The following is a 72089-nucleotide window of genomic DNA, read 5'->3' as shown; positions in this document are numbered from 1 at the left end:
GAAAATCTTTACAATGAAAAATGAATCACTCAAATATTATTTTTTATACATGGTATGTTCATGTAATTGACAAGTATTTTTTTTATTACATACCTATAATGAATCCCATTTGCATGACAGTTGATGGGTCCTATATGCTAAGGTCATATATAACAAATTATTACTGCTAAAAAGGGGTACAAACATTCATAAAATGTGCGTTGTATGTATGACGTGATTTTATTTATCCAAACATAGGGGCCTATTCTATAAACTTCGACAACTAACTCATCGAGGATTCTGATTAGTTCCTGAACGATTTGGCAAGGTTTCTATACAGAAAGCTTCGATGACCTGCCAAACCCATGACCTGCATCTCCCCGAGAGGTAGCGCTGCAGCTCAAACACGGAGCGGGAGCTGAAAAAAGAGCTTCAACTCGCATTTTTATAAAATCACCCTATTCTAGTACCTCCGATGAGATCATCGAGGCTCTCAGCTTGAGAGCTCCTTGCAAATTAAATCTCGCCACAACAAGGGTGGAGAGATGGGATTTGCGAGTAGGACTTAAATTTTTATTTTCCTGCATCAGATTGAAACTGGGAGTCTCTGGAGCTTACCCACATTAATATCAGCCCTGGAGACCCCTGCTTCTATCGAATGCAATAAAAAAACATTTAAAGGCAGCTTCATTACCTTAGCAGCTAACTGCTAAGGCAATGAAGGGGTTAAATACAAATGCCCGGTTTATTGTGGGTAGCAGGAGTGACTGATGGTGGTATTTGGCTCATGGTGGGTGTTTAGGCCTTGCGGGAGGGTTGCGGGAGGAGTTAACCCCTTCATTACCTTAGTGGTTGCTACCGCTAAGGTAATGAAGGGGTTAACCCCTCCATTACCTTAGTGGTTGCTACCGCTAAGGTAATGAAGGGGTTAACCCCTCCTGCTACCCACCCAGTTGGCATAAACACACACCCCCACACCAAAATACCACCTTCACCCACCCCCACTAACCACAATAAACATTAAAACAAAATTCAAACACAATACTAACCAATAAACCCATTGATTGCCAGTGTGCTTACATACAGTATGCCCTCAATGGGAGCAAAGAAAACCCAAATGGCAATGAATGGGCACCCCCTCTACCCCCAACAGCCCCCCCCAACACATATAGTACAGTAATGGGAAAAATTACTATTATCCAGATCTGAATAATAGCTCATTTGCCCATTAAAAATAAAACATTATCCAGATAGCATAAACTAAATTAAAGTTGCACTTACCCCTGCCAGGATGAAGGTCGTCCACATCTTTCTCCCCATCCTTTGTGGCAGCAACATAACAATAAAAAACAAATGAATGGCCACTAATCGCTTAATAACCTTAGCGGTTAGTAACTGCTATAGGAATTAATGGGTTAACCCCCCTACCCCACTACCCACCCGGGACCCCTAACCACCCTCCCCAGGGTAACTATCTGCACCCTCTACCCATTTATTGTAACAGTGGTACACCATGCCCATATAATATAGGCATGGTTTGCCACAATGGCAGTCAATGGGCAGCCTAAAAAATTAAATAAAACCAAGCCTCAGAAATACACAAACATTACATAAAACCAAGCCTCAGAAATACACAACAATTAAATAAAACCAAGCACCAGAAATACACAACAATTAAATAAAATCAAGCACTAAAAATACACAACAATTGAATAAAAACAAACATTTGCATTGCTTGTCATTGCACTTATCTATAGCCTGAAAGGTGCATAGTTAAACACATTGGCAGTCAATGGGCAACCTAAAAAATACCCAATGAAATAAAATTCAACCAATGTTTTTCTTACCATTGATGTCTTCACCCCCTTTCTACACGAGCACCAACTCTTTACCCTCTATGCAATGATCCTCAAACAGCTGATGCAAAGAAGTCCGTGATCAAATCTTGATTGAAGAGATTTCTCCTGGTGAGTTTTTGTTTTAGTCAGCTGAAGTTTTTAAGAGACTAAGGGCTCTATGAAGTAAGCGCCAAAAAAGTCCTCTCGCCAAGTGTTCCTTATCGGCATGATTCTGCCGATTTTCCCTCGCCGTGTGCAATAAGTGCCGAATCACTTCCGAATCAAGCTGAAAACATTTGTTCCTACTCTGCCGATGATTTGCCGATCACACATAGGTGTATCGGCGTGCATGGCGGGGTGGTGCTATGTTCGCCAATGAAACTTCTTGCTGAATCTGCCGAAGCAAGCATGTTTTTGATTAAGCAGCCCATTTAAAGGCAGCGTGTATTTTTATTCATTCTCTGTGTTGTTGGGAGAGAGAGAGAGAGAGAGAAAGAGACACACAGAGCTGGGCGATTTACATATTTCATATTGACTGAGAGAGTTGTTGTGTATTGTGAGAGGTTTGTCCTGTGTTGTTTTGTTAACATCTTTGTCTTGTTTTCACTTTGTAAGTGTTCAGTGCGATAGTGTTTACATTTCTTTTCTGTTCTTTGTGAGTGCTATAGGTATGGCCGAAAGGCGTGGGAAGAGTGATGCTGGTGTGAGTGGTACTGGTAGTCATGTGAGTACGCGTCTGAGAGAATGTAGGATTCAGGGGAGTGCTGTTACTGCGAGTGCGAGTGGTGTTGCTAGGAGTGCAAGTGGTGTTGCTGTGAGTGCGAGTGCTGCTGGTGGCTCTGTTGCTGGTGCTGGTGGGGTGTCTGTTGCTGGTGCTATTGGGGTGTCTGGTGGTGGTGCTGCTGGAGTGTCTGGTGGTGGGGTGGTTGGTGGTGGGCCGCTTTTGGAGTCTCTTCCATTGGAAGATGGAGAGTCCAGTCAGCAGCAGCCAAGCTCTGGGGCTGCACGTGGTCAGAGGAAACGTGTGGAGCGGCCACGTAATCCTCGTTTCTAAGAAGAGGAAAACAGAGTTCTTGTCACAGGGATTTTTGAGCACTATGACTCTCTGTATGGGCATTTACTAGGTAAGTCTATCTTTGCATTGATTGTTCAAAGACATGTTATCCTAGGTCATGTGAGATGTCTTAATATCAAGCTATTATTCTCTAATATCTATCAGTTAAAGTTAATTGTTACACACATAATCCTTCATGCTTTAGAACGACCATAACAATCAGTCTAAAAAGTTTGCCAAAGTTCATACAATATTCATGCAAGCTTCCTTAGATTTGTATGTTTCCACGTAAATGCTCATGTGGTACACATATTCAACCTAAACCAGCATGTTTGGTATCTCTTGGAACAGGTAGCAGTTTAGGAATCTGCTCATTTTTCTAATAATAATTAACGTCATATATTTTGTATGTATTTCAGGGGCGGACAAGTTCAGCATCAAAAAAAGAAATGTGGGATCAAATAACATGTGCTGTGTCTGCGTGTGGGAATCATGTCAGGGACCGAGAGAATTGTCGGAAGAGATTCGATGATATCAGGGCAAAATTAAAGAAAAAAATCCAAGCACAACGGATGCATGCTTCTGCCACTGGGGGTAGGCCGCCAGCACAAGCTCTAATGTTAACTCCATTGGAGGAATTAAACAAAAGAGATACCGGCGCCTAATGAGTCCAAAAATAATGGAATCCTGGATATCCCGTAGAAATAGTTCCAGTTCCAAGGAAATCAACAGTCTCTGTATCTTGGGGGATTCAGATATGACTTGATGCAGTGGAAGTAGAACATGCAATGAAAAAAGAAATTTTTAGTGCAACACAGTTAAACAATTTATACAGACATAATTGCAACTGGCTGACATAAACAGACAAAACAAACAGACACAACTAGACAAACAACACTTAAGCAAAGCTAATGATAAAAGCTATTTATTAAACTAGATGATAAAAAGGACAAATGGCTAACAGACCGCTCCGGTGGGTTAAAACCTAGATAACACTCACAGGACGGCTGCTGGTAATTCGCATAGTACCAATGGGGGCTGGTGACCGTGTGTGGGGGTCCGTTGGGTGCCTCAAACGCCTTGTATTCCTTCTGCGTCTCTCTACTGGCAAAAAACGGAAGTGACGCCGTCCTCGTGGCGGACCGGAAATGACGTTGCCGGATGTGACGTCAGAACCTGGCAATCTCCAGTGAAGATACAGGAAACGGCGATCTGCACCTCCTTGCCCCACAGTCGTTGGAAGAATGTACTCAGCACTTGTACTGCTTGTAAATATAAGCCACCAAATGTCCTATATATAGATAAAAAATGCCCTACACGTTTCGTGCGTCTAAACACACTTCCTAAGGAGCTTAGTGATTTGGACTGTTCGGGCACCCGTAGTTCCTGACGCGAGGAGAGTTCCGGTCTGCCGTATCGCTGACGTCACTCAGATTTCCGGGATCGAGTGTAGTGCGTGGTGATCCTCTCCTCAGCGGCATTAGGAGCTGTGCAGGCTGCGGACGGCATTGTGTGCTGTATTTGATACCTTGTTTTTATGTAAGTGTGATTTTAACGTTGTACTTGTGTCATTAAATCCTGTACGTTATCACACTAGTATTGTTCCATTATCTCCCCCCTCCCCCCCCCACGCATACACCTGTGGGAGCGTTGGAGTGAATTATCTCTATCGTCATCATCGTTGAGTGAGGGAGACTCCTGCAGACCAGACCACGTGGGATCCGTGAGACGATCTGAGGAGAAGGGACGTGTGGCACAGATTCTCTCCACTGTACTTTGCGAGCCCTTATCCTGTAAGTAGGATTTCAGGGTTCTAGATAGGGGGCAATTGATGAAACATACTACGCTATTGGCGTGCCCTGCTGTTCTTTCTGTGATTTCAGAGGCAGCAGAACATCACTAAAAGACAACACCCCTGTCTGACAAACCACTATCAAGACCACCAATCTGGCTTAGGAAGCTTGTACTAGAGACTGCCTTGTTGGTTCACGGTATTTGGGTATTTTGGACTTTTTTCACAGCGCCAGGAACGATTAATTTATATGTTTATTTGTTTTTTACAGATTTGGAATAGTCTGTTGTTTTTTTGTTCCAATAGGCTGCTTTATTTATATCTTATCAATTTATTGTTAATCACATATTTTGTTATCACCCCTTCACAAATATTTGTGTGTAGGTCAGCGCTTTTAAGAGGGCTTATAATTGTTTGTTTGCCAACATTACTAAACGCTGGATCTGTTAGATGTGTGAAATCTGTTACATCATATAATAATTTGAAGCACACTTAAGTAACATGTTTCATATTATGTGACCTGTTCCTTTAAGAGTTTACTATAGGAGTTTACCTTGACACGTCATAACATTAACACTAATGTGACACGCAAATCATCATAACATAGAAAAGTACAATGTTCTGCCAATAATAAACGTAAGCGGTGACACGATGAAGTGAATCACATCGACACTGTAATGCCAAGCACATTTGGATTATGAGCAATAGAACGTAAACACTCCTATAAAGTTATAAGTCCTCGCTCCATTGACTCCTTTGATGTAGAGATGAGCCATTTTTTCTAAGTGCCGTCCCGGCAACCTTGCCGATCCTTCTCCCCTCCAACTTGCCAACTTTAGTTGGCGGGACAAATTGCTGTAGAAATCTCCATTTTTGAGTGCCGATCAGCACCGATAAGCTGACCGGGGCTACTAGAATACAGCCGATTTGAAAAAGTGCCGATAAGTGGGTTATCGGCAGCCGCATGTCGATAAATTTATATCGGGAAGAAAAAATGCCGATGTTGAGCACTTATCGGCGCTTACTGAATCTCAAATCCAATTTTAGCGGGAAAATGCCGATAAAAGCCTTATCGGCGCTTACTGCATGAGGCCCTAAGTGGTGGGTTACATTTAAATACCATCAAATATCATATTGTATTGTACAAAATGAATGGGAATCAGGGACGGGTTACATTGCAGTTAGATTTTCAAGATTTTTAAGACACACTAGCGCCTACTTTAATTTATGCATGATATTTCAGCCAATGCTAAAACTCCATTGTCCTGGCCGTGACACATTCGCGGGACAGTCGCAAGCAGCCAAAATATGTGAGGGCGTGAGGAGAGAGAAAAACATCCCGCAATGACACATTTTTCAATTAATTATTCCTTCTGTATATTAATGATTAAAATATATATATATATATATATATATAAAAAAAAAGGAACTCGTAGTAGAATAAGTCCCTGTGCGTTGCATTTGCAAAGTTTTTTGTTGCCATGTTTTTATTCAGTGAAACTCATCTAGTTTAAAAGTTTGCAAATAATGCATATGTCTTTATCTGCCCATTACGATTAAAATATATAAAAACTAGAAAATATTACACTGAGTCACTTTGCCTATACATGCTATACTGCACTTAAAGAAATAAAAGTTACTGGGGGTGTGCATAAGCTTTCTCTATGTGCATACGTGTCCAAGGAATGCATAGGATATGCGTGTTATTGACTTGGAATTTGAATTTCAGAGGATGTGGGAGGAGGGAGCCTGAGTTTCTCTACACAAGTGAATAAAATATAAAACATAAAATAGAAAAAAATAGAAAATATTACAGTTTATTTATTAGAATAAATATGTGTAATATGCTATGTCTCTATGTTCCCACTACTATGTACCCACTATGATCACAATAAAATACAGTATTAAAAAGGTTGAAAATGTAAAGGTATTTAGATTTCACACTGGCGACACACTTTATTCGAGCTCGGCTAGTCCCACGAATTCGGGTATACCCGGGTGTATTGAGGTTTGTGACTGTTTTCTGCCCGAGTGCATTGAGGTATTTTCCAGGCAGGGATTGAAGCATTTTATTCCCTCTGGCTGCAATACTGCACAGTATATATATATATACTGCATTACAATTCATGAATTTATGCCATCTGGTAGACACGCGAAGCATTGCAGCCTATTAAATCCTAATCATTATCATTTAACAGATCAGCCGCCCGTCAGCCAGGCATGAACCCAGGCTGGGAAGGCAAACACAACGGGGCTTGTTAGAGGTGAGGAGCGGCGCATTCCAGGTATCTGCCAGGTACATACTGGGTATTTGCTCGAATAAAGTGTGTCGGTGCAGTCAAATCGACATATTCTTCTGGCTGTCAGTTTGAATTCTGTAAAGTAATTGTGAGATTATTTACTGTATCCTATTAAAAAACAAGAAAACATAAATGCTGAAGTACAGTCTATGCATGTGTGGTCTATGGAACGCATTTGCAGGTCTCTTAATGTAGGAACATGCATCGGTCTATGGACACATATCCAAGTTTTTTTTAATGTAGGTATATGTGTGATCTATGGAACACATATGCGGGTCATTTGGGAATGACAGTTCTACTGTAAAGTACTGTATATAAACTTGTGTAAATGTATATATACCTTGATTATACATGGGCTGAAAATTGGGTGGCAGCAACCCATCGTTGATGCAAAGGGTATGCTATATGTAACTGTTTGAGTCGATCATGTACAGTAGTTGGGATGTAGGTTCATCTCATTTTCAAGTGAAAGAAAAAAGTGTGCAACTAAACTCAACTACAAAGTGATACAGAAAACTATGTAAATGTGAATAAAGTGCAACCTTGCACAAACCCTTTACACACAGTGAAAAGTATATAAATGACATACAGAAACTGTATAAGGTCTCAATAGCTTCTACAGCTGTATGGACAGAGAGTGGCTCAGCACCCCCACGACACTAGAGGAAAAAAGACAAAAACAACAGCGCAAAACCGCAAATGGTGAAGTATATCAAATATATTGAGAATATAAAAGGGGTAAGTATTCTGCGTACATAAAATAGATAGAACAAGCGCAATGAGTGTTTTAAACACAAATGTTACCGAACGGCAAGACCGAAACTTCAAGCAGGAACAGATCCTTCTGTTGGGCCGATTGTAATCCTTAGCAGCACACTCCTAGAGGGCACCACTATTATGGTGTAATTAATATATTTAACTGCACTATGTTATATAAGCATATGCTTGCATATATTAACCCCTTCTGGGTTTATTTCACATACTGTAACATTAGTATGCATTTAGCGTAGGGTGAAAAAGAATTAAAGTGCGCAACTAAATAACCACAAGTGGTGATAACAGTGATAAAAAGCAGGTGAATACTGCAAAATCCCCTAAAATTAAACTAAGTAGTTAAAACCACATACTACCACAATGTGATAAATAATAAAATGGTACATAACTGTGACAAGTGGCTATTAATAACGTCTGTAGCCGTAAATAAGGGGGTGGCCCAGCACCCCCTGGACACTGGAGAAATGGAAACAAAAAACAGCGCAAAACGCAAATGGTGAAGTAAATCAAGGTATTAATACATAAAACGTAGGGATAAATATTCTGCGTACATCAAAAAGCTAGAACATAGGCATTGAGTGTGCGAAGCACACAAGTTACCAATCGACAGGTAGGGGTTCAGGAATCAGGAACACGTCTCTCTGGTAGGCATCTCAGATTGTATCTGTGTGATTCCTCCTCTGGAAATGGAAATGGTAAATCTGCCTCAGTAGGAACCCTCCATTTGGTCGGGTGGTCTCTGGAGTGTCCAAAGTTCATTCAAAGGTATTGGCACGGCAGCGGTCCTCTAATTAAACAGTGAGGGGGGCCCAGACATTTAGAGTGTGCTCTGAAACCGGCAAAGCAACAGCCGGGAGCGGTCACTCTCACAGCAGTGTCTCTTGTTAGAGGTATCATTGCTCCTTCCCCGTGCGCCATATAATGACGTCACGATAGCGGTCTGCACGATCCAGTGCACACGAATGCCAAAATACATATAAAATAAGCATAAAAAACTACTGAGCATAGGCAATATTTAAATCCTACGCATTTCGTAGTATAGCACTACTTCATCAGGGTTAAAAAAAAAATGTAATTTCTCAGAGGCATTAAATACCCCTCATGCCCTACCCATTGGTTGGCTAATTAGCCCAAAGCTTCCAATCAGATTGGCAGGGCAGCAGTCAATAGGACTAGAGAAATGATCATAAAATCACAATAAAACAACAACTTTATTAATATGAAACAAGGAAACTTAAAATACAAAATAATCTGCAATAAAAAATTATCTGCAATAAAAGAAACCCAATATTAAAATAAATTCGGATATTCAATATTTATACTGGGAGCATCAACCACAAGGGGGAAGGTGTTTGGAATAAATAAAGGAATATTCAATACAAAGCCCAAACATCCACATCCTCATTTAACCCTTTTGGGAATAGAGTTTCTAATTTTTGAATCCAGTATGTTTCTCTGGACTAAAGGGAACCCTATCGCCTCCCCTCATATTACATGGTATCTGTTGAATTCCCTTAACAGTTAAACAAGTGGGATCTTTATTATGGTGAGTTAGAAAGTGTCGTGACACACTATGCTTTTCAAAGCCATTTTTAATATTTCTGATGTGTTCTTGTATTTGTACTTTCAGGCTGCGCTTAGTCCTACCAACATATTGATAACCACATGCACATACCAATAAGTAAACTATAAACATAGAAGTACATAAAATGAAATCATCAATGGGGAAAACTTCGCTAGTTGTTTTAGAAACAATCCTATTTTTATCAGGGTGTAAATATTTGCATTTCAAACCAGAGACAGAACATAAAACACAGACAGAGCTCAGTGCACATCCAGTAAATCTTATGCACGGTACAGTGCCTAAATATATATGTATAGATATCTATTAAATAAAATGGTCTTTTAGTTTAACATTTTGGCCTAATTGTTGTAAGCCCCTGAGCCACTACACGGCAGACCACATCTCAAGGGTCCCTAACACTAATATAAATTCTTAATAACCTGTGCATTACCTGGAAGAATGATTTATAATAAATCTGTCACTATTAGTTGCATAGTTCTAAGTCTGATTGAAGCTTTTATTAACCTGTACATTACCAGGAAAAGCACTCTGTATTAGATTTGTCACAATCCTACTGCAAGCAAGCAAGTTCCCCTGAGAGTGGTACATGCCATGGAGTGAGCTTTTAACCATTTAAATGTGGGAGGGGGTGAGCTTCAATTAGGTAGGAGGTTGCCACCCCCCAATCAGCTAAGACTAGCTGAACAAGAATTGTAAAACATACAGGACACCTACAAGCTCATATTGAACCCCCAAAATAACCACAACATATATATATAAGCATATAAGTGTCAGAGAGGAGTGCTACTGAGCATGGCAATATATATGTAAAGCCAGAGACAGAACATAAAACACAGACAGAGCTCGGTACACATCCAGTGAACCTTACACACGGTACAGTGCCTAAATATATATGAATAGATATCAATTAAATAAAATGGTCTTTTAGTTTAACATTTTGGCCAAATTGTTGTAAGCCCTTGAGCCACTACACGGCAGACCACATCCCAAGGGTCCCTAACACTAATATAAATTCTTAATAACCTGTGCATTACCAGGAAGAATGATTTATAATAAATCTATCAAAATTAGTTGCATAGTTCTAAGTCTGATTGAAGCTTTTATTAACCTGTACATTACCAGGAAAAGCACTCTGTATTAGATTTGTCAAAATCCTACTGCAAGCAAGCAAGTTCCCCTGAAAGTGGGAGATGCTATGGAGTGAGCTTTTAACCATTTAAATGTGGGAGGGGGTGAGCTTCAATTAGGTAGGAGGTTGCCACCCCCCAATCAGCTAAGACTAGCTGAACAAGAATTGTTAAACATACAGGACACCTACAAGCTCATATTGAACCCCCAAAATAACCACAACATATATATAAGCATATAAGTGTCACAGAGGAGTGCTACTGAGCATGGCAATATATATTTAAAACCAGAGACAGAACATAAAACACAGACAGAGCTCAGTGCACATCCAGTGAAACTTATACACGGTACAGTGCCTAAATATATATGTATAGATATCTATTAAATAAAATGGTCTTTTAGTTTAACATTTTGGCCAAATTGTTTAAGCCCCTGAGCCACTACACGGCAGACCACATCTCAAGGGTCCCTAACACTAATATAAATTCTTAATAACCTGTGCATTACCTGGAAGAATGATTTATAATAAATCTGTCAAAATTAGTTGCATAGTTCTAAGTCTGATTGAAGCTTTTATTAACCTGTACATTACCAGGAAAAGCACTCTGTATTAGATTTGTCACAATCATACTGCAAGCAAGCAAGTTCCTCTGAGAGTGGGAGATGCGATGGAGTGAGCTTTTAATCATTTAAATGTGGGAGTGGGTGAGCTTCAATTAGGTAGGAGGTTGCCACCCTCCAATCCTCCACCCTCCAATCAGCTAAGACTAGCTGAACAAGAATTGTAAAACATACAGGACACCTAAAAGCTCATATTGAACCCTCAAAATAACCACAACATATAATATCCCACATTCCGAATTCTTCCGATACCTCCAGATCAGAGCGTTCTTCACCAAAAATTCTCCCTTCCCGCCCCTAACCACATTTGAAAAGCTCTGTCTGACGAAAACAGACACACGGGGACTTACATCGCAGATTTATAGAGAAGTGGTCGGTTCTGGGAGCTCACAGCAACAACAAAAACTGGCGTACCAAGTTAGATGGGAAACGGACTTAGGGGAGGAATTGGAAGAGGACGATTGGACGGCCATCTTAGAGGCTACAGCCAAGAGCTCCATATGCACTACTTTGAAGGAGAATGCATATAAAGTATTGATGAGGTGGTACCTCACCCCACTAAAATGATCAAGGTTTGTCACTGGATACTCCCCGCTGTGTCTTAAACAGTGTGGAGAATCGGCGGACCTGTTGCACATGCTGTGGTCTTACCCTCGGATCTCACACCTATGGGAAGAAATTAGACATTGGATCCAGAGGATTTTTGACCTCACTATTCCCCCTGACCCGTGGCTGTTCCTATTGAACAGACCATGGAAGGGCCTATCAAAATCAGGTAATAAACTAGCTGCACATTTTGCAACAGCAACGAGGTGCGAGAACGCAGCTATGTGGAAACAACCAGAGATCCCAAATATCCCCAAGATTCGGAATCGATTATGGTACATATGCCAGATGGAAAAACTGACGAGTTTGGTAAACGACACTGGCAACAAATATCTAAAAGTCTGGACGCCTTGGCTGGCACAGACAGATATCCCGGGGGTAGAGGTAGCCACGATTTGGCAGTGATAGTCCCAAGTGCATTCTCGTTCAAAGAGAGCGAACTGGACTACGAGACCTAGCTGACGGTAAATCTTATAAATATTTTGTGTGGCCCAAGTAGATAGAAAACACAGTGAACACAGCGAATTAGTCAGCCACTTACGTGGAGGAGGTTGAAGAGAGTGCCCGCACCCCCCCCCCTCCCTCCCGACCCTTCCCCCTGAATTTTATTTTCTTGTTCCCCCAAGTTTAAATTGCCTAAACATGCCGGCTGGTATTAAGGACGCAATGTTTCTATGTGACTACTAGATGTACCAGTGGGAGAGACTAAAAGTATCGCATATGACTGTAATACAGTGAATGTCCATGTTACATATATCACGATACTATTTGTACTGAAAATTTCAATAAACTTGAAGTTACCAAAAAAAAAAAAAAACATTGGGGCATCCTTTGCAACAATCCAATTCTGGGGGCGCATTTGATTGACAAACCACGGTTTAAATATAGGAGAGCTAGAAATTTGAAAAACCTGCTAGCTCCCAGCGATATTCATCCAACCCCAGATAAAATGTTACAAAGAGGTTGGTTAGGTACTAAACCTAAATGGAACCATGCTTGTGGTAAATGCTCAATATGCAAATATTTACACTCTGATACAAATAGGATTGTTTCTAAAACAACTAGCGAAGTTTTCCCCATTGATGATTTCATTTTATGTACTTTTATGTTTATAGTTTACTTATTGGAATGTGCATGTGGTTATCAATATGTTGGTAGGACTAAGCGCAGCCTGAAAGTACAAATACAAGAACACATCAGAAATATTAAAAATGGCTTTGAAAAGCATAGTGTGTCACAACACTTTCTAACTCACCATAATAAAGATCCCACTTGTTTAACTGTTAAGTGAATAAAACAGATACCGTGTAATAGGAGGGGAGACGATAGGGTTAAGACCCTTTCATCCAGAGACACATACTGGATTCATAAATTAGAAACTCTATTCCCGAAAAGGTTAAATGAGGATGTGGATGTTTAGGCTTTGTATTGAATATTCCTTTAATTATTCCAAACACCCTCCCCCTTGTGGTTGATGCTCCCAGTATAAATATTGAATATCCAAATTTATTTTAATATTGGGTTTCTTTTATTGCAGATTATTTTTTATTGCAGATTATTTTGTATTTTAAGTTTCCTTGTTTCTTATTAATAAAGTTGTTATTTTATTGTGATTTTATGATAATTTCTCCAGTCCTATTGACTGCTGCCCTGCCAATCTGATTGGAAGCTTTGGGCTAATTAGCCAACCAATGGGTAGGGCATGAGGGGTATTTAATGCCTCTGAGAAATTACATTTTTTATCCCAGATGAAGTAGTGCTATACTACGAAACGCGTAGGATTTAAATATTGCCTATGCTCAGTAGGTTTTTTTGCTTATTTTATATGTACTTTGGCATTACTGGAACTATTTTCATTCATGTGCACTGGATCGTGCAGACCGCTATCATGATGTCATTATACGGCGCACGGGGAAGGAGCGACGATACCTCTAACCAGAGACACTGCTGTGAGAGTGACCGCTCCCGGCTGTTGCTTTGCCGGTTTCAGAGCACACTCTAAATGTCTGGGTCCCGCTCACTGTTTAATTAGAGGACCGCTGCCATGCTAATACCTTTGAATGAACTTTGGACACTCCAGGGACCACCCGACCAAAGGGAGGGTTCCTACTGAGGCGGATTTACCATTTCCGGTTACTCTTCCAGAGGAGGAATCACACAGATACAATCTGAGACGCCTACCAGAGAGACGTGTTCCTGATTCCTGAACCCCTACCTGTCGATTGGTAACTTGTGTGCTTCGCACACTCAATGCTTATGTTCTAGCTTTTTGATGTACGCAGAATATTTATCCCTACATTTTATGTATTAATACCTTGATTTACTTCACCATTTGCATTTTGCGCTGTTTTTTGTTTCCATTTAGCGTTGGGACCTGCTACAGGCTTGGCATGTTTTGATCAAAGGATGTAAACCAAAAGTCTCCTTTATCATATAGATTTTTACACTATATATATATATATATATATATATATATATAACATAAACAGGGGGTGAATACCGCATCAACTGCCAATTAATATATGCAATGTCTAAACCTATCTTAACCAGAAAAAGTAAATCTGAGAAAGAAATCACAGAAAACACGTTAACTGCTAGGCGGTGCTAGAGGAAAGGGTAAATGTATAAACACAAAAAACAAAACCTCTAAAAAGCACTCAGACAAGTATATGCAAAATTAGTAATGGTAATTTATTAAATCAAAAAATAATGAAAGACACAAACAGCTGACTGAAGAGCCTGCCTGACTGAATAAATCAGAAAATCATACAGATAAACCAAAAAAAAAAACCCACAAAAGTACATTATTGTAAACCCAGCATGAATGATACAGTATCAAAAAAGTGAGTGATCACTTATGGGAACATAGTTCCCACAGTGAAGACAAAAGACCGGCCGGCCATAATAAATGATACTGAGCTGAAGGTAGTTAAAAATTAACCCTTGAAAATTAATCAAAATACAATGTTGTGAAGTAAATAACAGGTGTGCATACCAATATGCAGGATATTAAATGACAGAAACCTGTATGCCTATTGCCATAACATAATGCATATCATATGGAAGCATGTTAAATAAGTACTTCAGTGACCCAAATACATATATCACAATGATGTGAAACAAAGGAAGATACTCAGCTCCTTATTGGCAAGGCAGTGCAGTCTCAGGCAAGCACAACCCACAAAAAACGATTTCCATGGATGGGAAAAAAAAAAAAATTGTCCCAATAGAGTGTCATCAGGCAGAGTCAGCAGCAGCAACAATTAAAAAAGTCCCACAACGCATTTCGCCCGCTAAGGCCACGTATGAAGAAGCCTTAGCGGGCGAAATGCGTTGTGGGACTTTTTTAATTTTGACAACATTGTATTTTGCTTAATTTTCAAGGGTTAATATTTAACTACCTTCAGCTCAGTATCATTGATTATGGGCGGCCGGTCTTTTGTCTTCACTGTGGGAACTATGTTCCCATAAGTGATCACTCACTTTTTTGATACTGTATCATTCATGCTGGGTTAACAATATTGTACTTTTGTGGGGTTTTTTTTTGTTTATCTGTATGATTTTCTGATTTATTCAGTCAGGCAGGCTCTTCAGTCAGCTGTTTGTGTCTTTCATTATTTTTTGATTTAATAAATTACCATTACTATTTTTGCATATACTTGTCTGAGTGCTTTTTAAAGGTTTTCTTTTTTGTGTTTATATATATATATATATATATATATATATATATATATATATATATTCCCCAATTATTGCTATCCCAAAGGGAGAAACGCTGGGATTCACTGTCTGTTTTTCACATTTGTATGGCCAATCCCTTTGCCAGCTGCATGCTACTTACATGGAGTTTTGTTTTGTTTTACATTTTCTGTTAGGCCGATTGTAATCCTTGGAGATGGAGGGTTGGTCAGCGCACGGGATTTTGCTCAAACATAGAGATAAGAAGATATGGAACACGAAATTAGTGTTTTGGTAGCCAAACAGTACAATAGAGAGTAAAAAAGTTTTTCTTTAAAATAATTGATATTATTAAAAATATTTTAAAAAGAGAAAATTTCTTAAATAAAATTCTTAAATAAAATTGTGTGGTTTATTGAGCTATTTGTGGGCAGATGCAAAATATGTGCTATATGTGGATGACTAACAGGGCTTCTGTGTGTTTGTATAGCCTGCTGTTGGTCTGGGGTTAAAAGGGATAATGGGGCTGGTTAGCAGAGTCTAGTGTGCAGTCTTTCCTTCACGGAATGCTGCCAGAAGCAATGAATGGCTTTCTCACCCTCCTAGTGGAGGCAGTATGTGAGTTGCTTCTCTCCCGGGTGCCCAAATTGACGAACCTGACAAAGCATCACTGCGAAACGTGTAGTTCCCTGCCGGAGCCCATTGACTGAAGGACCCAGCCAGCCTGCTGACATCCGGTAAGACCTCCTCTTCCGGTCCCGCCGTCGGACGCGACCACGGGAGCCACACTGGTGAGAGGAACAATACCGGACGATCGGGCTGATGCTGGGCTGTTTTTCAAAGCTGTATCGTGAGTGTTATTTTGTTTTTTGTACCTAATAAATCTTATTTGCTCACTCACCGAGTTCGGCCCTTTTCTTTCTTCAAAATGAAATTGTTGCACAGTTCGCACTATGGTGTGTTTTCGTTCTCTGATGTAGTGCACCCTATCCATTCCATCCTGGTCCCCAGCCACTCCTCAACGTGGGACTACTGTTCGTGTACACTTTAAGTGTGAAATGCTTTTACTCACTGTCTACTTGTGAGTATAATCTTTGCAGAATTTCATAGGAATATCATTTTGTGCTTTACAGTGCTGTACTATTTTTGTGACCTCTTCTTTTTTACATGTGCATGGTGTCCCGCTCCCTTGTCACCTCCACCCTTCAAGCTTCAGGTAAAGTTGGAACATCTAGGAGGGGTTTCCTGAGAGGCAATTGGTGAAATTGGGGAGGAGTGGTATATTTGGGTGTCATCAGTTTAGATATGATACTAACATGCAAGAAAGTGTAAAAGAGGGCCAAGGACAGATCCTTGGGGAACCCCGGCAGAAAGTGGGATTAAAGAGGATGAGACACCAGAGAAGGAAACACTGAAGTAGTGATTGGATAGATAGGACATGAATTAGGAGAATGTTGCACCATATAGGTCAATGAATTGGAGATAATGCAGGAGAAGGGTGTGATCCAAAGTGTAAAAGGCAAGAGAGACATCCAGGAGAATTAGTAATGAGAAATTACCCTTAAACTTAGCGGCAAGTATATTAAAATTTGTAAAACAGCAGCAACTAAATGAAAGAAATTCTTGCAAATCATAGTCTGTGGTTCATTATATTTTATAATGATTCTTCAATTTCCCTGATCATATTATTGTGGTCTGCACTACAGTATATTGGCAACATTTTTGCATCTCATATGACAAAGAATTATGGACTAATGAACATTAGTATGAAATTCAGCAGTAATTAAATAATTGGAAACACTGGTCATAATCACGTAAGGAATTCTGATCAAGAGATACACAAAGACTGGCTGAGTTTATTGTCATTCTGCAAAGTTGTGAAGTAAAAGTACAAAGATGTAAAAGTAAATTTTCTTATAAGTATGCATTACTACAATATAATATGCCTTTCTTTGCATGAAGGAAAATCACTATTTTAAAAATGCATACATTTTCCGATGAAATCTAGGGAAGGTCTCCATGCTCCTCCTCTCATCCTATAACCTGCACGCTTGATCGTTTAGCCTCAAATCATCTTCCCTCTGCTACACCTGCCATAACTCACCCCTTACCACTTTTTATATAGTCTTGTTAGGGCTGTCTCACTGAAGGATAGAGGTCATAATTTAGATTGCAAATAGTTAAGCAGAGAGTTGGATGAGAGAAAGTGAGTCATGCAGTTGTAGACAAGATGCTCATGTAGCTTGGAGGCAAAGGGGAGAAGAAAGTGGTAGTTAGAGGGAAATGCTGGGTTAAAAAGGGTATATTTGGAATGGTCATGTGCATGTTTAAAGCAAGATGGGAATGTGTGGGAGGTGAGAGAGGTTAAAAAGGTGAGTTAAGTTGTGGCTTAGTGTGGCAGACTGAGAATGAAGAAGATGTGAGGGAATACTGTAGGATCAAGAGCGTAGGTTTTGGTGTAAGATGATGTGAGGAGTACAGAGTCTTCCTCCTAGGTCTCAGGGGGATATGTATGCCTTTTAAAACCAGTGAATTTCTGGAATGCACTGTAGGCATAGCACCTTCTAGTACAAATTATAGTGATGCAAGATTTACAAGAAAAATACTATTACACCACAACTGTTCAGTTCTAGAATGATACTCAGCATTGCAAGGACAAAAGGTACTGGTGGTTTTACTTATGTAACGGGTATTTCACCCCACCCAATCTCATATATAGTGTGGGTGAGTAGAACATGTAGTGTTACCGGTGTGGTGCGTATACCTGTAGGCTCACAGGAGGTCTGAGCCTCCGCTAATGAGAGCCTGGGGTGAATCCTCTGGAACGTTTCTTGGTTCAGCGCCTCCACCTATGTAGGATTCTAGAGAAGTGTAGAATGACACTACATAGGAACTCAATCAGAAACCACACACACAGTGATTTATATTATAACTAATGACTTTACTACAAAGAATAATAATAACCTGTGTCCCTCTCACGAGGGGACACTGACAGTGACGTCTCGCAGGACGATTCCCCGACACCAGGTGATCCCACCCAGTGTCCCAAGAACCCCACCCAATGTCCCGTACTCCTACAGAGATAGTCACTGGGTGACTGCGCAGTCACTAAACCTCTAGGCCTGTTGGTGCACATGTGATGACATAATACCTGCCGAGCACTCCGGTGCTCGGGTCAGCAACAAGCTTCTAAAAGGATCAGTCGAGCGATGCCTCCTTCTGATCCTCCAACCGAACTCCTGCAGACAGTAACACAGTCTCTGTGGACCCCAACGTGGGTCCAACCGCTTTCCGGGAACAGCAACGTGACACACCCTGCACTATAGGCCGTCCCTATAGCACAGCATCCTTAAGTGGCTTAAAGGTCAATCTCCTAGGGCATTCGGGGTTGCCTATCCTATATAGGTAGGTCTTGTACCCACCCTACTCATAATACGGGCCCTGGGCCATGGATCCCCGGACTGGTTACCGCTATGAACCCCCCCCAGTTGCCTCGTACTACGCGCAACGCCGGCCTGGGCAATGGCTCCCCGGATTGGTTACCGCTATGAACCCCCCCCTCGCCTCGCCACTCGCAACACGGACCCTGGGCTATGGCTCCCCGGACTGGTTACCGCTATGAACCCCCCAGCTGTCTCGTGCCACTAATTCACCTAAACGCCTGCCGCAACGCTCTGCAGACTAACCTAAGCCCCCTTATCCCTGGCTATCCCCCAGCTCTGACTACCATGAGTGACAGGGTCCCTCTCTGAGACTATCCCTGGCAACACTCACTAACCTGGGGTAATACAGGGTTAACTAGGGCCTTAGTGCAGGGAGTCTCCGGCTCCTGCACCCTACCTCCTTCCTTCCTTGGGCTCCTGACTCTGACTGCCCGTAGCTCCAGCCCGCCAAATGTATCCACTTGCTCCAGGACAATCCTTCAGCCCTATTGGCTCCTTTGAGGCACCTGGTGCCTCCCTCGCTAAGCACTATGGGAATTGTAGTCCCTGGGCGCCTGTAATAACATTGGGGCCGCATGCGTGCCTTTCCTACACCTGCACTAACCCCTAATGGCCGCCGCAACCTCTCCCTGTCTATCCCTACTCTTGCGCGACCCTCTAAAGGCTGGCTGTATTCCCTACCTACTTCTGCGCATGCGCGACTCTCCTGGCCTGTTCCTGCCCTCGCGCGACTCTCCTGGCTGGCTCCTACACTCGCGCGATCACTGCGCATGCGCGAGTGGTGGAGTAATGGCGGCGCCCTGCTCTGCGGCCGCCGGGACCTTAGAGACGCGATCGCGGCCTTAGCAACGGCCCGATCGCGTCCCCGGCAACCGGCCGCAGGCAGGAGAAGCCGCGCTGCTCCCTGCTCCAGCCCCCACCCCTGGAAGCAGCCGTCGGGGTTTTCAGTACCCGCGATCGAGCTGCGCCAGGGAAGGGGGGTCTCCAGGGAGAAAAAGGTGACCTGGCTACACTCTCCCCCTGGTGAAACACCCAACGTCCTCGCTTGGGGAACGACATCACATGGTACAATTTTACACAGTGAAAAATTGCAGGGTATAACCGGTACACTTATCAGGTCGACTTTAACCTCACCAAAACATGTCACATCACACCCCATAATACCCGAGGCCAGCTGAGTATCAGCTGCTTGCTGAGACCATTTGTGGGGGGCCCCTAATTGAACATGTGGGGGTACCTCACTTTTGCGTCCGTGAGCCTCCCCGGGGTGAATCTCTCGGAGAGCACACCCTAAAGCGACAGCTACTGGCTCTTCGCTACTTCCTCCCCCTGGTGGAAGGAGTAGCACAGTGTCTCTGAAGCAGACCTTTACCCGGTCATCCGCGGCAGGGATGCGGTAGACCAGGAGGCCAGGACCTTTCCCGCGGTCCACTACTTGGCGAATGGCACGCTCCTTTTTGGGCTTAAAGGAGGCCAGTCTCCCTGGATCTCCCTTTACACAGTCCTTGTCCCTATAGTTTTGCGAGGCTTCCACTGAGAAGCGAGCACTGGGCAATGTCTCGGTTTCACCTGGCAGGGGGGAAAAAGTAGACACCTTACCCCTGCGGTGATTCACGGTGGCCAACAGGTCCTCGGGGACGCTGTCAGTTCCCACCTTGGTGGTATCGGGACCTGCCCCCGGCACTTCTGGGGCAGTCCACTTACGCGCTGAAAACTCGGGAGCGTTGGATCCCAGTCCTGGGACCACTTGCGTCGGAGCACACGGGCTCACACTCCGCTCAGGAACCGTAGCCTTGGCCTTCTTCACGGCCACCTCCATCAGAGTCAGTGGGGAACAAGGGGGTTCCTTACCACTCTGCTGGCTGACGATGGGCTTCCCTTCTTCCGGAAGGATCTACGGTAGACACTTGTCCACTCTCATCTCTGGACAGCTACCTTCTAATGAGGACACCTCCACCAGGACGCGATGCAGAGGGGAGCCCTTCGCCCGGGCGACCAGACTTAAGGAGCCATCGTGCTCCGCGGTCACCTGGAGGCTCACCCCCGACACCCCTGGGGCAGTCGACTCACCCTGGTCGTCTGTAGGTACTGGTCCCACGCCTAGGACCGATGGTACCTCTGTAGTAGGTCGGACTGACCATTGTAGGGCACACGGGCCCACAGCAGGGTCCGCAACATCGGGATACACCTTTTCCAGGGTACACGGACCCACAGCAGACTCTGTATCCTCGGCATCACCGCTGGGGTGGTTCGCCGGTAGGCGCATCGCCACCGATGGGACTTCAACCTCTTCACTGGAAACTTCTGCATGCTGGGGCACAATAGACTTAAGTAACTGCACACCACAACATTCACAGTAGGACCACCATGTCAATGTCTCTCTAGAACAGCCGCACGTGGGGCTAAAACACTGTATGCCCATTTCTCCTTCCACCTCGACGGTCCTGAAGTGGAGGGGTCCTTGAGCCACGTTGGCTCCCTGAGCATGGGCTTCTTGCAGGCAGGAGCATATGAAGAGAAGAGAATCTACTCCTGGCGCGCGCCAGGCCACATACACACTAGGGTGTATCCCTTGACAGTCTATCTCGGTTTCCTGCTCAGAAAGAAAATATTCTATGTCTACGACAATGCCCTCCTCCTCCTGGTGAACAGAAGGTTCTAATGGCTGTTCACGGTGCTCACTCCCCCTGGTGGAATTTAAAGGAGGGGTGTGCTCTATCACTGAGTGGCTCGGGCTCTGCACTGAGTCACTCACATTGCGGGGGCGGGGCTCTGGTTTTCCCGCCAGTCCCGGATGGTTTTCTGCAAAATCATTCTGCGCCTTGGGAGCGGTATCACGTGCACGCATCTCACTTGGAGGAAGTTGCCATGGCGCGGGGTCAGCGTATACTAAAGGGTAACCCTCAGGAGGACACCCGGGCATAAATAACATGGACGGTGACTCGGACGGGCATATATCCCTTGAGGATGACACGACAAAAAGCCGCGATCTCCACGGGGACGTGGAAGCTGGCTCTAAGTCTATAAGAAGAGCGTGCTGCCATCCAGGGATTTTACGCATATGCTCATAGATCTCATCTTCAGATATATTGGCGGGAACGCCTTCTAAGGCCACCACACTCCGGGGACTAAGATTATTTATCCTCAAGGCCCAGGCGAGGACCTCGTGTCCAGACTTGACAACCATGGTGGAAAAAAATAGGACTTGGACAATTTAGAAAAAAAATGGAACAGGGCACCCCAGGTCTATCTCAGCAGCGCCTCCAAATGTAACGGGTATTTCACCCCACCCAATCTCATATATAGTGTGGGTGAGTAGAACATGTAGTGTTACCGGTGTAGTGCGTATACCTGTAGGCTCACAGGAGGTCTGAGCCTCCGCTAATGAGAGCCTGGGTTGAATCCTCTGGAACGTTTCTTGGTTCAGCGCCTCCACCTATGTAGGATTCTAGAGAAGTGTAGAATGACCCTACATAGGAACTCAATCAGAAACTACACACACAGTGATTTATATTATAACTAATGACTTTACTACAAAGAATAATAATAACCTGTGTCCCTCTCACGAGGGGACACTGACAGTGACGTCTCGCAGGACGATTCCCCGACACCAGGTGATCTCACCCAGTGTCCCAAGAACCCCACCCAATGTCCCGTACTCCTACAGAGATAGTCACTGGGTGACTGCGCAGTCACTAAACCTCTAGGCCTGTTGGTGCACATGTGATGACATAATACCTGCCGAGCACTCCGGTGCTCGGGTCAGCAACAAGCTTCTAAAAGGATCAGTCGAGCGATGCCTCCTTCTGATCCTCCAACCGAACTCCTGCAGACAGTAACACAGTCTCTGTGGACCCCAACGTGGGTCCAACCGCTTTCCGGGAACAGCAACGTGACACACCCTGCACTATAGGCCGTCCCTATAGCACAGCATCCTTAAGTGGCTTAAGGGTCAATCTCCTAGGGCATTCGGGGTTGCCTATCCTATATAGGTAGGTCTTGTACCCACCCTACTCATAATACGGGCCCTGGGCCATGGATCCCCGGACTGGTTACCGCTATGAACCCCCCCCAGTTGCCTCATACTATGCGCAACGCCGGCCTGGGCAATGGCTCCCCGGATTGGTTACCGCTATGAACCCCCCCCTCGTCTCGCCACTCGCAACACGGACCCTGGGCTATGGCTCCCCGGACTGGTTACCGCTATGAACCCCCCAGCTGTCTCGTGCCACTAATTCACCTAAACGCCTGCCGCAACGCTCTGCAGACTAACCTAAGCCCCCTTATCCCTGGCTATCCCCCAGCTCTGACTACCATGAGTGACAGGGTCCCTCTCTGAGACTATCCCTGGCAACACTCACTAACCTGGGGTAATACAGGGTTAACTAGGGCCTTAGTGCAGGGAGTCTCCGGCTCCTGCACCCTACCTCCTTCCTTCCTTGGGCTCCTGACTCTGACTGCCCGTAGCTCCAGCCCACCAAATGTATCCACTTGCTCCAGGACAATCCTTCAGCCCTATTGGCTCCTATGAGGCACCTGGTGCCTCCCTCGCTAAGCACTATGGGAATTGTAGTCCCTGGGCGCCTGTAATAACATTGGGGCCGCATGCGTGCCTTTCCTACACCTGCACTAACCCCTAATGGCCGCCGCAACCTCTCCCTGTCTATCCCTACTCTCGCGCGACCCTCTAAAGGCTGGCTGTATTCCCTACCTACTTCTGCGCATGCGCGACTCTCCTGGCCTGTTCCTGCCCTCGCGCGACTCTCCTGGCTGGCTCCTACACTCGCGCGATCACTGCGCATGCGCGAGTGGTGGAGTAATGGCGGCGCCCTGCTCTGCGGCCGCCGGGACCTTAGAGACGCGATCGCGGCCTTAGCAACGGCCCGATCGCGTCCCCGGCAACCGGCCGCAGGCAGGAGAAGCCGCGCTGCTCCCTGCTCCAGCCCCCACCCCTGGAAGCAGCCGTCGGGTTTTTCGGTACCCGCGATCGAGCTGCGCCAGGGAAGGGGGGTCTCCAGGGAGAAAAAGGTGACCTGGCTACACTTATTTGTTAGATTAGTGTTCATAACTCTTTGTCAAAGGAGGTGGGCAATTATGTCAAAATAGCACAGACCATAATAATATCATCAGGGAAATGTAAGAATCTTTGTCAAATATAATGAGCTACAAACTTAATTTGCAAGAATTTCATTATCTTCAGCTGCTGCAGTTTTACCAATTTTAATATGGTTTATAATTTTGATTAAAAATAGCACTTAAATTGCAGTAAGCACATCATCAAAGACTATTACTGATCTCTCATTTTCAAGTGTATACCCACAATTTACTTACAGTAATTAAGCACTTTGAGAATACACCTGCAAACATATCAATTATATATTTTAAAAACAATATGCATATAAAAACATTTAAGGAAATAAGTGCACAAATGAAATAAGCATCAATTCCTTCACTACCAGAGGATGAAACATAAAAAAACAACATCTTCCACAAATCTCCCATCATGCATTTTGGCAACCACCAAACCTCAGACAGAAGTTATTCAACAGAAAACTTCAGAACAAACTTAAAGACACTGAGAATGGCACAAGACGATGCAACAACACACACTGTTAACTTTGTACCCATATATGTCAAGATTCCACAGGCTGTCAAAAACATAGAACATTCAATATTAGGGGAGCATTCTGCTGCACATCCATTAATGTTGATTCAATGCAGTAAATGCGACCAAGGATGCTACATTGGTGAAGCCAGCCATTAACTTCAAACCAGAATGAACCTACACAGACATACAATAATACACCATGAAGAAGGAAGATTCTCCAGTGGGATACCACTTCTCACAGCCAGATAATTCCATAAATAATTTAAAAATAAAAAACCTCAAATTAATTTTTAAAGGCACTCAAGAATGAAAAACATTTGAACTCAAAATGATAATGCTCTTGGACACACAAAAAGAGGACTTAATGCTGATATGGGGTTCTTATACACCATCATAATATTTTGCAATGTTTCTCCCTGCCTCTCTTTTAAAATGTACCATTCAACCGTTCTCCCCCCCCCCTGCTCAGCCCCCCCCTGATCCCCCATCCCCTCTTCACACTGCTATGTTCCTTTTTCTTACTGTCCCTTTCATCCATTAATAGCTCTGTAGGGGTATATATTCATCCTTTCTCATGAGAAAATTATTATTGAAGTATTTAACTATATACTATTTACTATGTATTTTGTCACCTTGGATGTAGCATTGGGCCTTTCTGTTTTTTGTTGTATACATTTGGTGATGCTCAGTAGCACTTCTTTTGACATAAATATATATGCTTATGATGTGGTGGGTTTTGGGGTTGTGTATTTGTACATTTCAATTTTCAACTGGCATCAGTTGTTTGGAGGTTAGTGGCCCCTCCTCCCAGGGTTTAAGCTCACCCCTCCCCACTTTTTATAGTAGGTTTTAAAATGTTGTTGTATGGATAGACCCACTGTGGTCATTCTCCCTCCAACAGAGGTAAAAGAGAAGTTTCACAGTTTAGTGTTAGGACCTGCAAATTTGGTTATGCCTTGACGTGGCTTGCAGGCTTATAACACTTTAGCCAAATGGTTTAACTAAATAACCCTTAATCATGAGAATATTATTTTTGAAGTATTTAACTATATACTATTTACTATAAATTTTGTCACATTGAATGTAGCATTGGGCTTTTCTGTCTTTTGTTGTATACAATGGGGCAACGCTCAGAGCACTCCCTTTTACATAAATATATATGTATATAATGTGGTGGGTTTTGAGCTTGCTGGGATTGTGAGTTTGCTAAATCTCTTTCACACTACTAATGGATATATGTTCCTTTTTTTTCTGTCTCTTTCATCCATTTATTGCTCTGTAGGAGTATATATTTACTGTCTAGAGCCAGGTGACAGAGTCCTCATTGAGTTAGCGTTGTCGAGTTGCAGGTTGACGTCATGACAGGCGGCAAAGGTGCAGAGTTTGGATCACAGGCAAAAGTAAAAGCAGGCGGCAAAGGTCGGGATCACAAGCAGAGGTCATCAACAGGGAATGCACAGGCAAGAGAACAGTAGACATGAAGTAACACATCTGGGACTGCAAAGAAACAGGAACCTTGCCCTGAAACTTTCTGTAGGAAGTGTAGCCTTAAATAGTAGGTTCCTAGGAACAAGATGGCCAAAACAGCCAAGTAAGGGCATGCTCCAGAAAATACCTGAACCGGAGGGCACAAACCCAACACTGGACAAGCGGACTCCTTACAACATAATAGCAAGATAATGATTCTTATACTTATGTGTGTCAATGGGATAGTTCATGCTTAGTTTCTAATGTCCATAACGTGAAAAATGTTGCATAATGGAGTTATGTGTTTTATACAGGTATGAGTCATGATCATTAGGACATAAGGAATTTTGTTGGTTAGGCAAAATTATTATTATTATTTTCCTCAAAACTGTTTTTATTTTTGAAAAGTGGGAATGGGTACAGAAATATAAAAAGAGGCAGGGGGCAACATATGCAGTGGGGGGTAAACAGTGAAACAAGTTTTACAATCATACGATTATTCTCAACAAAGCAAGGGTTTATATCGGTCATGTATGGATGCACAGAAAAGCGGGAAACCATCCATAGGCCTCCAATTCATTCTATTTCTCCCCCTTTCTATTGTAGGTACCCAACTGCTGTTCTGAGGGGTAATTGTCAGGGGATTCCAAAATCCAAGGTGACCATATTTTCATAAATCTGGGCATACAGATATCTAAGATTGCTGTCAGATTTTCCATCTGAATTACATGTCTCTCTTTGGGGACTATGGAACAAGCGTTCATAAAAAACAAATCGCCGGGCCATTTAAATCGCCTGTTTTTTGAGCTTGTTATCACAGTATTCAGAAAGCCTTGATTACCTGTGATAGCAAAATTCCCAAAATGGGTGAGTAGCCTGCGACCTGAAGATTGCCTCTTTGAAAAGGGCTTACCCTGCGATTTCTTTCAGCTGCAGAGAGAGCTGCTCAGAGAGAGCCGTGTCTCCTTGCGCAAATCTCATCCGAAATTAATGATTTTAATAGAAATTGTTTTACTAGTGTAAATGAGCAGGGGGTCTCCGGAGCAGAACCACGTAGATTTCAGGTCCGGGGATCTCCTGCTTCCCGAGATACAGGCCCCGTTATGGGGTGCTGGTATCGCCTATGCATTTTATTCCCATGGTCACGTGACGTGGGACATTTAAATGCATAGTAGATATCGGCACCCCATAACAGGGTCTGTATCTTGGGAAGCATGGGGTTCCCAGACCTCAAATCAAAGTGGTTCTGCTCCGGAGACCCCCTGATCATCTACACTAGTATTAAAATGTATATTAAAACAGCTGCTAACCACAATAAACATTAAAAACACAACAACACTAATACCCACCTCCTTTACCACCACATGACTGATATCAGAGGCCGCGAGTCTCCATTGGTCCTCAGGTGGTCCCCGCGGGACATGCTGGCCTGTGGTACCAATCCTGTGGCCAATTTTTTTTTTGCAATACATTGAAAGAAATACCCCTACCCCCGGCAACACATACAGTACTGTAATGGGCAAAATAGATATTACCCAGATATGGGTAATAGCTCATTTGCCCATTATAAAATAAAACAATAGCCAGCTAGCATAAATAAATAAATACAACTTTCTACTTACCCCTGCCATCATGAAGGGCATCCTCATCAGCATACTCCAGGTCCATGTCCTCCGTTGATAGAAAGAATACAAGTAATAATACAATCTAATGGCGCCTAACCCTTTATTCACCTTAGTGGTTTATAACCACTATAGTAATTAAGGGTTTAACCAACCCTCCCCCGCTACCCACCTGGGAGGCCAAACTACCCATCCCGGGTCCACTATTCCCACCTCTACCCATTAATTGGCATAGTGGTACATCATACCCATATAATATGGGCATGATAAGCCACTATAGCAGTCAATGGTCACCCTAATAAAAAAGCATGAAGGCCAATACACAATAATAAAAGATATAAACAAGCACCTAAACACCCCAATTAAATACATAAAAGCACTAGCCAACCAATTAAATAAATAAAAGCAAACAAAACAAGGCATTAATTTAAACCAGTAGCCAACAAAACAAATAATTAATTTAAAACCCCAACCAATCCTAAAAACAAGTCATCCAAATTCCAAACAATTGAATCACAAAAATATTTGAAAGAAAACAAAAAAATTACAATCAATCCAAAACAATTATTTGCCAAAAAATGCATTGGCTGTCCCTGTATTTATCTGTACCCTAAATGGGCACAGACTAATACATTATCAGTCAATGAGCAATCACAAACATAAAAATAAATAAATAAATACAATGAAAAAACCTGGAAAAAAGACATTTACATTCATTTAGTATTTTATTTACCTTTAGAAGTCTTCAACATCCGAATGTCGTTGTATCTGCAATCTCTCGTGCTGCGACGTCATCACCCGCAATACAATGCCATCCACCTTGAAGATCTGCATCAGTTAAAAAAAAAATCTTCTTTCTTTTATCTTCTTTCAACGTCTTCTTTCTTCATCTATCATTATTTTTATCTTTTCTTTGATCTTCTATCTTCATCTGCCAATCCAAAACCCTATGGTAAATCAAGAACAGAATGTTCTCATCGGCTTCATGAGGTAAAATGAGACATACAGGCCTTATATAGGGTCTGTGGTGTCACATTTTATGGTCAGATGGTACAGCTCCAATCCAGTTGGACGCTGTATCATGTACCTGGCTCTTTTTTTATGTCATATCCTTAAAACCACATGGCTGTATTACATGGTATTACAGCCAATGGGATTGAAGACAATCCCATTGTTTGCTGTTCCATGTGATAGGTTACATTAGTTCAAAAGCATGTGAAATCACTTTTAGGGATGACGTTATATCCTTTTGAACTAATGTGACCTATCACGTGGTACAGCAACCAATGGGATTGTCTTCAATCCCATTGGCTGTAATACCATGTGAAATAGCCATGTGGTTTTAAGGATGTGACATACCTCCCTATGAGATGACGTCAAAACCTTAAAAAAAAAAAAATGAGGCGGGCACATGATACAGCGTCCAATCGGATTGGATTTGTACCATCTGACCATAAAATGTGACATCATAGGATCACAGAATAGATGAACAAAGGCAGTGCACTGCCAGCAAAAATGGTGGAGGCTAATGGTAGCAAAAAGAACTTGTTTAATAAATAAGCACCCAGAGAATGCACACCTACGCATTTCGGTCGTGCACCCTTTATCAAGGTGTATACAATGCCATACACCTTGATAAAGGGCGCACGGCCCGAAACGCATAGGTGTGCATTCTCTGGGTGCTCCAGGGGTCATGTTTGATTCTTTTATTTAATAAACAAGTTATTTTTGCTACTATTAGCCTCCTCCATTTTTGCTGGCAGTGCACTGCCTTTGTTCATCTATTCTACCTTTCCTGTTCGGTGGATTTGCACGCTGTTCAAGATACCAGATGGGACTGCTCCTCTGGAATTTAAAGTGAGTGTTTTTTTACATACTATGCCTAGTTATTATGGTTGGGACAATCTCTGTACTTTTCATTGTGCTGGTTAGCACTAGGTACTAGCCCTTGCCCTATTAGGGTATGTTTTCATTGCTCACATCATATTGGGACTCACATGCTTTGACGCACCGGTTACCCACATTTTTGCATCACAGGATCACAGGCCCTAAATTCAGATGCTGTGGCCGTTATCCTATCATTTATCGAATAGATGTTTGAGATTTCCCCAAAAGTCTTTCAAAATTTGCCGTGGCAGACTAACGGCTCATCGGATTAACACAGCAGGTGTCCCTACTGTTTTAATCCTACCGGTGTCTACCTGTCTGTAAGCGAAGCATAGTAAGAGATAGGCTGAATCAGTCACTCTAACTGTGCACCTCTAACAGACGATCGCAGGGTTTTTATTTGATTTTAAACACTACAGAATTGTAGCAGGGGATCTACGGAGCTGAACTGCATTGATTTCAGGTCCTGGGACCCCCTACTTCCTGAGATACAGGCCCCATTATGGGATGCCGGTATCCCCATGTTAAAACCCTGTGGGTCACAAGACCGTGGGATCCAAACAAAGCAGAGGGATATCAGCACTCCATAACGGGGCCTCTATCTCAGGTAAAAGGGGGTCCTTGAGGCTGAAATAAACTTTGTTCAGCTCAGAAGACCCACTGCTCAACAAACTAGTATCAACCCCTCCACCCCCAAATAAAAAACTTTGTTCAGCTCAGGAGACCTCTTCTCACGCACACTATAGATAAAAATAAAATATATACAGCTTCATTACCTTAGCGGCTAGCCACTAAGGCAATTAAGGTGTTAAGGCACAATTGCAGGTTTATTGGGGGCAGAGGGGGTGAGTGAAGGGGTACTTGGCCTTCACTCACCCCCTCTGCCCACAATAAACATTACTATATGTACTACACACCAATACACAACCCACCCACCCTTGTGCCACCACATAAAAACATTTTTTTATGCACAGGATTGATACCAGAGGCGACGGGAGTCCTTGGGTGGTCCCCATGGGTGTCCGGGGAACCCATGGGCTCCTTGGGTGGTCCCTGCAGGGTATCTGGGGGTCCTTGGTGGTTCCCATGGGTGTGAGGGGGTCCTCGGGTGGTCCCCACGGTTGTCTGGGGGCCCTTGGGTGGTCCCCACGGGTGTCCAGAGGCCCTTGGGTGGTCCCAATGGGTGTCCAGGGCCCTTGGATGGTCCCCAGAGGTGTCTGGGGGTCCTCGGGTGGTTCCCGTGGGAGTCCAGGGGCCTCCGGTGGTGTCTGGGGGCCCCATTGGGGTCCTCGTGTTGTCCCCGCGGGTGTCTGGATATACTCATGTGGTGTCATGGGTGTCTAGGGGCCTCAAACTGCTCCCCGTTGGTGTCTAAGGGGGTCCTCTAGTTGTCCCTGCAGGGGTCTGGGGGTCTTTGGTGTGGTTCTCACAGGTATCCTGGTGCCTCCAGGTTGTCCCTACGGATGTCTGGGGTCATCGGGTCATCCCGCGGGTGTCTGGGTGTCCTTAGGTTGTCCCCGTGGGTTTCTGGGGATCCGGGTGGTTCCCGCAGTTGTCCTGGGGACTCCAGGTGGTTCCCGCGGGTGTCTGGGGGTCCTTTGGTGGTCCCCAGGGGTGTGCAGGAGTCTCTAGGTGGTCCCCATGTTTTCCAGGGACCCCACGAGCGTCGAGTGGTCCCCGTGGGTGTCTGGGGGTCCTCATTTGGTTCCCATGTGTGTCCGGGGGTCATCAGGTGGTGTCCGGGGGTCTACATGAGGTCCCTGTGTGTGTCTGGGGGTCCGCGGGTGGTTCCCATGGGTGTCTGGGGTTTCTTGGGTGGTCCCCACGAGTATCTGGGGTCCTCCAGGTGGTCCCCATAGGTGTACAGGGATCCTCAGGTGATCCCTGTGTGTCTGGGGGTCTTTGGGTTGTTCCTGTGGGTGTCCGAGGGCCTCCAGGTTGTGTCCGAGGGCCCCACGGGGGTCCTCTGGTGGTCCTGAAATGTCCGGGGGCCTCCAGGTGCTCCCCGTAGGTGTCCGGTGTCATACCTTTGCTTATTGCATGCATTCAGCTCGGTTGAGGCTTTTTCTGCCAACTGATATGCGTGGTGCAGGCTGTCCTGGAGTTGCTTCAAACTTGTATTGAGCAATATTGGGTACCCCATTGGTAGATACCCGCATACGGATGTACACAGACACAGAGCAGCGTGTGTATTATACATGGGTCAGCGTGTGTATTATACTTCTCGCCCGAACATCATGAAGTATGGTGTGAATCCCATGGATTCATGCTTGATGCAGTTGTACGCATGCACTAGCGATTCAACGTGCTTGCTCCATTCGGCTTTCTGGGAGCCTTTTAGGGTGCCTAGCATGTCAAGCAGGGTTTGGTTGAACCTCTCCACCAGAGCGTCTCCCTCTGGATGGTATGGAGTTGTCTGAGACTTCTGGATGTTGAGCAAGCTGAGGAGTTCCTTGATCAGCTTGCTCTCAAAATCTCTCCCTTGATTGGAGTGCATCCGATTCGGCAACTCATAGTGGATGAAATACTTGTCCCAAAGAACTTTGGCGACTGTGTGAGCTTTCTGATCTTTTGTCAGAAACGCTTGGGCATACAGGGTGTAGTGTTTGGTCACTACCAGGACGTTCCCGATGCCCTTTGAGTCTGCCTCTATATATACAAACTCCATGCAGACTAGGTCCATGGGACCAGAGCTCATTAGATGGCCCATTGGTGCTACGTGTGTGGGCAGTGTCTTCCACTGCATACACTGCAGGCACTTCCAACAATGGAACTCTACTGGCTCACGCATTTTGGGCCAGAAGAAAATATATCTCACCCGTCCGAAAGTCTTATCTACACCCAGGTGTCTATGGTCGTCATGCAGGGGCCGCTGGGCTGGGCTTCTGGGTAGAACTAACTGTTTCCTGTCGGGTGGTTATGATAGGGGACAATTCTGCAAAGGAGACCACACTTTATGTGGAATTTGTCCCAATCCCTCATTATAACGGCAACTGTGTCGGTGGTAGCACGCTTCACCAATGAGCAGTGTCCGACAAACCTATACATTTACACGCCCCGGGCGAGTGGATTTAACATTGTGGCAAGCTCTTTTTGGCCCAAGCAGCACACGTGTGGTACTAGGTGGCGAGTAGATTTTTTTGTTTGGCGAGTAGATTTTTTGGTGATTTGTCGACCACTGCCAATGAGGATTTGTTTTGTTGAATGGCCTGGTGTATAGCTCTAGCCACCGGATCCCACATCTGGTGTTCTATCAATTCTTTCTATCGCATGACAGTGTTTTCGGTGACATACATGCCTTCGGGGTGGCAGTAGGCAGCAGGGAGTCGCTTGGACTGGCATCCAAGCGAGTCGGCTAATCTTAGCTCAGAGAATGGCAAGTTGTCTTCAACTATGGCGGCAGTCGAGCACACTGAACAAATCCCAGAGCCAGGGATTTCTTCCCACGGGCCGTCGTCCAGTGCGGTACTCAGTCCCGGTCGGGGGGATAGGACATTGGCCCTGATGTTTAAGGGCTCCGGTTTGTACTTGAAGGTGAATTGATAGTTTGACAGTGCCTCTAGCCACCTGTGACTGGTGGCGTCCAATTTGGCAGAGGTTGAATATAGGTCAGCGTGTTGTTGTCTGTCCGGACTTCAAAGGACATTCCATAAAAGTAATCGTGGAGCGTGTCGACTACCGCCCACTTGAGTTTGAAGAACTCTATTTTGTGGACTGGGTAGTTCTGCTCTGAGTGTGTCAAGCTTTGGCTCACATACGCCGCTGGGTAGAGACCAACAGGGTACTTTTGATTCAGTACAGCTCCTAGCCCATTGAAACTGGCATCCATGTGCAGAATATACGGCTTCTCAGGGTCGGCATAAGCCAAGAAGGGTGCTTTCATGAGGCTTTTCTTGAGCCCGTTGAATGCCTTGTCGCAGGCGGACGTCCGCTTGTCTCTGAAGAGTGTCCATGGGGATGCAGCCTTCTGCCGAGGTTACTCTGGGTAGAACTTCAGGAAATTGTTGAGTACCTTGGCTTTGCCGGAGTAGACTTCTATAAAGCGGCGGCAATATCCGCAGAATCCCTGGAAGGACCACAGTTCCATCATGTTTTCAGGTCTTGGCCAGTTCACCACAGCTTCAACCTTAGTGGGGTCAGTAGCCACTCCATCTGCAGGCACTATATGACCCATGTGCGTAGAACCGGAATTTGTCCAGGGACAACTTCAGGCCTTCTTTACCCAGTCTGTCTAGTACCTTCAGGAGGCATTCCTTGTGCCCTATAGGCATTCCCATGGATTCATGTCCCTGATGATCTTCTCCATTAGCGTTTGGAAGGTCGCAGGAGGACCACAAATGCATTGGGGCATCCGGGTGAACTGATAGAACCCGATGGGACAGACAAACGTAATCTTCTCCTAGTCTTCGAAGCTCATAGGTTCTTGATAGTACCCAGATCTCAGGTCCAGCACGTTGGACCACTGGCTTCCTGACAGGGCACTAAGGATTTCTTCATACCTCAGCAAAGTGTACTGATTCAGTAGGTCTGGTAGTCTACGCACAGGCAGACTGACCCATTCTTCTTACATACTACCATAATCAGGGTGGCATAGGGACTATGGGACATCCGTTATGATTCCCGCCATCTCCATCTCCTCCAGGATGTCCCTCACATCCTCTACATTTCTGTGAGCGATGCATCTGGAACGCTGCTAGAATGGCGTGCCGTCATTCAGCCGGATCGTGGGCGTCCTGCCTTGCTTGTGGAGAATACACATCCATCTTGCTTGTGGAGAATACTTCCCTGCGCTCCTCCAATTTGGTACGTAACCACTTCTTCAAATCCGCGGTCAGGGTCGATTCCCCAAAGTCGAACTGTAGCCCGACCGGCTCTTCTTGCACGGTAGCGGCATTCACATGGGCCATGGATTCCACGGGCATAAACGGGTACATCCGACCCAGTGCTTGACCAACGTCAAACCATAAGGGGTGAGGTGAAACGATTTGTATCGCCACTTTGAAGCTATTTGGAAGGGCAGTCTTCCACTCCAGCTCTGGTACTGTAACGGATGTGCTCACCACAAACCAGGACCGGACCGCGGCGCTGAGGTGGAGATGTGAATACATCGACCTTAGGCCACGAAGCCGGTTTTGGATTGCGGATTTCATGGTCAGGCGTAGTCGGTCAGGGTTGGAGAATGTATAGTAATCCTTAGACAAGCGAGGGTCAGGGTTGGAGACGTCAGGGCAATCGATATCCAGGCTGGGGTTCGGCAACAAGGAATCAGGTACGCAGCGCTTCAGCGTAGCAGCTGCACTGCAGGAATGACCTCTGCGCGAGGAGCGGGACCGGCCCATAACGAAGACCTCTGCAAGGGAGGAATGCAGCAGACCTCAGGAAACAGGAAGCTGAAGGTTAGTGCTGGAGATCCAGCGCTTCAGCACAGGAACAAGGACACAGCCTCTGCAATGGAGTAATGCAGCAGGCCCCAGGAACAAGACCTCTGCAGGGAGAAAAGGCAGCAGGCCTCAGGGAACAGGAAGCTGAAGTATTGCATTGGGGATCCAGCGCTTCAGCACAGGAAGAAGACTTCTGTAGTAGGACTCAGGAACAAGGCAATAGTAGCACTGGGGATCCAGCGCTTCAGCACAGGAACAGACCTCTGCCAGGCGTGAGTGCACAGCAGGTCACAGGAACAAGGCTAAGGCAGGAGTGTTACTTGAATTATGCTCAGCGATGAGTCACAGGGGGAGGTCAGTATAAGAAGGGCGGATAGCCAATCCCAAGACAGGGGTGTGCGGGAATTCTTCCAATGCCAGAGCAGAGAGACAGAGCTGCAGTGATTGCAAACACAGGTGAAAGTGCTAGCAATTCCAAGGGGAGGTTTGTTTGATAGCTCACCAGCTCTGCAAGAGTGAGCTCCCGCCAAACCCAGGAACGGATTCCTCACAGGTACCACCCAGAACCCTCTTTTGGCGTCCTCTTCGGGGGTAGCCTCTAGGGAGAAGTACCAGTCAGCGTCATCACGTCCCAGGTAGCTGGCACCACAGCCATGTGCTTCACTCCCCCTAGTGGAATCTTGGTTAACCCCTTCTCTAGATTGGAGAATTGGCCGAATCCATCTTGGGCTGAGATCCTATAGCACTCCTCTTTGAAGACTGGGTGTATCCGTAGGGAAGATAGGGGTAATTCACCCACGTCTTGCAGATAAACTCGGATTACCAGGACTTGTATTATATCCGCAGGCCCCACTCGACTGTAAGCGTCCGGATGGAGTGCCTCTTCAGGGCTAGGTGCTAGGGCGCTCTCAGAGGAGGTGGCGGGTTGCTCTGTCATTTGTACTGTGAAGGCCATGGCTCCCGCAGTGGAAGTCCTTGACTATGGGCAGTCTTTTGCAAATTGACCTTCTTAGTCACAGGTGTAACAGCGTTTACTTCGGTTCGCATCGGCACTAGGGGTAGGAGCCGATCTCCTAGGCATTGAGAAGGTCTGTTGGGACAGACTCTGAGGAATAGGGTTCTTCTTTGCTGGAGTCGCATTACTCTCCCCATTGAAGGATTTAAGGGGTGCCCTGGGGGTCTGAAATCGCAAGATGGCCTCCAACTTGGCTCCAGCTGGATGGTGTCCCTTAATGTCTAGAGTTGCCTGTGGTCTGATCCCAGACCACAGGCCGCAGCTCACCGCGTGGCATCTCTTTTCTGGTGCTACACCTGACACTATAAGGCTAAAGGGTAGCGTCCATGTCTGGGGTCTTCCCTATAGCAGCCCCAATCTAAAGGGGACCTTGGACCTAGCTCGTACCTAAGAGACCAAACATAGTCATAGTCCAGGGGAGCACAGCTCCCTGGACACTACCTCAACGGTTCTCCCCTTCTTCCAACTCCAGTAACTGCCAGCAACTCCAGCGTTACTCCAACTGTAACTGCCAAACTGTCAACATTCTACCTGCATGTCCCTCAGGCACCTGGAACATGTAGTCCCTTGCAGAGCCTCTCCTAAGATGGCCACCGCAACTCTGGGGACTGCGCATGCTCAAAGACTATACTGTGCATGCGCAAACCTAAAATGGCCGCAACAACTTCTCGCCTCTCTGCGTATGTGCATGGATTCATTGCGCATGCACGAGCTACAAGATTGTGGACCCCACTTGCCGGCTACGCCGCGGAGCTCCGCCACTATGATACACCACAGCTGTCCCCCTCCCTGGTACTGGAGGTAAGAGGGACACGGCTACATAATGTTGTAGTTTTTTCATAAATGCGCAGTGTCTGGTGTTCTATTGTCCTTAGAGTTCAGAGATGAGTGCACCACTGCAGTCGTGTTCAAAAAACCCGACATAACGTACGCTTATTTAATATGGGCTGCAATTAATGCAACAGATGATCAGATGGCCACAGCTGGTCAAATTTATCAATATTTAATCGACAATTATGACTTTTACAAATTTTCACCAGATGCTCGTGTGTTGAAGCGTGCAATAAGAAAAAAGTTATGTATCGATCCGTGTTTTTTTCGTATTGATCCCAGTGTTAGAGGAGGGTATTGGTGTGTTACGCCAGAATTTTTCAGTATCTTTGATCATGGAGACTTCAAAAGGCGAAAGGTCATGGTAAAACCAACTAAGAATCGTCAGTCCCAGGCAAGCAATGCGCCAGCGCCAGCACCGGCTTCCAATAACGGTCCGACCCTCAGTGAAAACCTGCTGACCGGCAACCCTTGCTATCTGTCCCTGCCTGGATACCTGCTGCCTGGGCCGGATTTCACTTACAGATACAAGCAAGCTTGCATGTACCAAAACGATTTCCAGCTTCATGAGCTGTCAACTACAGGTGTAGCGGTCCCGCTGTCAACTACGTGTATAATCAAGACTACGAGACTGGCAGTGGCTTGGTGCCAACCGATTGGCACAGTCTATGGTGGGTACAGCTGCCGTACAGTATTTACAGTTATTCTTTTTTTACCATATCAATGCACATTAAAGCGATTCTCCTGTAATCAATCGCTTTGCTTATGGTTATTTACAGTAGTTATATTCTTTTAGTCACAATTCGCCAAAATGTAGTCTAGCAATATCATTGGCTGAGCAGCTTCTACAGTAGATACTGAACAAGTGGTGGAAAGCTAGGCGCATGCGAATTGGAACCTTGTTGAAACGCATATGTGTCTCATCACATCGACACTAGGCGCATGCGTGTACAGTATGTGAACAAGAGACGCCCACCTGAGAAAATTATTGTTGGGACTGACCGAGGGGACTGCGGGGACTGACTGTGGGAACTTCTTTAGGGGACTGATTAATTTGAACTAACCATTACAGTAATACTTTTATTTTTCTTCCTCAGAAAAGAAACTTTGTCATCAGGCAAATGGAGGGATTTTGATGATAATATCGCTTTTTGTAATGATGCTTACACACTGCCGAATCTGAATCAGTGCCATTTTTATTGATTAGGATAGAATAACTGTGAGCTTTATAGAAAACCTGAAACAGTATGCTGTTTTTTTCATAAAGTATACAATACTTTTTTACATACTGTACTGTATAATAAACCCCAAAAATAAAAAGTATGCATTTATTCTGTACATGTATTACAGTACAGTATGTGTGTTTTAATAATAATACTAATGCCGATAATGCGTTTTAATACTTTTTGATTTACTGTAATGCGCATGCTTACAGTATACTGTACAGTACAGTACTGTACAGTATGCCTCATGGAACTGTATAGTACAGTACACTATATTTTTACTGGTGGGTGCAGTAAGTAAAAAAACATTAATGGTGTCCAGTAAGTAAAAACATACAGGTATATTTAAAACAAGCAACAATTTTTTTTATTGGTGGGTGCAGTAAGTAAAAAAAACATTAATGGTGTCCAGTAAGTAAAAACATTGACAGTATGAATACAATCTACAACAATCAACATTATTTTTATTGGTGGAGTACTGTAAGTAAAAAAACATTAATGGTGTCCAGTAACTAAAAACATACAGGTATATCTAAAACAAGCAGCAATTTTTTTTATTGATGGGTGCAGTAAGTAAAAAAACATTAATGGTGTCCAGTAAGTAAAAACATTGACAGTATGAATACAATCTACAACAATCAACATTATTTTTATTGGGGGGAGTACTGTAAGTAAAAAAACATTAATGGTGTCCTGTAAGCAAAAACATATTAGAATACAATTTAAAACAATGAACAAGTCAGAAATGAATCAACATTTTAAGAGACGACCAATCATGCAGCAAATTCGATCCCCAGCAGATTGTCCTTCCGTGGCCGATGCCTTGTATGCCGCAAAATGCCATTTATGGAGTCTCTCACGATTTTCATTAAAGGATCGGTAATTGTAATTGTAATAGCGCCACAATTCCTCCACAATAGTCTTTCTTACATTTTCAGGAAGAGCCTTTTTGTCGTGATTCCCTTCGTAGTTTACATTGTGGGCCCACCCGCAGTACACTGGGTAGGGCACGTGGTGCTTGAAAATTAACATGGCATGCCTCTAGGGTATTCCAGCACTTGAAAACCTTTACTTCTCCCTGAGTGGCTGGGGCAGCTCGCGCAGGATGATGTTGGGCACCGTCTCAATGCCAGCGTATGTGGGTTGGATTCTGGGAGTGGGTGTGCTTGTGGCGGAGGGTGAGGGGAGGATGCTTTCCTCCTGTCTTGGTCGCCTTGTCAGTGCTGTCTCCTGGCGTGGTCTTGACGGGGTTGTCATGTCATCCTCGTCAACGGCATACAGACGAGACCACGACAATTCTAAAGCTTGCCTTAAACTAGCCCAGTTACATTCTGGGTATGTGCTGGGTATGTGCTGGGCTTGTTTAAGGCAAGTTTAAGGCATTTCTGCATTGACTAATAACCCATAAGATTAACACAGCAGGGGTCCCTGGCAGTCCCATTCAGTTTGAATGGGATTGCCAGGGACCCCTGCTGTTAATTTGATGGGCCATTAATCAATGCAGAAATGCTGGGGCTAGTTTAAGGCATGTATCCAGAATGTCGAAGAAGAAACAGGTGCGCAAATCCCATCAGGATATGGAAAGAAAGTAGAAACACAGGATAGTGCAATATTGTCAACCCCAACAAATGAATTCAATGTTGAAAGCTCTATAAAATTTGCACTCACGTGTACAATGTGATAGTAAGGCGTTGTGGTTATTAGAAGTTACCAACTTTTGTTTCCAGATAGGTACTCCAGATCCATAGAAAAGGGAGGGAAATCCATATACAAAAAAAGGAAAAAGCAAAATAGTATAGTACTGCTTTTAATATTAAAAATACAAAGTATTCCACTTACATAAGTGCCCTTGTTTGCGAGCATTCAGACCACCCGGGGTCATATGGACAGACAGGAAGACTTTTAAGTGGAAACGCGCATTGGGTGAATCATTGACTACAGAGTGGCCCTTGTTGGTGACATCCAGAGTGGAAGACGACTTCATTCATCCCAGTGCATGCTGTGACGGCCGCGGAGTAGATGCTGTTGCTGTGAATACTACTGTCTGTCCATATGACCCAGGGTGGTCTGAATGCTCGCAAACAAGGGCACTTATGTAAGTGGAATACTTTGTGTTTTTAATATTAAAAGCAGTACTATACTATTTTGCTTTTTCCTTTTTTTGTATATGGATTTCCCTCCCTTTTCTATGGATCTGGAGTACCTATCTGGAAACAAAAGTTGGTAACTTCTAATAACCACAACGCCTTACTATCACGTTGTACACATGAGTGCAAATTATATAGAGCTTTCAACATTGAATTAATTTGTTGGGGTTGACAATATTGCACTATCCTGTGTTTCTACTTTCTTTCCATGTCCTGATGTGATTTGCGCACCTGTTTCTTCTTCGATTGCTGGTTGGATTTGGTCTGAATCCTGTGTCGAGAGCTGCACTCTCTAAGGACAGTATACTATTGACATGTTATTTGGTTTATAAGTGATGTTATTTGCGCTTGTTTATTTTCTCACTAATGTATCCAGAATGTACCTGGGTGTACCTGTTTTTTTTGGCGATTGCCACTGGTTTGTGTTAGAATAGTCGCAGTCTCTGCTATACATGAACACATATTCTTCTGATGGAGGGGGTGATGGAAGGTTGAAGGTCCCATTCATCCCATCCATGCCACCCTCCTGCTCCGGCGTCCGAGATACAGGGGCATGAACTCCAAGTAAATTATGCATCCCCGCTATGTCAGTCTCTATCTTCTCCATGCGCTTATCCATCTTACCCATCCGTTGATCCATCTTCTCCATCCGTTGATCCATATTTAGCATGGTCTCTAAAAGAAGATCTATCTTTACCAGCATAGAGTTCCCAGGGATATCGACACTTAACCCATTCAGCATGCGGTCTAACGAGCTTGATCTTGTGCATGGGGTGCTGTGGACATCTGGGTGGATGGGTGCTGAAGAGGATGAGATGGGGGTTCCCTGGAGAGAAGCGGAAGCGTCATCGAGGAGTGATGGAGAAGGTGTCCTGTGTATTTCCGGGAGAGAAGCGACAGAGTCGTCGAGGAGTGATGGAGAAGGTGGCCTGTGGATTTCCGGCAGAGAAGCGGCAGCGGTGGCGAGGAGTGATGGAGGAGGTGTCCTGTGGATTTCGGGAGAGAAGCGGCAGCGGCGGCGAGGAGTGATGGAGGAGGTGTCCTCTGGGTTTCCGAGAGAGAAGCGGCAGCGGCGGCGAGGGCTGATGGAGAAGGTGACCATTTATTTTACTTTGAGTGTACATCACCGAATTTCTTCTTGACATAATAAGGCTTCTTAAAAGCCTTAGCTTTTGGAGTCGTCAGAAGGTTTTCTTTATTAGCCTTAGCCTTAGCCTTTCGCTTTGGCCTTGGCTTGGAAACGGCTGCTGACTTTCGCTTTTTTGGCACGACAGGCACGGCAGAAGAGAGTGGGTTCCTGCTCCCGTATAATCGGGTTGATCCATGGAAGCAGATGGCACAATGCAGTGTCTGGACAAGGGCAAGTTCAGATACAGATCATCGAGTGGGAGGCTATGAAATGTGTGTCAACTTTTATGAATGGCGACGAGGTGCAGGTGTTAAAAGTGGACGCAATCTAATGTGAGTCATTAAAGTATAAATACACCATCCATTTTGTGGATTCACTGCACATTGAATACACATCGACTAAACATCGAATATACATTCTTGTGCTTGTATTTCTTTCTACACGCAGCGATGCCTGTTAAAAAGATTTCTAAGGATCTCAGCATGAGAATAAAGGAGATGTACACGAGAGGACAACGAATTGCAGATATTTAACGCTGGTTAAGTACTTCAGGCCTCGTTGTACCAGCAGCCACCATGAGCTATGATGCCCACGGTAAGACCAAAAAAGTCATGAGGACACCAACGGTAACTACCGCGTAAGTACTGTACTATACTGTAAAGTATTTTGAATACTGTACTGTAAGTTTTCTGTACCATGCAGTACTGCAATAGCACTTTTATTGGTTAGATGGCTTATTGTTTTTAACAGAACCATTTTCCTAGCAATTACTGTATTACTGTAGATAAACTGTACTGTACAATTTTTTTTTGTGTTACACCTCCTTCCTGTATTATCATAATTGCATTCCTACAATCTTATAATCAATTCTATTTGAAAGTGAGTTGCACCTCTTTCCTTAATTATCACTCACTTCATTATTACTCATTATGACTCACGCACTCACAACCCCCTCATTACAGTACACAGTTTACTCACATTCTGACACACACACACACACACACACACACACACACACACACACACACACACACACACACACACACACACACACACACACACACACACACACACACACACATATATATATATACTGTAGGCCTGAGCATAAATTATGTACTGTACTTGTGGGCTACTGTAACGTATTGTTGTTTCCTGTAGGGAGACAACTCTTCTGGTTGACCAAATAAGTGAAGAGAATGATGAGAACAGTGCCTTAAGGGTCAAAGACACTCTGCATAAAAATCACAATCTAACCGTATCAGAGACCAGCATCAAGAAGATGAGACGCAGAATTGGATGGAAATATGGACGTGTGAGGTTAGTACTGGACAGTACAGGAGGTAAAAGTGTGGTTTAATAAACTGTACTGTACCTATAAAATTATTCCTTGTCATTACAGAGCGTACCCTATTATAAGGGATGTCAACAAGATCAAGAGAGTGGTCAAGGCACAGGCATCGATTGACAGTGGTGAAACTTTTCAGGATTGCATCTTTACTGACGAGTCTACTGTATCACTGGAGAGATTTGCAACCTTTGCATTCCACAAAAAAGGACGCATATCTATGAAACCGCGTCCAAAACACCCAGTGAAGATGCATGTGTGGGGTGCCATCTCTAGGCGTGGACCAGGATGCATCATCATCTTTGATGGTACAGTATAATAATGCACAAAGTCACATGCTGTTGCCTTATGTACTGTACTACTGTAGTGTGCATTATTTTGAGCACTTCTCTTTTCCTTTTACAGGAATCATGAATAAAGCTTTTTTTTCCAAGAGCAAATAATGCCTGAGATTGTGGAATAAATCACACGTGAATTCCCACATGGTCACCGTTTCTACCAGGACAACGATCCGAAGCACACCGCTTCAATTGTGCATATTCTTGCCTGCGGTATCAACTGGGTGAAGACGCCAGCGGAGTAAGTACGGTAACCGTGTCTCATTTTTTCCCAAAGTTTACTGTGTATCTCTTTAACTAATTCTCCTTTTTTTTCCCCTCCAATAACAGATCGTCAGACTTCAATCCTATCGAAATGGTCTGGCATCAGCTGAAGGACCATATCCAAAAATAGGTGAAACCCTCAAAAAAGGATGAGTTGGCGAATGGCATTATGAGTTTTTGGAACAATGTACTCACCGTGGAACGATGTAATAAATATATTGACCATATTGCGACTGTGTTGCCCATTGTGATAGAGCGTAATGGGCATGCATCAGGAAGGTAGTATGGTACAGTACTGTACTGTAGTATGGTAAGTACAGGCACACCAAGTACTGTATGATACAGGTAAGTATGGCACAGATTGTTTTACAGTATACAGCATGCACTTTACTGCACTAATTTTTTATTTTCGGAGAGAGCTGCACTTCCAATCTTGTTACAAAGTATTTTACAGTACAGTAGTTATACAGTAGTTCCAGTATACTGTACTGTAGTTTGACAGTAGTAACTGCATAGTCCAATATTGAGTAGTTATACTGTACACAATGCTGTTATGCCGGTGCTGCCCGCAGACCAGACCCGTTCCTTTCACTGAGGTGAGGAACGTATAGAAGCACGCACCCGCAGCAAAGGGAGCGTGTCCGGAGTGTGGTGATTTGGCGTTGCCAGGCCAGGTGTATTTAGCTAGCGATACTTGCCGGTACCGGTGTAGAAATGCCGTTGTCGTTGCCGTTAGCCAAAGTCTGGGATTGGAGAATTCCGGAAGGTCGTTTGTCCAAGCAGGGGTCAAGAGCCAGAGAGAGACGTCCGCCAAGCCAAGTCGTAACCTGAGAGAATAAGAGAGAAAACGCCAGAATAGTAATCCAAGTGAAAACTATGTCGAGCAATGAATGATAGGAAGGACTGGCATTATAAAGTGTGGCTGACCAATCAGAAGTGAAGGCAGACCTGGAGGACTGCGTGGAGCCATCCTGGATAGGTTCCCTTGATTGGCAGGCAGGTGAGGATTCTTGTCTTGACAGGAGATCTTATTCCTGTGTTGGGGGCGGGTCTTCACTGCCAGAGCAGTGAATAAATTAACTTCGCCCGGCGCGCGCTGTTCAGGCGCGCGCCTGAGCAACATGGCGGCCGCGTGAGGTACTGCTGGAAGCCGGGGACGCCGAGGACGACGGGGAACCCCCAGAACCGCCGGAGGTGAGTGGCGCTGGCGAGGGATGCGCGCCACGGCAGCAGGAGGGAATATATGAGCAGAGGAACCAGGGCGCGGACGCCGCGATCCCTGATTCCTTACAGTACCCCCCCCTTCAGGATCGGCCTCAGGACGATCCTTCCATGGTTTAGATGGAAACTTCTCTCGGAAGCGTTTGAGGAGTCCTGGAGCATGAATATCTTTCAGGGGTACCCATGACCTCTCTTCGGCTCCAAAACCTCTCCAGTGTACCAAAAAGTTGACTTTACCTCTTGAAAGACGGGAATCCAGTACAGTTTGAATCTCGTATTCTTCGTTACCCTGTACCATCACCGGATCTGGTTTAGCAGTGTGGTCCGGAAAGAGGCTACTGGAGATGAATGGTTTGAGAAGCGAGGTGTGAAAGACATTCGGAATTCTCATGCTTTGGGGAAGTTGGAGTCGGAAAGAAACCGGATTTACCTGCTCCAAGATGGAAAAGGGACCCAGAAACCTAGGAGCCAATTTGATGGAAGGAGTTTTGAGATGGATGTTCTTGGATGATAGCCAAACCTTGTCTCCGATCTTGTAGTTAGGTGCCGGACGACGGTGACAATCAGCCTGGTTCTTGGAAGACAATGACGCTTTCTGTAGTGCGGATTGGATTTTGAACCAAGAGTCCTGTAAGAGGGCAATGTGCTTGTCTACGGCTGGTATTCCAGAGGAATTTTTAGAAATAGGTAGACGAGCCGGATGGAATCCATAGTTAATGAAGAAGGGGGTCTCGCGGGTAGACTCATTCCTGGAAGAATTAAAGGCGAACTCAGCCCAGATAAGTAATTCTGCCCAGTCATCCTGAGAATTCGAGACGAAGCACCTTAAGTATTTCTCAAGGGATTGATTAACTCTCTCGGTCTGTCCGTTAGATTGAGGGTGATAACCAGAAGAGAAGGAAGATGAGATACCCAGTCTCTTGGTGAAATTTCTCCAGAACTTGGATACGAACTGTGAACCCCGATCAGACACGATAGATATGGGAATCCCATGGATCCGAAAAATCTCTTTGGAGAAAATATCAGCTAGGGCGGGTGAGGAGGGTAAACCTTTGAGAGGGATAAAGTGTGCCATCTTGGAAAACCGATCCACTACCACAAGAATGGTATTCATGCCATTCGACTTTGGCAACTCCACAATAAAATCCATCGATATGTGGGACCAGGGACGCTCCGGAATAGGTAAGGGTAAGAGGAGGCCCTGCGGTTTCTGACGAGGAGTCTTGTTCCGTGCACATACCGGACAAGAGCGAGTAAATTCAAAAATGGTCTTTAACATATTAGGCCACCAGAAAGTGCGACGGATGAGGTCCAACGTCTTCTTGAATCCAGGATGTCCCGCCGAACGGACGGCATGTCCCCAATCCAGTATTTCAGGGATGAATTTGGGTTCCACGTACAAGGAATCTTTAGGAACAACCAGACCGATCGGGAGATTCTCTTGAGATTTGATGATCCTCTCCAGATTTTTGAATGCTATAGCTGCTAAGATTCTTTGTTTAGGAAGAATGGACTCAGTGGTTTTTTCTGATCTCTCTTCCGAAGAGTATTGCCGGGAGAGAGCATCCGCTTTGACGTTCTTAGTGCCAGGAATATATGAGAGCACAAAATTAAATCTAGAAAAAAAAAGCGACCAGCGAGCTTGACGGGGACCTAAACGACGGGCATTCTCAATATACAATAAGTTTTTATGGTTCGTGAGAATAGTGAATGGCTCTTTAGACCCCTCCAGAAGATGTCTTCATTCTTGAAGAGCCAACTTGACGGCCAAAAGTTCCCTATTGCCCACGTCATAATTTCTCTCTGCAGAGGAGATTCTTTTGGAGAAAAACCCACAAGGATGAAGTTTATCCTGGGAAGAAAATTTCTGCGACAGAACCGCCCCAGCCCCACAGTCCGAAGCGTCAACCTCTAAGGTGAAGGGGAAATTCGTGTTAGGGTGTCGAAGGATGGGAGCAGAGACAAAAGTTTGTTTCAGTGTCTCGAATGCCGTGACAGCTTCTGGAGACCAAGATGAAGGGTCTGCACCTTTTTTGGTCAGTGCCGTGATAGGAGCGACAATGGTAGAAAAGTTGCGGATAAACGTCCGGTAATAATTAGAAAAACCCAAAAACCGTTGAACAGATTTGAGGGAATTGGGTTGTGGCCAATCCACGACGGCCTTTAGCTTCTCTGGGTCCATTGCCAAGCCTTTGTTGGAGATGATGTATCCGAGAAAAGAAGTGGTAGACTGATGAAAAATGCATTTCTCCATTTTAGCAAACAACCGGTTCTCGCGGAGGCGTGAAAGCACAAACTTCGTTTGGATGATATGATCCTGTAAGTTTTGAGAAAAAATAAGGATGTCATCCAGGTATACAATGACAAATATATTAAGAACGTCTCGAAAGATGTCATTGATGAAGTCCTGAAAAACTGCCGGTGCGTTGCATAACCCGAAGGGCATCACTAGATATTCGTAGTGTCCGCTACGGGTGTTGAAGGCAGTCTTCCATTCATCGCCCTCCCGGATGCGGATGAGGTTGTATGCCCCACGGAGATCCAGTTTAGTAAAGAGATTGGCCCCCTGAAGTCTATCAAAGAGTTCGGAGATGAGTGGGAGTGGATAACGATTCTTCACCGTGATATGGTTCAGACCCCGGTAATCAATACATGGTCTGAGAGTACCATCTTTCTTTTTGACAAAGAAGAATCCAGACCCCGCAGGAGAATTGGAATGACGTATGAAGCCCCGCTTAAGATTCTCACGAATATATTCGTCCATAGCTTTGGTCTCGGGCAACGAGAGAGGATAAGATTTGGCTTTAGGCAAGGTATAACCAGGTACCAGATCAATCGGACAATCGTAGGAACGATGAGGAGGTAGAAGTTCAGACTGTGCCTTGCTGAAAACGTCCAAGAATTCGGCGTATGGAGAAGGTAACTCCCTCCGAGAACTTGATGTGTTGGCTAATAGAAAGGATGGTTGCTTGATAGAGGAAAAAGGTTTCTCTGACCTTGACCTCCAGTTAATAGGGTTAGGAGAAACCCAATCGATGAGTGGATTATGCTTCTGTAACCAGGGCAAGCCAAGCGTGATAGGTGTTCCTGGGGCATGAATAACATCAAAACCCAGAGTCTCTTTGTGAGAATGAGTAGAAAGGGTGATAGGTCCGGTCTCTAAGGAGATATAAGCCGGGGTGAGAGGTCGATTATCAATCCCGACCAAGGCAACAAGAGAGTCCTTCCTGGAAAGCGGAATTTGATTTTGCTCAGAAAAGGTTTGATCTATGAAATTCCCTCCTGCGCCGGAATCGATAAATGCAGCTGTGGAGGTGCGGAAAGTCGGTCCTGAAAGGGAGACGGGAATAGTCAATCTTTTGGGAAGTTCCCTTCTGGGAGGGGGACAAGGAGATTCAGTACCCAGAGAGCGCCCCTTCGTACTCACTGGGCTTAGTCGTTTCCCGGAGATGGTGGATGGTTACGGGTACGCTGCTCAGAAGCTCCGCAATGATGGCACGATTCCCCAGTAGAGCAAAGTTGTCGTGACGGTGCCCGAGGTTGCTGAACTCCAAGTTGCATCGGCTCTGGAGCCTCCAGCGCCGGTAACGGGGAGACGACGGGTCTCTGGTTAGTAGAGAACCTGGAAAAGGAAGCACGGAAAGGCGTAGCCCGGGGAAGCTGACGCTGAGCGCGGCGTACCTGAAGGCGCTGATCCATACGAGTAGCCAGGGTGATGAGATCCTACAGTAACTCTGGCCTGGTGTGGGAAGCAAGTTCATCCTTCAGAGACTCCGATAGACCTTTCCAGAAGACGGCGACTAAAGCCTCCTGACCCCAATGAGTCTCAGCTGCTACAGTTCTGAATTCCAAGGCGTATTGACCCACAGGCCGACGTCCCTGTGTAAGCTCTAGCAGGGTATCAGAAGCAGTCTCTTGACGTGCGGGGGTATCAAAAACCTGTCGAAAGTCCCGTCTGAAGGCCGCGTAATCGCGGGTAATATCAGGGCATAGTTCCCAGATCGGAGAGGCCCATGCCAGTGCATTACCTGTGAGCAGACTATATACGTAGGCTACCTTTTTCCGGCCAGTAGCATACAACTGGGGAGCCATCTCGAACTGGATCTCGCACTGGTTGAGAAAGCCACGACAGGCGTGTGGATCCCCTGCGTAGGGCCTTGGAGCCGGAATCTTCGGAACTGAAAATGAAGTGGAAGATAAGTCAGGCTGCGCCGGGGGTGCAGCCGCAGGCGGAGCCTGTAAAGGGCGGTCCAATACCTGTTGGGAGAGGAGAGCCACTTGATCCGTTAAGGCCTGTATTTGTTGTTACATGGCCGTCATCATAGAGTCCACAGTCTGGTCTGCGTCTTGTGGGCTCGACATAATGTTACGCCGGTGCTGCCCGCAGACCAGACCCGTTCCTTTTACTGAGGTGAGGAACGTATAGAAGCACGCACCCGCAGCAAAGGGAGCATGTCCGGAGTGTGGTGATTTGGCGTTGCCAGGCCAGGTGTATTTAGCTAGCGATACTTGCCGGTACCGGTGTAGAAATGCCGTTGTCGTTGCCGTTAGCCAAAGTCTGGGATTGGAGAATTCCGGAAGGTCGTTTGTCCAAGCAGGGGTCAAGAGCCAGAGAGAGACGTCCGCCAAGCCAAGTCGTAACCTGAGAGAATAAGAGAGAAAACGCCAGAATAGTAATCCAAGTGAAAACTATGTCGAGCAATGAATGATAGGAAGGACTGGCATTATAAAGTGTGGCTGACCAATCAGAAGTGAAGGCAGACCTGGAGGACTGCGTGGAGCCATCCTGGATAGGTTCCCTTGATTGGCAGGCAGGTGAGGATTCTTGTCTTGACAGGAGATCTTATTCCTGTGTTGGGGGCGGGTCTTCACTGCCAGAGCAGTGAATAAATTAACTTCGCTCGGCGCGCGCTGTTCAGGCGCGCGCCCGAGCAACATGGCGGCCGCGTGAGGTACTGCTGGAAGCCGGGGACGCAGAGGATGACGGGGAACCCCCAGAACCGCCGGAGGTGAGTGGCGCTGGCGAGGGATGCGCGCCACGGCAGCAGGAGGGAATATATGAGCAGAGGAACCAGGGCGCGGACACCGCGATCCCTGATTCCTTACAAATGCCATTATATGCACTTAACTGCACTCATTTTTTCTTTTTCTTTTCAGAGAGAGCTGGCTGCACTAAAAAAGGATGGGCGGGGAGGGTGGGATATCATGTGTAAATTGTGTGAACTGTGTGTACTGCTGCGACACACTTTATTCGAGCAAATACCCAGTATGTACCTGGCAGATACCTGGAATGCGCCGCTCCTCACCTTTGACAAGCCCCGTTGCGTTTGCCTTCCCAGCCATGGTTCATGCCTGGCTGACGGGCGGCTGATCTGTTAAATGATAATGATTAGGATTTAATAGGCTGCAATGCTTCGCGTGTCTACCAGATGGCATACAGTAAATTCATGAATTGTAATGCAGTATATATATATATACTGTGCAGTATTGCAACCAGCGGGAATAAAATGCTTCAATCCCTGCCTGGAAAATAACGCAATGCACTCGGGCAGAAAACAGTCACAAACCTCAATAACCCGGGTATACCCGAATTCGTGAGACTAGCCGAGCTCGAATAAAGTGTGTCGCCAGTGTATAGTGTATCTACAGTCATGATTTATACAAACCCACTCTCTCTCAATGAACTACAGAATGCAATGTGGCCATGACGAACAAGAGAGACTAAAAATTTGTAATACTGTTTTTATTATTATAAATGTGCATTATGCATGATTATTTATATTTTTCATTCTTCCATGATTATGCACCGGCCCTCAATTTTAAACTGACAGAAGAACTACAGTACATTACAGTACGTGTACAAAGAAGATAAACACTGAATTTTGTATTATTCATGATTATTTGTATTTTTTATTCCTGATAAAATAAATATTTCATTACATTCACGATAATCATAATAATTGAAATGTGTGTGTGTGGGGATGGTGGGGATTCTTCAAGAAGGCTTTGGGTTTGTGTGTGAAGTACTTAGGGGTGAAATACACTACGTCCTTTAGTTGCCAAGAAGGGCTTGTCAGATTAACATATAAAATTCGGGAAGGTGTGGATACAAATTTCTATTCATTGACTAATCAGATTAACATATTCAATTCCAGAAGGGTTTATCACAAGTACGCATGCGTTACCGTAAATAAAGCCTCAAGGGTTGGGGGGGGTGGATGGATGAGTCATCATAATGGATTAGCTGTACTGTTTTGATCCCCACCCCCCCAAATCAATAAAAATCACATAAAGCATGTGAATGACTAGTGTCGCATTAAAAAGCTACAGTACCGATTGAATATCAGAATACCAAGAATTTTTATGCAGGCACATGTCTGGAAACAAAACAAAAAAAACAACAACAACAACAAAAAACTTGAACTTCCAAATGAATGGGAAGTTATACACGCATGCGCTGAAATGTGACACCAGGCTCTGTACGTTATACACGCAGGAATGTGATGACAGGTTTGGGATGATTGAAGCCAGAAAGCCATCTGGCTTTCAGAAAGCCATCTGGCTGGGAGAGGTATACTGTACTGTAGATAAGAAATTGAAATAGTACTTTAGCCTTGTGTGTGTGCGGGGGCTAGAGGGAGGGAGAGCGCTGTACTGTGTGTGACGAAATGTGATACTGTAACACGCCTATGTGTTTCAACAATGTTCAAATGAGACATACAGTACTGTACAGTACACGCATAATATAAAAACAGTATGAAAAGAAGGAAAAGTACTGATTACAAAATAATACAGTACATACTGCACCGACACACTTTATTCGAGCAAATACCCAGTATGTACCTGCAGATACCTGGAATGCGCCGCTCCTCACCTCTGACAAGCCCCGTTGCGTTTGCCTTCCCAGCCTGGGTTCATGCCTGGCTGACGGGCGGCTGATCTGTTAAATGATAATGATTAGGAGTTAATAGGCTGCAATATTTCGCGTGTCTACCAGATGGCATAAATTCATGAATTGTAATGCATTATATATATATATACTGTGCAGTTTTGCAGCCAGCGGGAATAAAATGCTTCAATCCCTGCTTGGAAAATACCTCAATGCACTCGGGCAGAAAACAGTCACAAACCTCAATACACCCGGGTATACCCGAATTCGTGGGACTAGCCGAGCTCGAATAAAGTGTGTCGCCAGTGTATAGAAATGTGTTCATTTTATATTCGAAGAAGACGCAACGTTATATTTTTGTAATACTGTATACTGTAAATCTTCCATTTTACAAATACTGCGCGCGCACACACAGACTTGCAGAAAATGTACAGCTGAACTGTAGGTTGAATAGCTATTAGACTTTTAAGACAACAGCTCGCGAACGCCCACCTGTGTTTTTAGACGGTAATACAGTAAAGCAAACAGCGCTAAAAATCCGAGCGCTAACATACCGGAAACCGCTCCGGAAAAAAAGAAAATATACCGCATCTGCCCGCGGTTATCAGAGCGCCGCGGATCTGGCCGCATTAGGATAAAGGCGGCCGCAGCTGTATAAAAATGTAAAAAAAACAATTGATTGGCAAGGTTGCACAACCATGCCCGGTGTGCATGAGCTGCCACTATGCCTGGCAATGGGCAACCTGCAAAAAAATTAAAACATTAATAAAATAAAAACCACATTGCATTGCCAGAAATATAAAAATGTCAAAAAAACAATTGATTGGTAAGGTAGCAACCTTGCCAAACAATTTATTTTTTTCATTTTTAGTGTTTTAAATTGAATGTGTTTTAAATGTGAAGTTAATGAAGCTGTTTACATTTAATTTTTATTCATAGTGTGCTTGAGCAGGGGGTCTCCTGAGCTGAACCGCATTGATTTCAGCCACGGGATCTCCCTGCTTCTGAGATAAAGGTCCCGTTATGGGGTGCCTGTATCTCCGCCATGTAAAAATCCTCTGTGTCACGTGACCTGAGGCCTTTACCATTGCGGGGATACCGGCACCCCATATCGGGGCCTGTCTTTCAAGAAGTAGGGGGTCCCCAAGGCTGAAATCAACTTTGTTCAGCTCAGGAGACCCCCTGCTCACGCACACTGTGAATAAAAATAAATGTAAGCAGCTTCATTACCTTAGCAGCTATCTGCTATGGTAATGATTTCTTCTTTAGGGGTGGGGGGGGGGTGTTTGATACTAGTGTGTGGGAGCAGGGGGTCTTCTGAGCAAAAAAAAATTGATTTCAGCCTCGGGGACACCCTACTTCCCGAGATACCGGCACCCCATAACGGGGCCTGTAGCTCCTTCAATATAAAAATCACACGGTCACGTGACCCACATGATTTTTCCATGGCAGGGATACTGGCACCCTGTAAGGGGACCTATAACTCGGGAAGTAGATTGTCTTCTGAAGACCCCCTGCTACAATACTGTAGTGTTAAAATTTAAATAAAACCCTGCGATAGCCTGTTAGAGGCGTGCAGGTAGAGTAACTGATTTAGTCTATCTCTTACTGAGCGTCTCTTACAGACAGGTAGACCCTAGTATGATTAACACAGCAGAGACCCCTGCTGTGTTAATCCGATGGGCCATTTAGTCTTCAGAGGACCATCTCTAACCACGACGCACTATAGTGCGTGATTCATCCAGGTAAATGATCAGATAACAGCCACTGCATCTGTAGGCCTGTATTTCTCATTTTACCCCAAGAAGCCGACGAGAGAACATCATGTTCTGGATTTACCATTGTATTTTGGGTTGACAGATGAAGATAGAAGATTAAAGAAAAGATGAAAATAATGACAGATGAAGAAAGAAGACTGTTATAGAATATAAAAGAAAGAAGATTTTTTTTTTACCTGATGCTGGTCTTCAAGGTGGATGGCGTTGGATTGTGATTGATGACGTCGCGATAAGATAGATTGCAGATACAAAGGGATTCGGAGGGTGAAGACTTCTAAAGGTAAATAAAATATTGAATGTATGTAAATGTATTTTTCTCAGGTTTTTTCATTGTAATTATTTATTTTTATGCTTGTGATTGCCCATTGACTGATAATGTATTAATCTGTGCCTCTTTAGGGTACCAATTAATACAGTGACAGTCAATGCATTTTTTGGCAAATGCTTTTTTTAAATTGATTATAATTTGTTCTATTTGGTTTTTTTTGTTTGGATTCAATTGTTTGGAATTTGGATGGCTTGTTTTTTGAACATTTTAGGATTGGTTAGAGTTTTAAATGAATTATTTGTTTTGTTGGCTACTGGTTTACATTCATTAATTGTTTTGTTGGCTAGTGTTTAAAATTAATTTATTGTTTTGTTGGTTAGTGCTTTTATTTATTAATTGTATATTTATTTCAATGTATGGGGCACCCAGACACCCACGGGGACCACGTGAGAACCCCCGGACACCCGGCAGGGACAATCTGAGGGCCCACAGACGCCCATGGGGACCACCTGAGACCCCCTGCGGCCTATGGTATCAATCATGTGGGGGTAGAGGAGGTGGGTATAAGTTTTTATTGTGGGTAGCGAGGGTGGGTGAAGGGGGTATTTGGTCCTTGGTGGGTAGCGGGAGGGGTTAACCCCTTCATTGCTTTAGCGGTTAGCCGCTACGGTAATGAAGTTGACTGTAAATGCATTTTTATTGCATGGAATTTATGTCAGGGGTCTCTGGTGCTAATATTAATGGATATCAGCTCCAGAGACCCCCGGCATCAATACGTTGCAGTTTTTTGTTTTAAGTCCTGTATCTCCGCCTCTCAGCATCTTCTCACCAGCCTCACACCAACTTTTCTTGGCGTGAGTATTGGTGAGAAACTCGCCACTCTAGAGCTGCGATTAGCCTCGATAACCTATTCGCAGCTAATATAATTTCACGAGTTTCAGAACCTACTGATAAGTGGCTTATCACCGCTCATACGGCTATTTTTTATGATGGCTGAAATTCTTGGCAATTCATGCCTTATCACCCATTTATCGAGGCTTACGAATAACAGTAGGCATTTTGGTCGATAAGTGCTCGATAAGTGGCTTATCGATGCTTATAGCATAGGCAAATGAAAATAATGTGCAAATGCACATGCACCTAAGTGCAATTGGGGTATGCTAGGTGTGGCCACAAGCTACTGCATATAGGTATAAGTAGTGACTTGGGGGTGTGGATATTAGACCAATAGTGTCCTCCAGACTACGGAGTCACAAATTCAACTACAGTATATAAAACCAAGGGAAAAAAACATTATTCATAAAACCTTAATAACAAAAGTGTATATATAATAAATGTATAAAAATGATAACCACTGATAGCTCTTATCCCTTATGTAGCTGCAGACCAGAAGCTAAGCACAGATAGATAAATAATTGAATCACCCCCTGTCAGTGCTTTGGGTGACCAATTAGGTTAGAGTGCACTCTGACAGGTGGGAAAGATTGACACTCTCAGTCTTTCTGTAGTATGAGATGATCATCTATTCGGTGAAAGAAATGCTGCCCCACAAGGACAGGATACCCCTCCTCTAGTTTAGCAATAACATCAAATAGAAAGAAAAAGAATGTGAAGGGCACAATGTATGTTTTTAAACTTTATGTATCACCTCTGGTGACAAAGGACAACATACAATGTTATGCACTTAAAAAAAAAAAAAAAAAACTTAATTATAAAACCAAGTACTGTATATGATAAAAAAAAAGTTGATAAAGAAGGATAATTGCCTGTTAATACCGTGGAGTCTCACTCACTTCGTGTCTTTGCTGCTGGCTGGAGTTTGCAAGGACACTGTTCACATCTGGGGTTTCTGCCAAACTGCTCAGCTGCTCAGCTGCTTCGGGCGATGATCCGCTTGGAGACCTGTGGCCTCCGATACTCAGTGGGGGCTGTAGATTTCCTCTGCGGATGCCGTCTAATTGCTGCCGGCGCGCTGTTTTCTCGAGGCTCTTCCCGCTGTGCCGTCAGCGGACCTGACTTCCAGTCTCCTTGTCCGTCCTCCCAGCTAATGCTTCAGCTCACGGAGTGGTTTGTTAGAGCTGTGATTTGCTCCTTATCCTACAAGTTTCACCATGTAATCTGGCTTCGTCAATAAGGATTAAAATTCTCATTTACCTCTATGAAGAGGGAGATAGACCATCATTGAATCTATATCCAGTAAAATGAAAAGGACCAGCAGGTCTTTCTCCCTCCCAATAGAGTTAAATGAGAATTGTAATTCTAATAGAGGTATATTAGCATTTTATCTGGTAGTGTTAGGACCTGCGAACTGGGTCTGCCTTGTCGTGGCCCGCAGGCTTACAATGGTTTGGCCAAAAGGGATAAACTAAATTACTCTTTTTCAAGAGAATATATAAGTATTTTACTGTGTATTTTTGCCATATTGGATGTAGCATTGGGCTTATCTGTCGCTTGTTGTATACATTTGCCACGCTCAATAGCTCTCCTTTTTGACACATATATACATATATATTTTGTGTGGCTCAGGGGTTCCCAAAAAGAGATTGCTGGGGTTCTGTGTATTGTTTGTTAACTTATTTTCAGCTGTATCAGCTATTGGAGGTTAGTAGCCCCTCCTTCCCAGGTTTTAAGCCCGCCCCTCACCACTTCCCAAGTCAGCAGGTCCTTTTCATTTTACTGGATAAAGATCCAATGTTGGTCTTTCTCCCTCCCAATAGAGGTTAATGAGAATTGTAATCCTAATAGAGGTATATTAGTATTTTATCTGGTAGTGTTAGGACCTGCAAACTGGTTCTGCCTTGTCGTGGCTCGCAGGCTTACAATGCTTTGGCCTAAGGGTTAAACTAAATTACCCTTTTCAAGAGAATATATAAGTTTTTGACTGTGTATTTTTGTCAAATTGGATGTAGCATTGGACTTATCTGTCGCTTGTTATCCATAGTATAGTAAGTGCACCTAATAGATAGGTGCTAGGTTAAGCACAAAAAAAGTCCTCATCCAAAGTAGTCCATAAATAGGTTATGGTAGTACATAGTTTTTCCCCATATTGGGGGGTTCATAGTGAGAATATCTTAGGCTAAGGCCCCGCTCCCAGAGTCAGCACACCTGCGCTGCTGACAGGCGGTGCGCTGAGATACACAGACCGCGATCTGCGGTCTGTAGGGAGCGGGAGCTGGAGCGGGAGGTGGGCGGGAGGTGGGAGGTTTGATCGGGAGGTGGGCGGGAGGTGGGAGGTTTGATCGGGAGGTGGGCGGTTTGACAGGGAGGGGGGGCGTGGCTTGAGCGGAGGGACCCGCTACTCTCCCCCCCCCCCTCCCTCCACGGACTCGGGCTGGAGCTGGAAAGTAAGTTTAAACACACACACGCAGGCACTCATTCATACACACACACACACACACGCGCACACGCGCACACACACACAGGCAGGCACTCACGCACTCATACACACACACGCACGCGCACACACAGGCAGGCACTCACGCACTCATACACACACACGCGCGCACACACAGGCAGGCACTCATATACACACACACACACACACACAGACAGAGGCAGGCACTCACGCACTCGGGCACACACATACACACACAGATAGGCATGCACGCACTCAGACACACACACAGAGAAAGGCACTCACCTGCTGTCCCTCCACACTCCTCCCCGCTCCCCGAAGCCTCTCCTCCTCCCGAAGCCTCTCCTCCTCCCGAAGCCTCCCCTCCCCATTGGCTCACAGCCACACACGTCACGCGTCAAAGCTAGAAAACACCATTCTCTGGTGTCTCCAGCGGCTGACGCGCTACAGCGTGTAGTCAGCTGTGCAGCCAGTGGGGACCGGGACCGGCTCGCGAGGATTCCCCTGCTGGTGGGGAACTCGCGACCCGCCGCCCGCGTCAATGAGCGCAGCGGGACCGAGGCCTAAGTGATCACCTCTGTGGTTTATTAAGCTTGACTAAATACAATAAATCACCAAATGAGCATGTGAGAATAAACAATAAATAATATTCCCTGTTTAGGCAGTAGGAGATGTAAATATCCTACACGCAGGGGTAAAAAAAAAATCAGTGTATAGGAGAGGTGGTTTCTTAGGATAAGTTATAATATCTTACACAGGCAATCAGTGTTCCCACCAGATCAATGATGTGATCACTCTATAATAGGGTGGTGATGTGTTAACCAATGTAGCCATGTCTGATTTGGCTACCAGTCTGTTCTCCCTGGCATGCAAGCCCTGGTAAGAGCAGGCAGTGTTAGGATCAATTATGGGTTTTCCCCACACAGGCAGCTCCTTGAGTGACAGGGGAGGAGGTGGGACTAGATCTGTGATCTACCCAATCCTGGGTTCAGACCTTGTACATTCCTCCCACTGTATATAAGGGGTTGCAGCACCCAAATTGAGCAGAGTCTTCACCGTTGAGATATACAGGTAACACGCAGGATTGCTGTTTACTGGCATACCCTGATCCTGTCCTGTTAGGGGGAGAGTGAGTGATTACCTTTCCCCTGGCCATGCTAGTGGGTTGGGGAAGAGCAGGGACTGCTGTGGGGGCCCTTGACCCACAGTGTAGGTCCAGGGACCATCCAGACTTTGGAGACCTACAGTGAACTGCATTGAGCAGAGGCTCACGTGTTACTGTGTGTACAGAAGAACAATAAACTGGTTCCAGTTGAAAATACCTCCTGCCTAGAGTGTAATCTTTCTGGGGGGGGGGGGGAGTGGTAACCTTTTCTACCATAGGAGATTGCCTCCATACATCTGGAGCCTGCAGCAGATGGAGGCGCTGTGTACCCAGAGATAAGCAACTATAATGTACCCTAGAAACCAGTCCTGTTCTAACCAGCAACATTGGTTGAAACTCACATCTACTGTGAAAAAGCAGGTATGCACAAACCTGCACCATGTAATGGCGACATCTCCCAAGGGGTGGGGGAAGCACCGTTACACCTATATGGTATCAGTAGTGCTAATAAAGCAGTACTGTGCCAGGGTTGACAAACCAGGTGTAGTTAGCATAGATATATTGAGCTCTGGCTATCATTACTGGGTCCACATCTTAGTTTAGCTTGCTATTTGCAGAGTTATAAGAGAGATTCTAGCTGGTGTGTGTAACACTCAGCTGAGACCTGTGTCTCAGTCGCGCTGATGTCATCACCCAACGCGCGTTTCGGTCTAGAATGAAACTCGTGTCAGGTGATGACGTCAGCGCTTTTGAGAGTTACCTCTCATTTTCAAGTATGTCCTGGGCACAGAGTTATAAAAATACATGGTTACATTAAAAGAACAGGGTTAAACAGTCAATTAACATATATTTCATGGACAGATAGAGTTGGAAAATTGGGTACCTGGGATTTTCTGATTGAAATAGAGCAGCTTTAACATCAGTGAACGGCAGCAAATGGCTCACACCCTTTGTTTGCCTTTGGGGTAACACTGGGGCGGTTGAGATTCAATGCAGCTGTGAACACAAGATTTTGTGTCCTCTTGGCTCATTACCATTCCAGTGGGTGGGTTTGACATTCCACAAAGTACAAGCAAATGTTAACCCTTAGCACGCTGGTCCTGTGCAGAGGAGAGCAGGTCTTGGGAGCCCCATCAGACTGTCTGCCATTGGGGCAACGCAGATGTACACTGGGGTGGTTGATTTTCAATGCAGCTGTGAACAAAAAGCTCTTGCTGGCTAGGACTTGTTGCTTTCCTAACTTACAGTAGTATGGGATCTGAGTAACAGTCATCAATTAATTTATATTTATACTTTATTTGAACTTGTTTCTGATGTAATGCACACGCTGCTATATTTATTGTGCATTGTTGGAATTAGATGTTAAATCACATGTGCGCCTTACTTCTGTATCGAGTACTATATGTGAGAATAGTCATTGTGCATGTTGCATAGTATATGCATATGCGCTTGTATATAACCAAATACTGTATGTAAAGAAAGGGAAACCTAAATTCTTCACAAAAAAAACACAATCTTGAAGCAGATAGCACTCACTAAATAGAAAAAATTATATAGGAACAGTCACAAGTATCTACAAAAATCAATACGTTTATTAATGCCATATAATCTATACAGTTCTGTATAATACAAAGACAATTAGACAGTAGAAAACCCTTGGTTAAAAAGTCTATTTATCCTGCTGGAAAAATGTATAAAACGTCATGAGTAAAAGATACCAATGGACTGTGAAAATTCAGGGAGTCAGGTACAGATATTTACATTGATAAAAGTAACAGACGCCAAAAAGATACAACTTAATGAAATGGCTGGCCAGAATTTTGTTTGGCACATCTTGACCACTCTTAATCATTGACATATACTACACTATAGTAACTGGACATCCTCTATCTGATCACTGTACAGTAAGTATATACCGTATATAGTTGTTGTTTGTAGCGTACTTGTAATAGTACCTGAATATGAAACTTTGGCCTATTTGGCCCAAGCATATAATCACATTTCCAGAGCACAGGTAAATATAGAGTGTTATAAATCAGATTTTCTGATAAGCATTCTTTACAATGCATCTTCTTAAGAATGAAAACAATTAAGCCTCACGTGATGCTGAGCCTCCTGCTCCAGGTCTGTGTTTCTATGCGGATTTCAAGCGCTTTGCAAGGAATCTTGCACCATGTATACACTCTACATATATTTTTCACACACAGATATATTCAATATTGGAATTGTGGCTCCTTGTTGACATTCTTTATGTACTATTTCAATCAAGCTGCAAACAACAACTTCATATACACTTCATAATTAGACAGAGGATGTCCAAGTTACTATAGAGTACTATACATCAATGAATAAGGAGAGTGGGCAAGATGTGCCAAACAAAATTTTGGTCAGCCTATTTGTTAAGAAGTTTATCTTTGGAGTCTGTGACATTTATCTATGCAAATATCTATAGCTGTCTCTCTGAATCATTCACGCTCCATTGGTATCTGTGTATGACTTTTTCTACATTTTTCCAGCAGGATACATGGACGTTTTAATCAGGGGTTTTTCTACTGTCTATTTGTCTTTGTCTTGTATATATTATATGGGATTAATAGATGTATTGATTTTTGTAGATACTTGTGACTGTTCTTACATCCATTGTTCTATTTAGTGAGTGCTATCTGTTTCAATATTGTGTTTTGGTGACATCAGGTTTTCACTTTCTTTGCTAGATGTTCCAGCCAGGGCACAGAGAAATCTCCCTTTCCCCATTCTTCATTTTTTTTCTTTTTGTGCGTGTGTCCTTTCAGGGCCTGCACAAAAATATTTATCTATATCCTAAAGGGGAAGAATATCTTTGATCTAGTTGTGATGTTACTTTAAATCAATATATTTTTAAAGGAATAGAGGTTAATACAGTAGATGTACATCTGCATAATGTAGTCTAAATGCCTTTGTAATGTCTGTATACTGCTTACTTATGTGTTCTCCTCTCAATAGAGCTAAGGTATATGAATACATCTAAAAAAAATTTTTTTATTGTATGTACAGCAGGGACCCGGGTATACGGCGGGTTCCATTCCAGAGGCCCGCCGTATAGTGAAAATCGCCAGAAAGCGGATCCGGCGATTTTCAGTGCTGCGCATGCGCAAACCGGCATTTTCGCCGTTCTGCGCATGTGCTACCTGCGGTCTGCGCGCGCAACCTTCGGTCTGCGCATGCACGCCGGGCGCACCCGCCGTTCTGCGCATGTGCGATTTCAAATTAAACATGACGGCCCCCTTCTCGGTGCCGCCGTATCAGCGGATCGCCGAAAAGCAGAGCGCCGAGAATTTTCCTTTTATGATCATTTTTTTCTTACTGTAAGTCTTTATTGACGGTGTTAAAAATGTGTAGTGTCACTAATGGAAGAATAAACCGCTGAAGGTTGAGGGATGAGTGTCCATTGTGTGTATACACGTGTTTGTCCCCCTTTAATACAAACCAAACCCTAGAAGACTGTCAGAAAGAGCCTGGGCAAGCGGCAGCACTACATAAAGGGAGCATTTTGCCACAACATGACAATCATATAAATAACAAATAATACAAATAACAGGTCATGGGAATAAGTGCTTCAGACTTAAAAGTAACATTAAGGAAGAGGAGTGCCTGCTCCGAGGATCTTACAATCTAATTGGTAGGTAGGAAGAACGTATAGAGACAGTGGGAGGGTCTTCTGGTAAGTGCGTCTGCAGGGGGCCAAGCTTTATGTATCATGTGTATAGTATTATACACGGTACTACTCATATGCTTCTTTAAGCAAGTGTGTCTTAAGGTGGGTCTTAAAGGTGATGAGAGGGTGCTGGTCGGGTATTGAGGGGGAGGGCATTCCAGAGGTGTGGGGCAGTCAGAGAGAAAGGTTTAAGGTGGGAGAGGACTTAAGATACAAAGGGGGTAAAGAGAAGACATCCTTGAGCAGAACGCAAAAGTCGGGTTAGTGCATAGCTTGAAATTAGGGCTGAGATGTAAGGGGGGGCAGAAGAGTGTAAAGCTTTAAAAGTGAGGAGAATTGAATGTGAGATGCGGGATATGATAGGAAGCCAGGAGAGTGATTTCAGCAGGGGAGACCCTGAGACAAATTTAGGAAAGAGTACAGTGATTCTGGCAGCAGCGTTAAGGATAGATTGTAGGGGAGACAGGTGAGAGGCAGGAAGGCCGGACAGCAGGAGGTTACAGTAATTGAGATGGGAGAGAATGAGGGCCTGAGTCAGAGTTTTAGCAGTCGAGCAACAGAGGAAAGGGTGTATCTTTGTAATATTCTGAAGGAAAAAGCAACAGGTTTTAGAAACGTTTTGAATGTGAGAGGAGAATGTGAGAGAGGAGTCGAGTGTGACCCCTAGGCAGCGTGCTTTGGCTACTGGGTGAATGATAGTACTTCCAACAGTAATATGGAAGGAGGTATTAGGGCCAGGTTTTGGAGAAGTATGAAGAGCTCTGTTTTTGCCATGTTAAGTTTAAGTCAGCGGAGGGCCATCCAGGATGATATCGCAGAGAGACATTCAGAAACTTTGGTCTGTACAGCAGGTGTAAGGTCAGGGGTTGAAAAGTTCATTTGAGTGTCGTCAGCATAGAGGTGATATTTAAGCCCAAGAGATGTGATTAGGTCACCTAGAGAAAGTGTGTACAGAGACAAGAGACGAGGTCAGAGGACAGAGCCCTGGGGTACCCCCACAGAGAGATTGATAGTGGAGGAGGAGGTGTTAGCAGAAGAGACACTGAAAACATAATGGGAGAGGTAAGGGGAGATCCAGGATAGAGCTTTGTTATGAATACCAAGAGTATGGGAATGTGAAGGAGAAAGGGTGGTCCACGGTGCAAATGCTGCAGAGAGGTTGAGTAATATGAGCAGAGTGTAATGACCTCTGTCTTTGGCAGCATGGAGGTCATTAGTTATTTTTGTGAGGGCTGTTTCAGTCAAGTGAGCAGTATGGATGCCAGATTGCAGAGGGTCTAGGAGAGAATAGGTGTTGAGAAAGTGGAGCAAGCGAGTGAATACAAGACATTCAAGGAGTTTAGAGGCAAAAGGCTGGAGGGAGACAGGTCAATAGTTAGAAAGACAGATGTGGTCAAGCTTGCTGTTTTTCAGCATATAACTGTTGCATGTTTGAAGAAGGAGGGAAAGGTACCAGAGTAGAGGGAGGAGTTAAAAATGTGTGGAGCATAGGGGTTATAGTAGGAGCAAGAGGTTTTAGGAGAGGGGAGGGAATGGGGTCAAAAGGGCAAATGGTAGAGGGAGAGGAGGAGAAAAGCAGTGACACATCCTCCTCTGACAGCGGAAAAAGAGTCAAGGAAGGCAGGAGGAGAGTTATACAAGGTTGTTAATTGATATCTTGGTTATGTGTATTCATACTGTTTCTGTATATTATATACTCAAAATAACCATAGCGCCAGCGCTGGGTAGATTATACAAATACAAATGAAGTCAAATAAATTCAAGCAGCCTATTGGTTGAATAGCATGTGAAAGAGTAAATTCCACTTATTTTGGCCTTGCAGATTTAGTGGCATACTGTAGGCTATTGAGAGGTAAAAGTTATTTACTTTAATCTTGAATAGTATTGCATTTTAGTTATTTATCAGCTTCAATGAAAACAAATGTTGATAATGTCTATCATGTCATTAGAGCAAACATAGGTAACAAGACACAATACAGCTACTGTATGTTTCTTTGTTGGTTTGGATCCCCCTTGCTTTTCTTTTGAAAAATACTTGCGTTGCCTCACATAAAGTAAATAGCTTCAATAGGTACAAACAATTTGTACTTGCTCTGCATTTACAAGTTCAATAAATTAGTTGTTTAGTTTCGGTTGTCCTGGTATTACTGCCATTAACTAAGAATTCTTAATAGCTACTAGAGACCAGCCAAAAGGACAAATGTGTTAAAACATTCATAAATAGCCTCTTAGCAATACTGATAGCAGAACAATCCTCTTAATCGACTCTATTAGCTACTGTACATCAATTAATGGTGTAAATTGAAAAAGAATAAGCCATTAGATCAGTCAACACTGTTGATTAAATTACAGCAGGGTGCTTATTGGATACTGTGTAATTTCTCTAAAGGAAGAGCTTTTTTTCTAGAGCTTTATAAGTGTTGATTAAGATCTACAGTATAGAATAACCGGTTATTTTACTCTGAGAGCTTTTAACTAAGCGTAGGCACTTTTGAGTGTTTGTATTAGTTCTAAGAAAAGTAGTGTTTTGGTTTTAAATGTGGTTCTGGTTTAAAAAAAATAATTGTGTTTTGGTTTTAATTCTTGTTTTGCTACAGCTTGATTTGTTGGATTTTTAATGTTTAAAAAATTATAGAAAAAAATGCAGGGAAATGCTAAAATTGCACAAAAAGTCTTGATTTTTAAAAAAAATAAGTATAAAACCATAACCACAATTGGGGGAACTAAAATTATATAACTTACGTAACTCAGGCCAATAGGGCTGACAGGATCAGGGTCAGCTAGGAGAGAGGTTTGGCACGCTCAGAGCTAGCAGTCAGTCGATGCTGGGACGCAGGTAAGGGAGGGTGTATGTGCATGGCATCTGTGGCCCCTGCTCTAGGCCAGAGACTCCCCTATAGGCCCCAGCTAGGCCCTGACTCCCATATTAGTATTGTGGCAGCTACAGGGACTGGCCCCTTAGGTAGGGACACAGCCCTTTAACTGATAAGAAGCAGGGACACAGCTACATCGCCTGTGGAGAGGGGTCTGGGCTCAGATCACTTGGCAAGATACTAATACTGTCTGTAAGTGGGACACTCCAGCTGGATACCACCCACGTTGAGGAGGACCCACCACAGAAGCAGAAGCATTGCTGGATCAGCGGATCCTGTGCAACTACCAATCAGCGCGCCCATCTTTAAGTGCACCAACAAAGTACATACAGCATAGTGGCAGCGCTGACCACACACAAGGGTGGAGTTGGTATTCTTGTGGACACCAGGGTGGTTGAGTGCGCGAGGGCCGTCAGGTACTGTGGACACGTGTGGGTTACACGGTGGTGGGGTAAGGCCCTGCGAGGCTGAAGGGGTAGCTTTAACCAGTAATATTATTATCCGCTTAGCAAAGCCTATTTACATGTTCTCAAGTAAATTTTATTATTATCATATACTGTGTGTGGATATCAGTATTGTGGTTCCTGTGAGGTGCTTCTACCACTATGGTATGCACCACCAAAGTCCCTATAGCCAGAATGAGAGTTCCGTGAGAAGGCCCAATGTGAGGTTGGGACAGGGAGGACCGGCTACAGATGGAGGCGCTGCTGAGAGAGTATCAGGACAGGCTTTCAGCGAAGCAAAACTGGAAGATTAATATGTGTACTCCCAGAGCAAGTGCTGCAGGAAGAGAGAAGCTAGGTGCAGTCAGGAGGCCCCTGAACCTCGCAAAGCACAACCTAGACTGATCTACAGAGGTGGAAAAGCATTGACAGCTGTGCTATTGCTGTTCTAGTTCCCTGAGGCGAGTGATCACAGATGCCTGGAGGAAGCAACCTGGATAATGTGGATCCGGCACTTCTGGAAAGTGGTCTTTGGTACTGGCAGCCAAGAGGAGGGATGCCCATGCTGAGGAGGAGAAGCCCTCCAAAAGCACATCTAGCCGGTAGCCAAGCTATCACCACAGAGCACTTGACTGGACTGTTATCGTGTACAGTATGCAGAGAACGAGTTTTGCCTAGCCTGGGGTATGCCACAAACTTGTTACTGATCAGAGCTGAAATGACACGTGGTATGTACTGAGGTGCGAGTCCCCCTGATGGAGTGAGGATTGCGTTATTGTGAGTACAATGGGATCATTAAAGATGGCAGCGGTGTGTAGTACTACGTGTGGTACTGAGAGACCAAAAATGGTGGCTGTGTGTAGTACCCCGTGTGGTACTGGAAACTCTGTGTGTAGTACCCTGTGCGGTACTGTGAACTCTGTGTGTAGTACCCCGTGTGGTACTGGAAACTCTGTGTGTAGTACCCCGTGCGGTACTGGGAAATCCAAAATGGCGGCTGTGTGCAGTGCCCCGCGCGGCATTGAGAAAACAAAATGGCGGTTCCCGCCGGGACTGCGGAACGCACTTGCTGTGTACAAGCGTGCTGTGGAGAAGCTGTGTGCAAAGATTTGGCTGGGCTTGGCACGAAAGCCAACACCCTGCCTGCAAGAGGAACGTGGCGCGAAAGCTGAGACCGCGCCCCTCTGTGCTGTGACTGGGTCTCACCCCAATTCACGTCACGCAGATGAGTGCCCCTCCTCTAAACTCCACCAGAGGGAGGGGGCACATGAATAACCAATTACAGAGTCCCGAGCAGAAGGAAGGAGGAGCCAGATGTGAGCTCCCACACCTTCATTCTGGTGAGACTAGCAAGCAAGAAAGAACTTTGTGTCGAGAGACAATGCAATCTACTATGTCAGCAGCTAGCGATATGCCTCTGTGCCGTGTGAATGCCTATCAACTCCCAGGAGGCTTCCTGGTGGAAGGAGAAATGGTGACTGCCCAAGGGATAGGGGAATCGCTACTGATGGTGGTGCTGGAACCAGACCGCTGCGTGCCCAGTGTGCCCATCCCAAGCGAAGAACCCCGCCGTCACTCCCCCGTGGATGTGTCCCTGCCTGCCTCGTCAGACGACGAGAAAGTGAGTGTGTCATCAGTGGTAATGCGCCTACCGGTGGACCACTGCAGCGATGCCGTGCTGTGTGAGCGACTTACCTGCAATGCTGAGCAGCTGAGTCTGGAGATCCCCTGACAGCAGGCGCTGGTGCGGCCGGAACCGCGGAAGAGTCCCACGGCCGTGGCGACTCCCAGCATAGCGGAGATGGGGCCCGAGACGACTGACGATGAGACGAAACCTACCGAGAGCCTGCGGAGCGGTAAGGATGAAGCACCCCCCCCCTACTCCAGTCAGGTGACAAGAGAGGATGTCGGCGTGAGAAGACGGCCCGTGGTTTACCCGTGGCATGTCCGCGATCCCGAAACGCCACCGCCACCACTTCCGGTGTTGAGAGCTACTGACGACGCCCTTCCTGTGCGGGACTTGGACCTGTACCTGGAATCCGCGACGTCGACGGATGATGAAGTCACATCCGGTTGCCCCCGCGGGGTGGACCGGAAGAGTGCAGCTCCAGATGTCGTCTGTGCTGATCCAAAGGAGAAAGGAGAATTGATGGACACAGTACCGGGCCGAGGATTAAAGAGGTCTGTACAGTAGATGTCACTTCCCAAATCATCCACAGGTTGTGGCATAGCTCGGCTCAGAGACTGTGTGAAGGACTGTGTTACTGCCCCGATCACTGTCCCCCGGCCACTGCCCCTGCCCCGTCACGTTCCAGCTCACTGGGTTCTAGTGGGGTTAAGAAGGAGAAGGTACACCATTTGTCCACGGACTGGAGGGATTGGGTGACCAGCGATTAAGGGTCAGATGGGGAGATCCCTTGGAGTAGTAGGATCCCGGTTGAAAATCCTGCTGTGTTTAGGCCCACACCTAGGGGTAAATCTAAGGAAACCGTATCTTCTGTGAGGGAGGGTTTGATGAGAGCAAAATCACCCATTCAATCTACTACTGGGTGTAAATATGTTAACAGAGGAAGAGGTAAAGGTTCACTATCTAGTGGTACCTCAGGAGTATCTTCCAGAGGAGAAATGGAGGAGTTAGCATCCTCATCTGGGGTAGAGGACAATAGCACCAAATGGTGGGCTCCTATGTTTAAGGGTTATTCTGTGTTCATGGACCGAACTAGGTTAATCATACTACAAGATGATTTGGTTGATCATTGGTAGGGTAAGGGCACCTACTCAGAGAAAGAGGCTGCTGACGAGTTAGAGAGGAGTTAAACAGGGCATGATAATTCCCCAAAGTCCATTCATCCTCTATGATGAAATTTCCCCTGAAGAACCATTGTCATGGGTCTTGCCAGGTACAGCTGGAGATCGTAAGTTGATCAAACTCAGCAGAGCTGATAGAGCTATAGTAGCCCACTATAGACAGTCCCATAGATTTAACTATCCCTATGTGCCTGAGCCTATCATGCGTGAGATAGAGGAGCAGCGTGAATCCTGGCTGCGAGAAGCTGTGATAGATTACTTAATGACCAAGAGTAGTAACTCTGTGTATTATTCTGAGGAGAAGATCTGTCACATCATGAAAGTTTGGAGTGTGAGGAGAGGGATTTACATGAATAAAATAGTGTATCGCCCTGAGAGTGGCCCTCTGCAAACCTTTTTCATTAAGATTGTGGATCACAATGGGAGGGAGGTGCATAATCCAGATCCCCGACACTACTATTAGTTTGAGTCCTCCATGTTGGGAGTTACCCCATGTATTTCACCGCCCTGTGTGTGTGGGTGTTCAGCATGTGTACATTGTGATGACTTATCAACTGTCATTTCTATTTCAATTGTACAGGTTGTTGCCTGCAGGATGGTCCAGCAAAATTTGGGTCCAAGTGGGGACCATTGGATTCCACCAGAGGGAGTGTATAGCCCTGGTAGGTTTTGGGCTATTATACTTTCCTCCTCCTGGGCAATAATCCCTGGTAAGGGCAGGTTTGCCAGGAGTTAAAATGGGTTTGCCCCAACCACTGTGATTCAGTTGGTCAGAGAAGGTAGTGCTCATGCTTTGTGTCAATCAAAGGCTCAGGGGTGGAACTACTGGATCTGTATTAAAGGGATTACCTCTTCCTGTTTAGTCTGTTCTGAGTGTCAGAGTTGTGTGTTACTCTCTAGCCTTGGGAGAGGTGGATCCTCTGCAGTTAAGAAAGAGGATGGTGGGTTCAAATTAAGCTACCAGGGCTCTGGTAAACTAAAGGCTCTCCCTTAGGGGAGAGGGGAGATACTATCTTGCTCCACCAAGGAGTGTGTCTAGAGATCATCCTGGTGGTGAACACTCTTCTGCTGAAGTGCTGTGTGCTGTGCAATTGCTGCTACTAGTCTGGACAATAAAGAACTCTTTTGTTTTACCTCCTGCCTGAGAGTGGAGTATATTGGGAGGAGAGGGAGATAACTCTTTTGCAGATACTCCACCCCATACACCTGGGGGCTTCACAAGATGGAGGCGCTGCACCATTAAGGAGAATTGGGGCTCAGCCCCAGAGAAGCCTGTCCTGTTATCCCCATGACATCGCGGGAGACCCAGGCCCTCCTGTTACCAGCAGGTATGCACCACCAAAGTCCCTATAGCCAGAATGAGAGTTCCCTGAGGAGGCCCAATGTGAGGTTGGGACAGGGAGGACTGGCTACATATACAACATATTGGAGCAAGACAGGGCCCCCTGTATAACTGCAGGGAAAGTTTATAAAGGAATATTGCTTCAAGCAAGGGAGTTAGTACCATTGGTAAGAGGACAGGGGTGAACCTGTCACAGACTTTACATTCTGAACATATGTGTGGGAATTCTATCTCTAGAAGATTGTGCAGTAGGTGCAATTCAAAGAAAAAAGAAAATATTCACGTAAGAAGAGACTTCAATCACCGCAAGATCAAGGGTGTGTGGTAAAGTGAGGGTCTCCCATTGCAGGCCTTTTGATTACAAATTGGCCAACGGGCCCGGATCTGTTATTTATTTACTTTTGCTATTTTTTCCGGCCATCAGGCTTCTGGATTATTTTTAATGATGTTTTTTCAATGGTTGGGTATCGACCCCTTTTGTTAATTGGTTCCAGGCGGCTCCAGCCATGAAGATGAGGATGGCCTTCACCATGGATGGGGTTAGTGTACTGGTCTTTTTTAATAGGCTACTATTGAATGCCAATATGGCTACTTAGGATCCAATTTCCTCCTATCGCCATGTCCTCTCTCTCCCTTTACCTCACTCTCACTTCCCTTGGTGAAGTTAAATGGTGGGAGGAAATGCCACAAAAAGCTTATTCTTGTGACATTTCAAGCAAAGGTTTTGCCTCACTTTCAGTTAGACCCTTGACAGGCAGGCTCTCTAGCTCACCCAACTCTATTCTATACACTGAAAGTACAGTAAATATTACAGATGGGCAAATCAGGATGTGTGAAATCTTAACCTACTAGCACCTTCCAAAAACAAACAAAAAAACAAACACTTAATATTTAGAGCCAAGATCAAAACCACAAAAATATTGAGAACTAAAACCAGGACACTAGGATAGATGCCCATCTCAACAGTTTAGTTGAGACGTAAATTATTTTAAGATTAAGGTGTATTATTTTAGTTTCCTAATAGTTTTGTTTTATAATTATATACTTATTTCAAGCATTTTTCATGCTTTTCTATACCAAACTAAAACACTAATTTTCTTTAGAACCAAAACCACATCCAGAACCAAAACAAGACATTTTTAGAACCAAAACACAAGTGACAGTGCCCACCCTATGTATATATATGCATATTTTAAATTACTTCAAGCATACTGGATTCATTTTATAGCCCCAGGTTAACAGTATGATATTAATATGTAAGGCACCTTCTGACCCATTAATTAGAATTTTAAAAATAAATTGTAAGATGACGTATTTAATACTGCTTAGTAGATATGTCTCAAAGGCAGGTACTCACTCAAAGGGTATGAGGACTGTCGCACCATGATCCAGTGTTAACCATCATTCGGGCCTATTCTAGTAGATACGATGACTTTACTGCTATCTCGAAAGATGTGGCATGTTCCTTCTGAAAGGTTTGCCATTTGTGTTATCACGGTATACAGAAAGAATCTGAAACCATCTCAAACCGTGAGGCAGGAAAATGTCAAAACCGTTCAGAGCAGCAGCAAAGTCATCTCAGATTTTTTCAAAGTTCTCCCCTGTGATTTTCTCGCAATCTGAGCTGCACAGGGAGACCCTGCACAGCTCTCCAGGTGATTCCAGTGTTTTTATTTGAATTTGAATACTAGTGTGCGGGAGCAGGGGCTCTCCAGAGCTGAACCACATTAATTTCAGGTTCGGGAACCCCTGCTTCATGAGTTACAGGCCCCGGTATGGTGTGCCGTATCTCCTATGCATTTAAATGTCCCGGTCACGTGACGCAGGAGATTTAAATGTAGCCCTGGCTGGTTTTGGGTTACCAGTCTGCCCTCCTCTTGGCAGTAAGCTCTAGAAAAAGCAGGCTTGCCAGGAGTAATCATGGGTTTTCTCCACTTCTATGCAGCCTCAGTGAGTCACAGAGAAGGTGGTGCAACCAGGCCTTGTGTCCAATCAGGGGCAAGGGGCTGGTTCTTGCTTTGCCTGTACTCAATGAGCTGCACTTCCTGATTTGGTTCAGTTTGCCTCTACCTTTGATAGAGGTCAGTCTACCCAAACCAGTTGGCAGGGCTCTGTCAATCTGCGGCCCTACCTTAGGGGAGCGGTGGGAGACTATTCCTCCTACTCCACCAAGGGGTAGGGGAAGAGCAAGGACTGATCCTCATGCCCTTGGCTAGGAGTGAAGGTCCAGGGACATCCTGAGGGTGAAAGCCCTAGATCTATTAATGGTTGCTGTGTATGCTATGTGAAGCCTCCAGTGTGAATAAAGTGTTCCTGTTTTATTATACCTTCCTGCCTGAGACTGCAATCTATCAGGGGGAAGGCTAAAGAAACTCTCCTACAGGGATTGCTCCCCACATCCCTGGGGCCTGTAAGAGATTGAGGCGCTGTCACCATGAGTACGATTCAGTTTATACCCCAGAAGCCTCTTCTGACATTCCCTACCACCATGCGGGAGACTCAGATCAACTGTGAGTCAGCAGGTATGCACCACCACACTCCATGTAGCAGCAGTGTTATCTCCCAAGGGGGGAAACATGGGCTTCATAAACATTGAATGGGGCTACCGGCACCCCTTAACGGGGCATGTAACTCGGGAAGCATGGAGTACCTGGACCTGAAATCAATGCGGTTAAGCTCCAGAGACCCCCTGCTCCCGTAAACTAGAATTAAAATTTAAATAAAAACAGCTTAATTACCTTAGTGGCTAGCCATTAAGGCAACGAAGGGGTCAAACCTGAATATCCTGTTTATTGGGTGCAGAGGGAGTGGATGAAGTGGGTAGTTGCCAGAGGGTGGGTAGTTAGGCCTGCTGGGAAGGTAGCAGGGAGTTAACCCCTTCACTACCAGAGTTGTGGGAACCACTATGGTAATGAAGGAGTTATCCCATCCCACTACCCACCCGAGAGGCCTAACCACCAACCTTTGGGGCAACTAGCCCCTTCACCCATTCCTTCAATCCCCAACAAACATTAAAAATACAACAACCCTAATACCCACCCCCTCTACCCCAACAACCCGCCCAACACATACAGTACAGTAATGGGAAAAATTACTATTATCCAGATATGGATAATAGCTCATTTGCCCATTCAAAATAAAACATTAATCCTAATGAGCTGCCACCTGTCTTGAAGAGCTGCGCAGTGAGAGCAGACACAAGCGGTCCCTCTCTCTGCACAGCTCTTACAGGCCATCACACTTTTTATGTTTATA

The sequence above is a fragment of the Ascaphus truei genome, chromosome 4 (genome assembly GCF_040206685.1).
Source record: "Ascaphus truei isolate aAscTru1 chromosome 4, aAscTru1.hap1, whole genome shotgun sequence".
Lineage (NCBI taxonomy): Eukaryota > Metazoa > Chordata > Amphibia > Anura > Ascaphidae > Ascaphus > Ascaphus truei.
The sequence above is the reverse complement of the archived record's forward strand: the minus strand, read 5'-3'. Positions refer to the sequence as shown.